This window comes from Trichosurus vulpecula, chromosome 6, assembly GCF_011100635.1.
Source record: "Trichosurus vulpecula isolate mTriVul1 chromosome 6, mTriVul1.pri, whole genome shotgun sequence".
NCBI lineage: Eukaryota > Metazoa > Chordata > Mammalia > Diprotodontia > Phalangeridae > Trichosurus > Trichosurus vulpecula.
In genome coordinates this window covers 56,800,310-56,872,398 of record NC_050578.1, presented here as the reverse complement: position 1 = coordinate 56,872,398, position 72,089 = coordinate 56,800,310, and the positions used below count along the sequence as shown (strand labels likewise).

General features: G+C 36.5%; 1 protein-coding gene across 1 annotated transcript; it reads right to left on the bottom strand.

The window, feature by feature from the left end:
* Positions 1–18,562: 18,562 nt before the first annotated feature.
* Positions 18,563–43,750, bottom strand: LOC118854612 (protein NipSnap homolog 2-like). The gene is given in 4 exon segments (XM_036764946.1): positions 18,563–18,953; positions 19,006–19,160; positions 19,205–19,342; positions 43,676–43,750. Coding segments are annotated over 4 exon segments (759 nt in total).
* Positions 43,751–72,089: the final 28,339 nt, after the last annotated feature.

Below are 72,089 nucleotides of genomic sequence, written 5' to 3'. Positions count from 1 at the left end.
CTCTAAGCAAACCACCCAAGTTGGCTTTTGGAAATACACATTCTAGGCTTGTGGCTTGCAATGTGTGAGAGAGAAATACATATCCATATCCCACTGTGAATACATCGCTGCTCTGTTTACCTTTCAAGCAGGCAGAACAGAATTATGCCATGCAATGATTACACGATGAAAGGTTGCAAACCAGCTTTTGGACTGAAAAAAAAAAAGACACTACAGGGTGCAATGATTATTTGGTAAAAATGATTATTCAGTGAAGTACTGTATTACTACCTTTTTGAAGAATGCATGTATAAGGAAGTCTTTGAAATGGCTGTGCAAAATTTTAACTCTGGAAAATATAAGCAACATACCCAGTTTAACAGACCTTTCTCCAAATATGCACAAGAATAGCCATCAATAAACCAGTAAGTTGTTATTTGGATAGGAAAGAAATATTTCTTAACATATGGTTTCATTATTAGGATCCATTCTGACCAAGTTGAGACAAGAAGTTTGAACTACCCCTTACCATTTTTAAGGTGACCCACAGTTTTAAATTCTCAATGCTTACTACTGAACATATAGGAGAATCTTGGACTTGAGCAAAAAAGTGGAATTAACATATGACATTTCTAGTACATGCCTACCAACCAATGAAGAAGGATACTGATGATATTTGGAGAAGAGTCACATTACTTATTAATTCGTTCTTCAAAATCTGACAAGACAGTAAAGACATGGAGACCTAGAATCAGCATGTTTTTCCACTGAAAGATCAACCACAGGAGACCTATGACTTAATTATGTCATAAACTCAGAAAAGCTCAGATAGTAATGAAGTCAGGAGCAATGTAATAAAGTAATGAAGTCAGTGATGGGATAGGAGAGTCTAAGAAAGCTCTGTGTGTAATTTTCTACATTGATGTTATACCAGTATAAATGTGGTGCTGAAACCACACTACTCATTTTAGCTCTGATACCTTAAATAAGAGAGGATGTGTTATTTCATCTTAAAAAAAAATCAATCAATAAAAAGACCTTAGACTAAGTGTGTAAAAAAGAAACATTGAAAGCCATTGAATGCAATGAAATAAGCTTGATGAGAGGACCCTTCTATTTGTCTAGCAATTTTATTGTACCCTCTGAGTCCTGCATAAAAGATAAGATCAGTTGAAACGGTGAAGAATTCCAGAAATTGGAGACTGTCCACCTTTTAGGAACAAAGATAAAACTGAGCTGTATAAGATAAAGAAAATGTAAAGGAGGGTCATAGGGATCTTGGAGCAGAAGATCTAGCCTAGGGAAAGTCCAAATAAAAGGTTGGCTCTTTCTCCAACTGGTGCCTTTCTATCCAAAGACACTATGGTTTTTTTTTCATTATCCTAACATTTCCAGTAAATTTATTTTTGCCTCTTCACAAAGGCCAGGGATTAACTAGAAATAGATATAAATGAAGATTTAGGCAGAGAGCCCAAACTCTGCTTAAATGTTAACTTAAGTCTCAGAGCAATTGTGACTAAACTCATAACTTTTATTCTGACATAAATGCCATAAAATTGAAGAAAAAGAAAACTCATGGAACTTAGGAACATCATATTCCCTTCTAAGTTTAAAGGAGCAGCACATTACACTGCTCCAGATGCCAATCTACAAAAACAAACAAAAAACACCTGGAAGTGGTGAGGAACCCACAAAGACAATGTATCAGAGACACTATTACCTATCTTGGAGTTGGACAGACACCCTGGTTAGCAGGAGGACAATGAAGAAATAGTCACAAGAGATATGAAAAGGAACCATCCACCAGTGAACAATTAACTGTTTGATAAGAGGAATGATCTGGATAAAAAAAAAGGCAAATTATGTATTAATAAAGGATCATGGAAGTTAGACAAGACTACTCTGATCCAAGCAGGATTTTAGCTCAGGGTGGTGGGGAGAGGGCAAGAAAGAGAAAATGCTACACATGAGCTCCTTTACTGCCCAATACTCAAGCCATACAAAGTGTAATTGATCAATATGCATTAATTAAGGACGTGCTCTACACCAGGCATTGTGCACTGCTGGGGATACTAGGGTAAAATGGAAACAGTCCCTTATCTCAAGAAGCATACATTCTAATAGGGGAGATAACCTGTATGTATATTAAGTAAAGACAGAATTTATTTTAAAATGAATAAAATTTAGTTTGGGGAGTGAATAAATAAGCATCTGGAGCATCAGGAAAGTCTTTATGTAGAAAGCAATGCTTCAGCTAAGTCTCAAATGAAAATAAGGAATGCTGTAGCACAAAAGTGATGGGAAGAGCATATCAAGGATAAAGGGAAAAGGTCAAAAGAGGGGGAGGGATGGTTCATTATTTGTGAGAAACAGCAAATTGGCAAGATCAATATGGCTATACTATATTGTGTGTGGAGGAGAGTAATGTATAAAAAGATCAGAAGAACAGGAAAAGGCCAAGTTACAAAGAGTGTTAAGCAGCAAACAGAAGAGTTGATATATAATCCTAACAGACAGCCTCCAGAGTTAATTGAGTAGATTGATAACATGGTCAAACTTTCTCTTTAGGAAAACTACTTTGGCAGCTATGTGGAAGATAGAAGGAAGGGGGAGAGAGAGGAGAGGATGCCAAATAGAAGACTAATAGTCTAAATCAGAGTTGATGGGGACCTGAATTAGAATGCTTTCCATTTGAATATAAGAGGAAATGTATAGGAGAGATATTGTGGAGATAAAAATGGCAAGATTTGGCAGCTGATAAGATATGCAGGGTGAAGGAAAATGAAGAGCTAGAGATGACAATGAGGTTGAAAACCTGAATGACTAGAATCATGGTAGTATCCTCAACACTAATAGTGCAGTTTTGATGAAGTGGGGGATTGAGGGAGGAGACATAATGAATAGAAATGAATTTAGAATCAGAGGACCTGGATATCAATCCTGGTTCTCTTACTTAATACCTATATGATACTGGTACAATGCACTTTACTTTTCTGGACCTTACTTATCTACAAAATAAAGAAAATTGCAAGATCAGGAGTATAAAGGATGGGTTCAAAAAAGAGTAAGTTGGAAGTAGAAAGGAAAGAATAGCTGTCTAGGGGAGAATAGATGAGGACCTAACCAGGGAGCAGTTTATAGTGCTATGAGCTTAAATGTTGCATGTTATATAATATATAATTTATTATTATATATAATACATAATTTTCCTTCAGAGTTGGTATATTTCATAAAGAGGTGGTGAAATAAGAAGCAAAAATCTCCTTAATTCAAGTGGGATTTGGGTTTTAAACTTTTCCCACATATGCACACTATTTGGTTTTACTTTATAGCTAGTCATTATTATTAGATGTGGATATGATTACGAAGGGTTTACTATTGGAACTGAGATCTCTTGCCTATAAAAAATGACATAAATCTGTGGCATCGTATCAATGCCCAAGTTTCATATAAATGCCAGGTGACAGTCACTTCACTGAGGATGTGAATTTGTCCTACGTCATTATTGAAATATTTCTGACTCTGGCCAACTATTTCCTAGAAGATTAATAGATGACCATAGTTGGAAATAAAAAAAAAAGCATGAGGGGTAGCAATTGAAGCATAAACCCTTGGGCAGATCTCCTTACCTATGCAGGCTGCATTTTCCTCACCTGTAAAAAAAAGATAATTCAGACTAAGGGTGAGGAACCTGTGGCCTCAAGGCCACATGTGGCTCTCTTGGTCCTGAAGTGCAACCCTTGAATTCAGTCAAAGGATCACACTTGAAGACCTAGAGAGCCACATGTGACCTCATAGTGACAGGTTCCCCACCCCTGATTTAGACTAAGGTATTTGCAAGGTCTTTTCCACCTCTGAATCTATGATCCTATAATAGCTCAATAAACATCTCTTTTAAAAATTTTGGACATTTAAACATTTTATCAGCATCAACTTCTAATATCTATTTTTCTTAAAGATTCCAAACTTTAATTAGTATTGACTTTATGCATATGAACACTTATTTTGGAGATCTATTGTAACTTTTAAACCACTCACTGAAAGTGAATTTTAATTTGTCATTTATCTTGTACTACTTTGATCTTATCTTTATTTGCTAAAACCAACCAGTTGGCAAAGAATCAGGTAGCAATTATCTCACCATAAATTTGCCATTGCTGTGACTAAATTTATTGATAACCACTTTTCACTTAATTTAATATTCACTTTGACTCATTCTCTTCTAGGATGCAGCACTTTGTTAATTTATTATAATGCATTTCCCCTAATAAGACCCTTCAACATAGATGTAGACATTTTCTATAGAAGGAAAAAAATCAAGTTATTAATCAGTGTGAAATGTCTGATGTGCTACATAATAAATTAGCCTCTGCACAGTATCATTTGCATAGGAGGAGTAAATGGTAGTTTCTAATGCTTTGTAGAATAAAATTACTAGCAACTTTAGACAATGGCATTCTACTAAAGTCATGGGCTTCTTCTCTCATTATGCTTCCTGACTGCATTATGCAAGCACCTGAAAGGCCTCTGTTTAAACTGTGGACACTAATCTCCATTGTGGGCATTTCACTTAAACTTACAAAGACAGTATTTCTACTAAGTAAGCAAAATCAAAACATCAGGTTTCCCCAACAGTCTTCCTGACCATGGATATTGGTATTAAAGTGTTACCAACCACGACTATTTCTCTAGAAGCTTATTGCTCTGTAGAAATCCCTGCTCTTTCCCAACAAAATTTCGAAGAAAACTCTTAGAGAGATATGCATTTGAATTAGTTTTCCTTTAATCCTAGGGTAAGCCTTAGGGAATTTTTCTAAGCATAATATCACCCCCACCAGTAATGGTAATCAGATAGGACTTTTTACTATTCTTTTCTTTTGGGATACTAAGGATATCAAGTGCCTTTAATGAGTCTGGTCTTTGTTTAAATGGGGTAGGTAAAGTGAAATCTTTTGTCTTGGAATGCTTCTCAGCACTGAGGCAGTGCTGAGAGTCACTGATTTGGATATAATGTGGTTCTGGTGGTTGAGGAAATTTCCCACACCCTGGTTTCCCATGCCCTAAATGCTAAGTTGGCCCCAGCCCCCAAGGACCTGAACACCCACTGTATATGTACTCGAAGGTTAGAATTTGACTTTTTGAGGCACACTCATTGAAAGAGTATGGGTAGTGGGACTCTGGGCAAGCCCTTGACACAGCACCCCACCCTCACCCCAGCTTTGATAACCCAGATGTTTGTGCTACTCTGGTAACTATGTATTGCTATGGATAGATTGGTTTGTGTTACCTGCATTTGTTTATAATGTATACTTGTGATTTCTGTTTGTATTTGCCCTGAAGTTCAGGGGGCTGATCTTTTCCCCCTGAAGTAAGTGAATGTAATATGTATGTATAATCAAACTAAGACTGCTAACCCCTTAAAGTTGCTCTCCTTAGAAAAGCAGATCAAAGAACCTATGCTAGCAGCCTTCTGTGTGCTCTTGTTGATGGTCTTGCACCCTCAAAACACCTGCTAGCAACATTGTCATTACACCACCTACATGGGGATTCAGATTATTGGCAATCCCTGCTATGTAAAAGGTAGTTATGAAGCACAAACAACATGACAATATCTAGGATAAATTGTAAAGTGGTCTAATGGGGAAAAAAATCTGTGTATCAAATTTCTTTGACAAAGGTGTGGTATTCAAGATATATAAATAATAAATATATGTAACTAATAGACATTCTACAATAGATACATGTTCAATGGAAATAAACTAATTTCTTAAAAGAACTGAAACATATTCATAACTACATTAAAAATGCTTCGAATCATGAATAATGTGAAAAATGGAAACCAAGACAACACTGAGGTTTCAACTCACACCCTGTAAATTGGCAAAAATGAAAAAAAATGGCAACAGTCAATGTTTAAGGGGTTGTGGAAGGATAGGTAAACTAACACATTGTTTTTGGAGCTATTAAATGGTCCAACCACTTTGGAATTATGTAAATAACTGACTAAAAGGTCCATACCCTTTGAACCAGAGATTCCATTACTAGACTTATACATCAAGGAAGCCAACAATAAGAAGAAGAAAAAGAAACCTACACACTCCAAAATATTTATAGCAGAATATTTTGTGATAACTAAGAATTGGAAACCAAGTAGATGCCCATCAATTGGAGAAGAGTAAAACAAATTGTGCTACATGAATGTAATGGAGTATTACTATGCTGAAAAATTTAGAAAAGAATGGAGAAATCCATATGAATGATACAGAGTAAATTAAGCAGAGTCAAGAAAACAATATATGCATTAACTATGATAAGGAAAGTGGAAAGCACATCCAAGTACCAACAAATCAAAAGTAAATGTAACACAATTAAAGAACAAGCAGGAGTCAAATGACAAGCTATTAGAAGATACCCCCAACCTATCCCTGTCCATAGTGTTATAGACAGAGTATTTTGGTTTTGTTTTTTTTGGGTGGGGGCAGGGCAATTGGGGTTAAGTGACTTGCCCAAGGTCACACAGCTAGTACATGTGTCAAGTGTCTGAGGCCAAATTTGAACTCAGGTCCTCCTGACCCCAGGGCCTGTGCTCTACTCACTGCACCACCTAGCTGCCCCGTAGATAGAGTATTTTGAAGGATGAAGAGGTCATTGCATTGACTTTTCTCATTTTATAGCTAGTCACACTGACCAAAATCTCAAGAATGTATTAATGGTGGAAGCAGAGCTGACACACAGGCTTCTGTCTTGTACGTTATCTTCCCAAGCATTGTGCCTTATCACTCTTTTATGTGCAGAACTAAGTAACCTGAAAACTAGCTCCTATTTCTCAAATAATATTAATTTTCTAAAATGAAAAAAATAAGGTAATCAAAATATTTAAGGATAGAAGAATATTTTATGGTCAATATTTGAGATTTATGGTATTCTTTTTAAAACCAAAATTTTAAGCCAAAAGTAATTTTAACATTAAAAGTAAAAAACGAAATCTATGATATATTATCAAAGTGCCTTCAAATTTGCATTAAACTGTACAAATATTAAAACTAGTGATAGACAATCAGCTTCCAGAAAAAAATCTATAAAAAGTTCCAGGACAAAACAAGAAAAAAATGAAAGCACTTGGGAAATGTTTCCATTAAAAATTCTCTTTTCTTTACTGGGAAAAAATAATGTTTGCTTCCCCTAGTTTACTGTCAGAACAACTATGTACTGTCCATTCCATTTCCTGATAACAGGTGGTTTCTAAATTTCCAAAGCATTTATAATTGCTCTTAATTTATTGATAAAAAAGTTATTTTCTCCACAATTCAATTTTTAACTGTTTGCTAAAAAAGTGGTAAAAATTGACACTAAAAAGAAATCCAGTTGCCCCATCACTTTTTCTGTGAAAGGTTAGTTAGTGACAGTGAATGAGAAGGGAATGGCAGTGAAACTAATTGCAGAAGCAGCATTCTTTCTTCCCCCCAATAAAAAACAATATGTCGAATGTATCATGACAACCCATAGTATCAATTACCTAGTCAGAATTACACTGACTAGGTATCTGGGTGTGGGAAGCAGGATGCTGCCTGACTCATTAACTGGGAACTATAACATGCTGTTAAATTATACACAGGCCCTGCCAAAACCAGTTCTCTCAGGGAAAAGTGCTAGTTGTGCTTTTACTAAATGTAAAAATCTCTATTGGTACTAATTTCTAAATGAAAGAAGTAGATAAATGGGCCTTTGAAAAAAACCATTAAAGAAAACATTTATGAGTAATACCAGTTTGATTTGAAAATAATGAAGATGTTGCTGCTTTCTCTACCAGAAGAACAGGCATCTGTGTCCTATGTGGGTGAGATAATAGGACCTGGGTGTCAAGTTAGCCTTGGTACCTAAGAAGTCTTGCTAGTCAAAACTTCTTTTTTCCTCATTTCTTGGATGCTGAAAACATGTTCTACTTGCCTAATTCTATGATATTTAGGAACTCAAGTAAGACAAAAATGAGAGTTTTATATATAAAGCTTGGGTATTAACCTTAGCTTGAAACCAAATAACTCATTTCTTGAAGATATTTAAATTTCATATGAGTTGCTTGTAAATGATAAAGAAATACCAATGTATTTTTACCCTTTCGCTAAATGGAATTTCTAAGATGTATCCATTCATATTAATCATGACACAATATTTCAGGACAGAAGTCATAAATTACCAAATGTGAAATAGTTCATTGTCCTGATTAATGTATTTATATCCTGGGTTCTTGCTGCTCAATAAATTAAGCTGGAGAAAGGTGCAAGTATTAGCATGCTTTATTGAAGCAAGAATGAATCAGTTTGATATCTGAGTAGTGTCTCTATGATCCAGTAAGACACAAATGATAACATGGTGTCAGAACAGATGGAACCCAATGGCAATTTCTCTCTATGGATTATTTGTTTTCCTAGACTCACATATACTGAACATTTGCAGTTTCCCTGAAAGCACATACATTTTTTATTTCTTGGTGAGGAGCTGATATTAAATTAAAAATTATGTAAAAAGCATTTACTTGAAGATGAGCCAAAGTAAAGTTCCTAAAACTGAATACTGAATGGAAATGTGTGTGTGTGAATTTGTTTCAGTGTCTGTGCCCAAGATGCATGGGTGTATGTGACTCAAGAAAACCCATTTTTTATTAGCAATAAAATTTGCAAATATTTCAAAGAGTAACAAATTTGCAAGTGTATTATTTTTTTCTTGCTGAGATATAACTAGAGTTACTGCTTTAGCAACAGTGATTATATCAATGGTCCTGGTTATCTGCTTACCAAGATTTAATGGAAGATTCTTTAATGAAAAAGCTAAGCTTGTTGTTTACAAACCAAACTCACAATAATGGAACCATTTTAGACACAAGACAAGACCACAGCTGGTGAAACAAGACAATATGAATAATTACACCACAGATGAATTACATTGAAACACTGAGAAAATACAAATTTCACCACAGAAAAAACTAAAGGCTAGCAAGAAAATAAGAATGAAGTGAGGAATAAGTTAAGCCACTCAACTTCCTTTTCCTTAGTATGTTGAAATTCATAAGAAGAAAAAGCTGCCAAAAAGATACAGAAATTCTCATATAAAAGGTTGCCACAGGGCAGCTAGGTGGCACAGTGAGTAGAGCTCCAACCCTGGAGTCAGGAGGACATGAGTTCAAATGTGGTGACCTTAAGGAAGTCTTTTAACCCCAATTGCCCTGCCTTCCCCCCTTCAAAAAAAAAGTAAGAATAAAAAAAAGGTTGTCACCTCGCAAAACATAATAAGGACAATCATTTTACTATGGCATGTCAAATCTGACCCCCCAAATACCTACATAGACGTCTGGCCATCAAATTTGGGAAAGTATTATATATGATCATAGAAAGATTTTTATTGAGGCAGTTAGTAATTTTAAGAATTATATTTGTCAAGTTTGAATTAAGTTTTTGAAGATATCTTAGTTCCATGGGTTTATATTTTAAATTCAAAACTTCACACCATAGCCAAAGTAAACATTATGTGAGAGCACAATTCCATAGACAAGGTTCACTGCCTGGTTTTACCAAGTTTTTCTCTGTCTTTGAAAGAAGGTTTAACATAGAAAGGGAAAATGAAGCATACAAAATTAAAAAGAAAGCAAAAAACAAAACAAAAAGTCTTACTCAAAGCATACATTTCACTACATGTATGCCATGCATCATCTTTGCCTTAAAATAGCTTTTCTACAAACAATGTAGGAAATCAGAATGAATCACTGACAGCTTCAAAGTATCCTGTGTTGCAAATGATAAAATATCTCCTAGGTAAGACAGATCCACATTGTACACATGTTCTGAGGTTATTTCTATAGATAAAAGGGGTAGGAGGGGGAATTCTGTAATACTCATTAGCATATTTATTTCAATGATTCATTAAATACCTACTATTTACAAAGTACTCTTCTAGGTTCTGGATGTAAAATTTAAAAAAAATGAAAGAGTTCCTACAATCAAGTAGCTTTCATTCAGCTGTGGGGATACAATACCTACACGGGCAAATAAATACCTAATGTAACAGAGCAATTTGAAGAGGGAGATAGCAGAAACCCCTGGGAGGTTAAGGAAATGCCTTTGTAGAATGTGGCACATAAGCTCTGGCTTGTGGGAAGCTAGGGATTTCACAAAGCAAAGGTGAGGAGGGAGGATATTTCAGATAATTGGGGCAAAGGAGATTTTCCACTCCTCAAATCTCTGAGTAGGGAGCTGGACTATCTAACATCTAGAATAGATGGATAGGGGGTCAGTTTGATAGTGACAGAGTGAGAAAATGGGAGTCCCCTATGTTTTAGGACTATCAGTTTTTCAGCTATGTGCATGAACTGGGTTATTTCTATAATAGGAAGCATTAGCTAGGAATGATTTGGTTGCTAAGAGAATCCTTTTCCATCCCACATTCCTTTACTAATTTTATCTGTTTTGAAGTATCTTTGGGTTCCAGTATTTGAAATTCTTATCCATATTCTTATCCATAATCTTCACAGCTATATGGGATACCACTTAACCCAAAGTTTTTGTTTTGTTTTTTTTTAAATTTGGAATATTCATTTGATCACTAGACTTTCATAGACACTGGAAAGGTAATATAAATATAGCACAATAGACTGTAACACTATCTATTCTTTTCACTCAACTGTGTGATAGTAAAGACATGATCTTCCACAGAATAACATTGTCCAAAGGTTGTTTCTCATAATCAAGAATATTCTCAACATATAGGTGGACTTATAAAAAATTGTAGAGATGGGAAATGAGCTATATGGGTTTTAGCTATTAATATTACCTCAGTTGTGTTTTGGGGGAAAAAGTCATAAGGTCAATTTTTTTTCCTTAAGACTCTGATCTCCTTTCTTTCAAATAACTTGAATATTGTTCCCCTTAACATAACTGCCATCTCTCACAGTTCTGTTGCCTCCTACATAGGCCATGTCTAGCCTAGCTATTCTTAACATTTTTGTTTTCTTTAGCACTATTTCTACTACCTCATGGAGCAAATTAAGGACTGTGAGATTAGAGACCAAATATCTTGGCTTCACAATCACTGATGGAGAAATGAATTTGTTATATAAAAATTTGTACTATTTCTTTTTATTTCTTTTACTTCTTGTTTTATTCTTATATTTTAGGGATGACTGTGCTTAGTCGGGCATCTTACAAAGAATCACATAAACTTTTTTCCCCCTTTACCTCCATTATTTCTTCCTCTTTTTGAGGCAATGCTCTTTATAGTCTATCAATATTCTCCTATATGAGATCTTAGAAACAAGCTTCTATCTCCTCTGCTTGACAACGAGACCAAATGTGTGCTCACTGAAATAGTTTCTACTTTTTTCCCCTTCATGCATAGCTGATTTGTATCAGTTAAGTTTCGTTAGGACATGACAATAGTTGACGCATTGAAGCCACTTAGTATTCATTTATATGTTGAATAATTGGGGGGGAGGAAGAGGTGTGTGTCTCAATAAGATATCCATATAATTTCTCTGCCTCATGCTCTGAAACATATTTTAGCTCATAAACTAAAATGATTTTGACCACGGTCTTTTTTTCAAATGCTATCATGAGCAGTACAATACGAGATGACCAACTCCATGAACTTCTTTATTTGCCTCCTCAAGGACAACCTGGGAACCATTTTTTTCACTTATTGCCCATTTTCTTTTCTCTTTTTCTTTTACTTATAACAAGAATGTCAAACTTGATATGATTTAGTTACCATAATCTAAAAGGATGTTTACCTAGGATTTACTGGAGAAGCATCTCACGCCTAGAGTACCAACAGCTAAGCATCATGTTTACAGATATTTTTAAAAACTGTAATTTTTAGTACTTTTATCTATTTTTAAATGACTCTGCTACTGTCCCCAAAGAAAGATGAAGGGAGCACACATGATTGAGAGGCATGTAATGTTTTTTTTGTTTGTTTGTTTACTGAGTGGTCAGAGGTGGGGATAACCTCTCTTCAAATGACTCAATCACTCATCTATTTGATGAGGCATATAAATATGAGTTAGGTAATAGAAATGCAAATACAAAAGTGAAGCAGTGAGTTGTAGGACTCAAAGAGTTTACATTCTAATGAGGAAGATTCTCTTTTTCTCTCTCTGTCTCACATACAACACATATTTGTGCATGCATGTATGTATATATGTGTGTATAGACATGCATACATATATGTATGCATATGTATACATATATACATATACATATATTATTTGTGAGGAAAGGAAATTTTGTTCCAGAGTATTTGAGGGATTGTGATGCAATTATCACACCCATTTCTACCAAAGTAGCATTTATTTGATTACTGTTTGCAGAGATAGAGGTAGAAAGCACGGTGGGAAGATGACAAGATGCCCAGGTAAACTTTGATTTCCTGGTGGATGGCTAGGTAGGACATCAGACATGGCCTGGGGCCAAATAGATATGATGGATTTGGTAATTTTGCATTCACTTATCAAGACAGCTATACCCCAAGAACTGGGGAGGATCATCTCTGGAAGTTAGGCTCACCATTGCAAGTGAAGAGAAAGATACTTAGAAACATGCTGAAAGAAGACACTTGCAATTTCTGCAATATGGTAGAACATTCCACACCTTGTATTCCAATGATAAGATCTGGGAGGAACCAGGGTGACTGAGGAGATTTTAGCCCTGTATGTGTGTTTCGTTCTACTCTTTAATAGACAGATAGATAGAGATCTACTACTCTACTTTAAATATACTTCAATCTAATGACGTCAATTCCATAGGTGTCAGTTCATTCTCCTGAAACAATATTAGAAGATGTTTTCAGGTGAATTAGTTTTGTGAAGTGAGCAGGTCAAAGAGAGATGCCAGGTTAACTAAATACCAATAGTTGGTATTGTCTTCAGAAAGGATACTTTCTAAAGCTTGGCTTCTTATCCACACTCAGAGAATGAGTCTTTCCACTGCAGAGGCTGTAATAGGATAGTGCTGCATCATACCTCTCACAATTCTTACTCTCTTTTTGAGATCTTTGCAATTCTCTGCTTTAAAAAAAGAGGAAAGTTATAGAGATCAATTGTGTTAAAATATATATTGTTCTGATCCCTTGACCTTCCCCCCACCTTACCTTTTCTGGTTGATTTATTAAGTTTATAAGTAGCCAGTATAAAGTAACAATAATAGGAATAATAATAATAATAATAGGGAAACCTAGAAGTTATAGCCCATCCCATAGTTCAAAGAAGCATTATGGTTACTTGCAGAGTGTATCCTAAATTAACTGCTAAATGAGGGGAAGCAAGATGGGCCTTACTATTAGAGCCTCAGTGGGACCATTCTGCTAACTACTATGATGTGTAAAAGCCTCACATGTGTTCCAGACAGCTGCAGCTAAGATCAACAGAACAATATGTTGATGATAAGTTTAACGTTGAAATGATATGAATGAATATGTTAATGGACTAACCCCAAGGTGGGACAGAAAAGAGTTAGCCTGTCCCCCACCAAAACCCTATAAAATGAGACCCCAAACTCCTGCCCTCGAGTACTATTTTTTTTTCTCTTAAAGGTCCATGCTGCTCTAGAGGTCCCAACTCTGATCCACAGTGACATAAATGACTCTTCCCCTCCCTGTTCTCTCCCCCTTACTGCTTGCCTTCCTCCATCATCCCACCCCAGGCCTCAGTGTCTGCCTGTCTAAACCTGTCCCCACATTGTTTGTCACAGTACTTCTCATCCTTTCTGCCCGTGTACCATCTATGCATTCTTAAAATGTGATTGAACTCTCTGCGGCCACTGTGGTCTTCCCAAAAAGTATCCAGAGAACTGGGTGCACCTCCCCCAATATGACTCAGATGGATCCCCTTATGGTTCCATTCCCTTATTCAATTAATAATTCCATAAATTAAAAATTCACCAATCAAGTGATGTGACAGATATGTAGGCCAAAAGGTAAAGCTATGAGGAAAAGGACAGTAGAGGTTTCCATATTACATATTCGATAATGTAATATGGAAGAAGTGGGTACATGAAAGGAAATAAAATCAACAAGGAAATAAAAGAGTAAAGGCAAAGCTAACCTACTTCCTTCCTTCTCCTCATTCTAATGTTGGATTCATGCTTTTAGTCAAGTATTTTTACTTATAGGCCTCTATATTTAACAAACCAACATTTCTTAAGATGTCATTATAGGCAAAACTCTACATTAGGATATGAGGAAGACGAAGAATAGTCTCTAATAGTCAAGGAGTTTGTAATGTGTTGGGTAGACTAAACAAATACTCAAAGAAATACACAAAAAACCCAGATCATAATGAATTGCACAAATAGAGAACCAAGACTTTGCTATGAGAGGAGGAGATTGCTAAGGAGGAAGACATTCTGCTTCCTGATGATCTTGATGGAATGTTCTCACCTGTCAAACTAGACATTGTGCATGACAAGGTCTGTAAATCTAAACCTGAGAGGTCAAGAGGAGGGCAAGTCCCTCTCTAAAGGCAGTTCTCAGAGGAACAAATTCTCTTTTCCTGAAAGCTGACTTGCTCAATAAGTTAAAGGAGTCGCTGACCTTTCTCCATTCTAGTTCCTTTAGTAATAACTCTGAAATAATAAAGCCAACCACACTTGCAGGGTGATTTTTTTATAATCATATTAATAACTGACATTCATAGAATTCTCTAAAGTTTGCAGGGTACACACATGATCATCACACTGGAGCTTCACAATATCTAAGGTAGTATGAAAGATAATATTTCCATTTTTGAGATGAGGAATTTGAGGATCTGAGAAAGGAAACACCTTGTTTGTAGCTATACATCTGGCAAATGTCAGATATAGAATGTGAGCCTAGGTCTTCCTGGCTGTAGCAACAATCTTGCTAGCAGCTGCTATAGGGGTGTAAGACCTGCCAACAACCAGCACACAGAAAGCTGCCAACACAGGTTCTTTGATCTGCTTTACTAAGGAAAGCAACATTGAGGGGTTAACAATCTCAGTTTAATCAAACATACAAATATCATTCCAGTTCAGGGGGAAAAGATTAGCCCCCCTGAACTTCAAGGCAAATACAAACAGAAATTACCAACATCAACAGACAGACCTTGTCTGATTCAAATCACAATTCGTAGTTACCAGAGAAATACCAACATCTGGGTTGCAAAGCTGGGGGGCAGTTTGCAGCTTGCCCAGAGTCTCAACACTCCTTCCATGAGTGTGCCCCAAAAGCCTAACACCAAGCTCTCCTCAACTATATCCTGTTCAGAGCCCTGAGGGCTCTGACCTCACCCAGGCTGGGTGGTGGAAAGTTCCCCATCCCCAGTATCACATCATACCCAAGTCCATAACTCCCAATTGTCTCAGTGCTAAGAAATACTTCAAGACAAAAAGATCCCACTTTATCTGCCCCATTCAAACAAAGGCCAGAACCATTAAAGGTACTTGAGAGAAGAACAGCAAAAAGTCCCACCTTAATTACTATTACACTGGCTCAAAAGCCAATGCTCTTTCCACTGTGGCATCTTAAAAAAAAAAGACCTCTCAGTTCCTCATGAATAGCTAAGATAATGATGCTCTTTGCCACCATAATCATGAAGGTTAGAACAGAAATACTGAAACACCTTTTCTTCATTTCTTGGGATTTCAGTTATCTGGTAATTTTGGATGGGAATTTAGATCCTAAACCAGGAAAGACATGTAAGTGCTTACAGTACTTGCTGCCCCGCTAACTACAAAGCATTGGCACTACAGACAAAAACAATAATGTAAAATGCAATTATTACTTGGGGGGGGGGCAATTAATAACTAATGAATTTTAATGAAGTCTCATTAGCAGCTGGAGTTTAACAATTTTTAAAACCTTATGTGGTATTGACCTGTTCAGATATATGATTATGGTGGGGCACTTTTTAATACTTTGAAGGAACATTTGAATTAAATAAGAGTGATTTGTAGCATTATTCCATCTGAACATATTTACTCACCACTGAACATTTGTCAGTCAGATGACCTTTATATTGTACATTTAAATAACTCAACAAAATTTCCCAGAACAGCTTATATGGGAAGTAATTTTTTACCCAGGGATAGTGAAATTAAAATACAGCAGAAGATGAAAGGAAAAGTTAATAGCCGTGAAAAGAGGTCACAGAATAAAGGCTATTATTTATTTGTGTACAATGTTAGCCACTCAATATTGATTATTACTAGTGGTAACTTTATGCTTGTAACTTGACTCAGATTATGCAATTTCAAGGTTCAAATTGAGAAACAGACTATTGTATTGGTGTGGGATAATGGTTAAATTTATGCATCCACATTTGAAGTAAGCACTTAGAAAGTGAACCATTGTGGGGGAGGGGGAAATGGGGTAGAGAAGGAGAGAGAGTATAAACCAGAGGGATTTTTGTTTGTTTGTTTTAATAGCTGTTTTAAAAAACACCTCATGCACATAATAGCTACACACACCTAAACAGGTATTATTTCTTATCTGGTCAAGGACTGACTTCCAGGTTTCCATGACAACCCAGTTTGTTCAATGCTCTCCTTAGGCAGCTACTGATTACACTTTGAATTGTATTTGCATTTGTGATTAAGGAAGAATATAAAAGGACTGAGCTAAAGAATTTTAAAAGGCAATAAGAGAATAAAAGGCCTTTCAATCAATGTTTCTCAGCAGCTTTAATTAAAGAAAATAATGAAAGGGGACATGCTGGAATTCCAGAAACTTTTATTTAATGGTTGACTGACTTAAAACAATATTAAATAGAGGTGTTAGAAGTAACCTGGACCTCCAACAAATTGCAGGGTTATTAATATTAGTTATTGGGAGTAGTCAGGTTTTGTTTTTTGTTTTTTTTTTAGCAAAAGCCTATGTAGTTTCACTAGGAAAAATATATTCTTCTAAATACCATATTAAAATGAAGAAACTTTTAAAATGTTCAGGATAGCAGAGTTGGTGCAAATTGCTTGATGCACATTTAGATGCAACTATAAGATCTTGGAAGTCATCCAATTCCATTCTTTCTTTTTATAGATAAGGAAAATGAGCCCCAGAAGGTTATATAATTTGCTTTTGGTCATACAGAGAGAGAAAAAAAAAGTAGAAGAGGCAAGATTTAGACCCATAACCTTTGAATCCAAGGCCAGTTCTCTTTTCATTGTATAACCCACATTCCAACAACTCTCAAGAACAAGGCTTATATTTGTCCATTGCTAACTTAGAAAAAAAAAAGAAAACTAATGTATTTGTAGACATCCTCCCCACCTTTTTAAGTTTGATGCACATAATTTTTAAGTACTGCTGGTGACTTGTTCTGGAAATATCTGAGGTCATGTGATTAGTAGGTTAAGGTTTGGAGAACAGGTAACATTTGTTAAGAAATAGTTATATTTTATTGCAAACTATAGATGTTATATATTTTTTTGAAAATTAAAAGGATTTTATTGACTTTATATGCCTTTGAAGAAAAGCCTTGATATGTACAAGTTAGAAATCATGGAAGAGATTTGTATATACTGTACTTCACACAGTAATTTTTAAACTTTAGGTCAGACAAAATGTTCATTTCAATAGGACATCCACATTATTACAGACACAAACAAAATTGGTACACTTCATTCAAAAATGATATTGGACAGAATTGGATGGAGTACTCTGCTACATGCCAACCTTAATATCTCAACATGTATCACCTTCACATGGCCTTAGAAATATCTGCTGTATGTTTATTAAAACTATTGACTCAGAAAATATATCTGGGGTCACACGTGATTGCTTATAAAATAAAACGTCTTTTCCTAGTGCTATGCATATCTCTATAGAAAACTATTCAAAAAAAACCAGTGCTCTTCAAGGTGTTTGTTTCAAAACTAGAGATTGTGTAGTCCAAAGAATAGGTGCAATGCAGTGATTTTTTTTCATGTAGACATCATTGTAATGTTTTATCAAAACCAGATTCTTGTTCAGGCATACATGTTAGCCACTACCAAACTGGTCATGTCACAGTCTCCTAGGATTCACAACTGATTACAAAGGAGAATAGATTAGGACATTTTCAAATGCTAGGTACACATATTCATGGTTTGTTCCTAGTTTAATAGTCAGAAAAACTGCCAGAGTAACCATACAAAAATTAGGAGTGAACAACCAGAGTCCAGAGTTCTTCCTGAAACAGGAAGGAAATTAATCTGAACCCTGGAACTCTTCAGTAGATTTGTTTATCATAAATAAATATCAATAAATTGGTTTTGTGATTGAGTCTCTACTAGGAAATGATTCAAGTTGTATTTTGTTTCCTCTTTTCCCCACTGGGCTTGGGTAAGGTATGTCAGATCAAAACACTGATATTTCACAAAAGACCACTGAACACTGATGATGAGCCGATTTTCTTTTTTCTTTTGTAATTAACTTTTGGGTGAACATTTAGAGTCCAAAAAAAAGAGGTCTCTCTAATAAACTACATACAGAAGTTTTATATTTCAATATTTCTTTCTTACCATGATATACAATGCATACCATAAAATTAAGACAAATACTTGTCACTTGAATCTATGTAGGCACATGACAATTAATTCAAATTTTACTTGAGGGGTGAAATCTTCAAGGGTATCATGATTCTTGACTCCATTTTCTGAATTAGGGGCACTATATAATATACCAATTCTTCCCAGACATGTTTATGCCATGTTGTATTCTGAGTGTCTTCCCTAGACTGCAGATCTTTGTAAGTCCAAAGATGATGGACCATATATAAATGCCCGATGTGAGAGAAAAACCCTCCAACTCCTTCCTCATTGTCCTGCCTACAATGAATTGCACGAGCCCAATAGTTGCCCCATTCAATCATTGTTCCTGGTCTAAGTTGATAAGACTCGAGTTCAGATATACTAGGCCCTAGTCTGGGGACAGGTTCATTCCAGAAACTGAACTCTAACAGCAACTGGTTCTTTCGAGAAAGTAGCATGTTACCTCTTTTTCACAGAAGAGCACAAATTCCTCATTTTCTCTGAACTTACTCATGACCTTATTGAGGGCAGGGTAGCCTCCCTAATATCTCCAGAGGTGGACAGCCTGATCTTGCTCCCCATACCATGTATTCCAAGTCCCCAGCAAGGTAAAAGGGTGGTGGTTTTCTTCATGAGCCTTTGGCAGCACCTCTTGACAAATTCTGTCATATGCTATAAGGCATTACAACTTCACATTGTGAAACTATATTTTGTACAGACTGCTGGTTTCTTTTTTTGGCTAGGAGATTGGAATGAGCACCTTTTCATGGGTCAACTTTCCAGAAAAATTAAGATTTTAACCAACTATCTTCTCGAGATATGTTGGTAGAAATTGTCAGGCCCCTGAGGGCCAGCTACTGGTAGGGAGATGGTAGGGAGGGCTAGCATCACTGCTTAGCCCTTCCCCCCAACAGACGTTATATTTTGAAGTTTAATGAATTAGATTTGGTTAAGAAATATGTTATACAATGCCTGGTGCAAAATTGGCACAAGATAAATATGGTAAGCTGTACTGCTACATTCTTGAGGACCAAAATGACATCATTATGCTGGAGTTAAGTTACAGTATGTTGGACTGTGGCTGATTGGATCAATATGATCTTGGAATGTTCTACCACAGGTTAAGCACAAATAGTCCATGTGAACATTTGGGGTGGATTCTGTAATTGTGCGCATCTCACAATTCTTTTGTGCTACTTCAATTCTGCTTTGCTCCTTAAGCACAGCACCATCTCCGATGTAAGCACACCATGCTGAGCAGTCCCATGTCACTTTCTCCCATGTCACACAATCAATTGCAAAGTTCTTAAGAAAGACCTTGAGAGTGTCTTTGTATTGCTTCTGACTACTATGTGAACGCTTGCCCTGTGTGAGTGCTCCATAAAATAGTCTTTTTGGCAAGCGTACCTTTTGCATTCAAACAACATGGCCAGACCATCAGAGTTACACTCTCTGAAGTAGAGTTCGAGTGCCAAAAGAAGACAAGCTTATAATTCTGGATGACTTTAATGCCAGAGTTGGCTTAGACTACCAGACTTGGCAGGGAGTTCTAGGGAGGAATGGAGTTGGAAACAGCAACATCAATGGTCACTTACTACTGAAGACTTGTGCAGCTCATGACCTTCTCATCACCAACACTGTCTTCTGTCTACCTAAATGCAATAAAACTTCATGGATGCGCCTCTACAACACACACTGGCATTTAACAGACTATGTGATTGCAAGACGAGACAGACAGGATATAAGAGTGATGAAGGCAATGTGTGATACAAACAGACTCATCCTCTCCAAGCTAAATATTCACATTCAATAAAAACTGCATCCCCAAGACAAAATGACTATCAGAAGAATTAATGTTAACATATTAGAGCTCTTCTCTGAACAGGAACAGTTCCATTGCTAAGTTGGAGGAAAAGTTGAGTCAACACACAGTTGGCAACAGTGGAGCAGAAGAGGAGTGGGCAGCTTTCAGAGATTTGGTGTATAGCATTGTATTTGCTCGTCTGGACTAGAGCACTCACAAGATAAATGAATGCTGAAGTCAAATGCAGTTGAATTGAACTGGGTGGTGGTGCTATTTTGTCCCTCTCATCCCTAGCTTTAGGCTACAGGAACATTCTCCCCCAAAAGTTTGACAGCTAACTCTAGAAATCAGCATTGCCATTTGAGATAACCATGGAAGGGTTGGGAAGGAAGCCATAAATTGGATTTATCCCTGAAGAGTATTCCCTTCTACATTTCCAACTCATGTCGAGCAGTCATCTGCACTTTGAACACTTCCAGTGGAACATAGAGTCGTAACACAGGTGAGACTCCACTCCTCACCTCCAATATGGCATTTGGGAATTCTTTTTCCCCGTGAAAATAACATTCTCTTCAGTAGGGACATCAGACGTAGGCAAGAGAAAGACTATGGGGAGGTTTAGGGCTGTCAACACCATAGGGTCCTATTGCTTCTATCATTACTACTCCTGCGTGTCAGAACTATACTCAAATGGTACAGACTGGCCATATGCAGACCAGACAGGCATATAAGCCACAGATTATGGTGAACAATGGCGATGAAGCAAACTGGCATCCACTAGTCTCACTGATGCAGGCATCTGTCTATTCCCACCCCCAAATGTGGAATTCAGTACATTTCTAGTGAGCGGGATCCCTTTAACTCTGGAAGCAATTTCCTTTCAAAATGTTCTAATTGTTTGGAATTTTTCTATACATCAAGTCTTCATTTTTTAACCTTCACGATTTCCAGCCAGGGTTCCTAGTTCTGTTTTTGGGGCCAAATAAAGAAGTGTACTACCCTTCAAAAACTTGACTATAATTATTATGCTCTGGCAAAGGCTTCTCTTCTCCAGGTTAAATATCACATTTCTGTCATATGATTTTCATTCATATGACTTGAACTAAATGCCTTTCATCATCCTGGTCACCCTCCTCTGGGCATTTGACAACTTATCCCTCTCTATCTTAAAATGCATTGTTTAGAACTTAACACAATATCCCAGGTCTAATAAAATCCAAAAAAAATTCTTAGCTTTATGGAACAACTTTCTTATTAGCTGGTAAAAACCAAAAATCAGCTGTATCATACTTTCCTAAAGAATCATCAAGCACTACACTCTTAGAAAAACATAGATCCTTTTAAATAATAAAAAGAATATTAATTAAATTATTATTTATTAATAGTTATTGACAGCTATTGGCAGCTGAGAGGCACAGACTATCAGACCTGGAACCAAAAAGACCTGATTTGAAATCTAGTTTTACTTACTAGCTATGTGATTCTGGGCAAATCACTTAATTACTCTCTATCTCAGTTTTCTCATCTGTAAATTAGGGTTAATAATACCATCTACCTGCAAGTGTGGTTAAAAGGCTAAAATGAGATAAGCACTATATAAATGGTAGATATTATTATTAGTAATAGTAACTAAAAATAAGCTAAAATAATAATTTTTAAAAATGAGCTTCCCAGGTACTGTGAAACATCCCTGCTAATTTCCTGTCTTTCAACTTCAAATCAGTTGCTATTCAATGGTTTCTAACTTGTGTTTGCCTTTTTCCTTATATTATAAAGCCTCCAGAAATTATTTATACTTGAGTACTGGGTTCATTACAAATTTCAAGATGTGGTGGAATAACCCTTCTTAATTTTTGTGAGAGAGAGGGAGAAGACTTATTTTTAATAAATAAAAACAATAACTTGCAATTTAGACAATGCGATACAGGGAATAGTCAGATGGTTCAAGTTAAAAAGACCTGAATTTGAGTCCCATTTCAGACACACACTGACTATGATATCACAATTTCTCAAGGTTTAGGAAATTGTCTTAAGACTTATAGTTATCAAACAAGTTAGGATCTGCATGGGTAGATAAGAGTTTCTTCACCAGGAGTTCGCATTCCAGGGGAAGCAGTGGTCACATTCCAAAATAGTAACTCACAGTGTAAAAACCAACAACCCTAAAAGGTAATACAAACGTTACCACCCCATTTTACAGAAGAATCAAACAAAAGTCAAAAGGATAACATAGCTTGCATGCCCATTGTCAGAGTTAGGAAGCAATAGAGTTAGTATTCAAATTCAGACCAAAGCACTAATTATACATAAAAGAGAGAGAGCCTCCAAGCCAAAAGTGGGTTCAAGCCCTGTCTCCTACACGTGTGACAATAGCTAAGTCAGTTAACTTTTCAGTGCTGTAGATAGATAACTCGCTCAGAAGCTCAGAGTTGCAGGGTAGGTGACAACCTGCAATGCATGAGGGAATTAACTGAGCTGGAAGGTTTGTTTTTTTTTTTTAATCAATCACAATTCAGTCTCTATGCCCTATCCCTACAAATAAAAATGCATGAGACATAAAAACAATCTCAGCATACTTTTACTATCTTCACCACCATCACCCCTTTAATAGAAAATCCCCATCTTTGAGGACAGGGGAATTCTGATATGAAACTGCCTGTCATTAGCAATCACTCAATGTCTTTTAATTGGCTGACATTCTATCCTGGAGCTCTGATTCAGGGTGGGCTTTTTATCAAGAAAGTTGCTGTTCAAGCTAGAATTTTGAAGGACTTTTCTTTATGTATTTGTTCACTGCTCTATGCATGATTTCAAGTTGCATTACACTCCTAGACAAGAATATGTCCCCATTTCATCCTTACGGTTAACCATTAATGTCTCTTTCCCCTAATCAGAAGAGACATGACATGTGTCTATTGAATAAGGAATGTGTGAAAAATCCTCCCTTCCAATGTCTGTCTTAGTCTTATGTCTAGGACTTTCCTTTGCTCATTCTAAGGGACATAATTTGCATTTTGTAGCATGGACCAGAAAAACAGAATTGCAGAGTTGGAAGGAATTTCTAAACCTGTTTGTCCAACTTTTACTTGACCAAGAATACCCTATGCAATACCATCACCAGGTTGGCATCTAGCTTTTGCTTAAAGATTTCTGGGCGGCAGGGGGTGGACACCCTGCCTCTCAAGGAATTTTATTTTTCTTTGCAATTGCAGAAAATGTATCAAGCCTAAACATGCCTTTCTGTGACTTTGATGGTTTATTTCTTGTTCTGCCCACTGGGACGAAGCAGAACTGGAAGACAGCAATCATACTCTTCAACATGTGTCCTCTCCTCTAGGACTTTATTCAAACGGTCATCATATGCCATGGTCACATGATGTCCCAACATATTGATCACTTTCTTCTGAAATCTTGCTTGCTTGCTAATGTCCCTGCTAATGTAGCATCCAGAACACATCATAACCTTTCAGATGTGATCTGACTAAATCAGAATGATATGCCCCCTTTTCTTTGAGACATCATGCCTCTCTTAATTTAGTCTGCTTTTCTGGCTGTAATGAAGAGGATGATGACTTGAGGAAGAAGAGAGGAGTAGGATGAGAAGGGCAAAGAAATCAGTAAGACAAGTCTGCAAGACACAGTAACCCATTAGTAAAACCAGACTTTGGAAGTTAGGTGAGAATCTTAAGGTGCTGATGAAACACAAAAGGGTTAAGAGGTCAAGAGAATAGTACTTCAGGAGTTCAACACTACTCAAGCCATTTGTGCCTCCCTCAATACACAGACCAAACAGTCAGAGATTTTTCAATTGCATCAAGAGAGTCAGATTATCCAAAGCCAGAGAAGTGGGAGTCCCAGTATCTTCTACTCTGGTTGGAGAATAATTGGACTGTCCAAGTGGCATTAGGTTCTGGGCATCACAATATAGGAAAGATACTGATAAGCTGAAAAGAGTCCAGGGAAGGAAATGGGTATTGTCAGAGTATCAAGCACAGTGAAACTAGAAATGCTCACTTAAGTTAAGAAATTGGTGTGAAATATGCCAAGGGCAAAATTTAAAGGGTGGCTGACAATCAACTGTATTCGTTTAAAGAAAAAAAGAAGAGGTAGCTAGGTGGCAGAGTTCATTGCTGGGCCTGGAGTCTGGAAGATCCAACTTCATAAATTCAATCTGAACTTCAGATTGAAGTTCTCAGAAACTGGTCACACATTGGCTGTGTGACCATAAACAAGTCACTTAACTCTGTTTGCCTCAGTTTCCTCATCTGTAAAATAAGCTGGAGAAGGAAATGGTGAACAACTCTAATATCTTCGACAAGAAAACCACAATGTGGTCACAAAAAGTCAGAAAACCATTGAAAGATGTCTGAACAACAACAAGGAAAAATGAAGGAAGAGACGGACATATCCAAGGTCAGACAAAGTGAGTGATTGAATTATGAGAAAGGACTGTGGGGCCACTTGGACAGTGACTTTATTTTTCTCACAGATTTCCACAGCCAAAGACCTCCCCAAGCAAAGTTCTCCTCAAGCAAAGTCTAAATCTAGAAGACCTAAGCTCTGGTCCAGCCAATAGATGAGGAAAATCCAGACCAGATTTGGTGAACCAGTACTACAGTGGTGGCCAATCAATCAATACACATTTATCATGCACTCACTAGGTGCTGGATACTGTACTAAGTGCCAGGGATACAAAAAGAGGCAAAAGACAATTCCTGCCCTGAAGGAGCTCACAATCTAATAAGGGAGACACCAAATAAACAAATATCTGTGAATGAGCTACATACAGGATAAATAGGAAGTGAAAGAAGGTATTGTATAAAATTAAGAGGGGTTGGGAAAGGCTTCTTGTAGAAGATAGCATTTTGGTTGTGACTTAAAGGAAACCAGAGACAGCAGGAGACAGAGAAGAGGGGAAAGAGAGAGAGCGTTCTAAGCATGGGGGATAGGCAGAGAAAATGTACAGAGTGAAGCAGTGGAGTGTCTTGTTCAAGATAAAGCAAGTGAGCTTGATAGGAAAGTATGTGGCAAGGAGTAGGATGTAAGAAGCCTTGAAAGATATAAAGGTGCTTTGAATGCCAAGCAAAGAAGGATGATGATATCCTGTACAGAAATAGGGAAGATAGGAGGGGAAAGGGCTTAAGGGGAAAGATAATGAATTCTTTTTCAGACATACTGAGTTTAAGATGTCTCCTGGACATTCAGTTTGAAATATCTGAAAAGAAATCGGAGATGTGAGGTTGAAGGTCAGTAGGGAAGTTGGGGCAGGAGAGGTAGGTTTGATAATCATCAGCAAAGAGATCATGTGGTACCTGATGAGATCATCAGGTAAAGTAGTATACAGGGAGAGAAGAGGGCCCAAGAAATAACCTTGTTGGACACCGATGATTAGAGGGTATAATCCAGTTGAGGTTCTGGTAAAAAAATAAAAAGATTGAAGAGGCGTGGTCACATACATAGGAGAACCAGTTCAGTGGTGGTCCCCCCAAAGAAAAAAAATAGAGAGAAGAGAATATCAAGGAGAAAAGGGGGATCAACAGAGTCAAAGGCTACAGAAAAGTCAAAGAATAAAGATTGAGAAAAAACCATTGGATATAAGACAATGTCAGGGATGGAAGGATCAAGGGAGATTTTTTTTGTTTGAGTTTGGTTTGTTCTTTTTTTGTTCCCCCAGGACAGGGAGACAGGGGCATGTTGATAGTCAATATACATTTCAATGTTTAGGCTGACCAAGAATGGTGGGATAGCAGTTACTTCCCACACTCTCATATACTACACTGCCAATAAAAGAGATTCCTTTATGAATCGATGGGTTGGTGTGAATGGGACAGCAACTACTGCTTCCTTGGATATCACTGTCTATTCTGATCCTGGAAATCTTTTCTTTCCTCTTTTTGGCCCTCCCTGGATTCTCAAACTTCAGGAGGTTGGAACTTGGGATGTAGGTTATCCAGTTAATAGAGAGTTGGGTACCTTAGGAATGATGGCTTAGAGGATTTAATGCTTTAAGCTCTGTAGCTCCTGCCCTCAGGCTATCTGAGATCCTGATTGGTGAGTGCTTCAATCCTAGCATATTGGAGCAGCTACTCTAAACATGCTACATGTTTCTCTCCCATCATCTTCTCAGAAGCCCTGACTTGCTGCCAGAGGAATATTCCTCTTCTTCCTCCTCTTCCAGCCCCATACAAACACTTTCCAATTCTGGAATCATTATCAAATCATAATTGCTACCGATAAGGGAAAGAGTGTGTCAATCTACTCTCTTAGAGTTCCACAGAGGACAAGCAAGCTAGGTGAAGCAGCAAGGTCCCCCGAGGGATAGAAAAGAGGCAATGTGGGTGAGACAAGTCAAGTCACCACCATCCTCACCACCGCTTTGATTACCATGTCCCTTTTTAGCCTGATGGAAACAGTACTTAATCCTGGGTCCAAGTATCTTGGGAATAGCAGTGCCCCAGAAACCACTAGACCTGCTTACTGTTCAGCCCCCATAAATATAATTGAGGGGAGAAATATTTGTAAAGTAGCACCTACTCTTTTCGTCACAACCAATAACTACTGACCAACCATCACAAACTGATATATAATCCAGGTTATCTAGGAATGGCCACACCCCCCTAGACCAGTTCTACTGCTAGCCCAGCTCTCACAGCTATTAACAGGCGATCAAAGTCTTTTGAGAAGAGGCTATCCATCCTTATCAACTGCCAAGCAACTGCCACACACAGAGACAGCAGGCCAGCCTAGTTGCAGAAGCAAGACAGCCTGAGGGAGAGATGGAGGTGACGTGTTTCAGCAAGGTCAAAACACTATTGCCACCCTGACTATCATCTCCCCTCATGGAGGACTACTAAAAGAGTAGTGGAGACTACTCAGATTCTGAATCAAAGTCTTTGTAAGAGCAATAATTTCCATCTAGTGCTCTGAACCACCATTGTAGGAAACAACCTCTTTGGAAATGCAGTCTAGAAACTGATCCTACAAGTACTACGGACATAGCTACTGAAGACCCAGAAAGTTCTTGCCACCAAAGTCTTTGGTACTGTTAAATGGTTCAGCATCAGAAACTGATATGATTTGATACATGGGAATGACATTGAAGAAGTGTTATCATCTGAGTGCATCCTCAGCACTCAGCACAGTGCTTTGCACATATTAAATTTTTAATAAATGCTTCAATATTCACTTGACATTTCAGTAACTCAAAATTCCCTTCTTTGGCCATTATTCCCCTTCATCTTATGTTTTCTTCTATTAGATTATAATCTCCTTGAGGGAAGAGAATTTCTTTGCTTTTATTTTTGAAATCTCAATGGTTAGCACAAGGCTGGACGTAGAGGGAAAAAAATTATTTCTCATTCATCCATCCATTCATTCATAGGCCATAGTCCTTGCAAAGGTTGGGGTTCTGGGGGGGTCAGGAAATGGTTCCCAAGGACTAAGAGTTTTCTGCTGTCAACATTGTCTGCTCAGTCTTCCCAGAGAGAGAGATGGTGGTAGGAGGAGGTGTTCATTGCAAGCGAGTCAAAGAAGGGGAGGGAGCCGCCCCACACTCCCCACTGTAGGACTATGCCTTCCCCTGCCTATATCATCCTATGGATTTTTTTTCTCAAACCTTTGCCCTCCCAAAATGCTTAAACTTTCAAGTAGGCGAAGGCAAGGGTTGCAATATTTTAAGCCCTTCAAATTTGAGCATTTGAGCTGTAATTTAATCAGTCAAATCTTATCATATTCTTGTAAGATATATTTTTAAAATCCATTATTTTAGTTTGTTGGGGTATTTTTCAGTCCTGACTCTATCACCCCAAATATTGACCATTCTTTGCAATATCATGGTATCTCTGCATTTGATCAAGAAGCCATTTGTGCCTTTATCCAAGCTGTTGGTGGGGAAGGGGGTGTTAAACAGCACAGAGCAAAGAGAGAGCCCAGGGATTCTCAAGACTCTCTCTCTCTCACGTTGATATTAAGTTTTTCATTATGGACTCTGGTTCCAGTCAATCAACCAATTCTGTATTCACTTAACCATACTATAATCTTTCCCACTTCTTTCCACCCAATACGCAAATGTCACATGTGAGTTTCTCTTAAATACTTTGTTAAAACCTAGGTAAACTAATTCTATGGCAATGTCCTGATCCAGAGGTCTAGAAAATCCATCAGAAAAAGGAAATGAGGTTAGAATAACAAGATATTTTCTTGATAGCGTCATTCTGATTTTCTGTTATTACTCTTTCCAATCAAAATGCTCACAAATCGTCTCTCTAATAATAAGGTGTGAATTACTTGAGAGAAAGGAATTAAATTTCTTGACACGCAACAAACCATGTAACTTTATATACATATATATACATATATATATATATATATATATTTTAATATATAACATTCTTTCGTGCACTTCTTTTATGCAATGTTATTGAGTTCCCAAGATTTTTACACATTCTCTTGAATTATTCATCATGAAATCACATACCACACAGGATATTAAGACAGGACTTTGAAAAATAGTGTATTTCTTCCAAATGTAGCCTGGATAGTAACCCATAGGTTTTCAATGATGCTTAAATCACTTAATGCCAGACCATGGAAGCATGTTTATTTCCATCTCTTAAATAAATTTCTTAATATTTCATGGCACTTCATATGTAAGTTATGCTGCAGCATCCTGTATTAATTTGGCAGTTTTCTCCAATTCTGAAATAATTTTGCTTCTTAGGATGTCAATATATTAGTTCAATGTTACCTCAATGGGGATAAGACTTCCGAGTCCACTTGGGAGGAAAAAAAAATCTCAAATCATATTGTGGGGTAAATGTTTTAAGTCTGATTTAGATGCCCAGATATTATCAGCTCACCTGGATATCATCCAACAACTGTATTTTTAATAACCTTGTAAGAAAAAGTGAATTTCTTCATTAAAAGTTACTTTTTCCCAATCTTTTCTATTTCAGTCTTTATATTGTCTTGTCTATGACAAGTACTTTTTCTTCATAGAAATAGTTATCAGCTATTTTTAAAACTATTTTTCTTGCTATTCTTCCAACTTCAAGAAACTTATATCACTATGTAGAGGAAGCAGGAAAACAAAAACAAAAATAAAAACCCTCCAGCTGTCAGTTTCTTCTCAAAGTCTTTGCTATTTTCCCCACCTGAGGATTGATTAGGGTATTTTGCTGCAATAATTGTTGGTTCTTGCCTTCATTTTTCATTTCAACAGCACATTTGTTTGAATTGTACTGTGACTGATCCTATTTCATCATGGGCTTGAGTTATTTAAAAAAATTTTAACTTTCTCATGCCAATATCCAGCACAGTATCACTAACAAATAGTCTTTGAAGTGCTGTGGTACCTAGTTCTATTTAAACACTTCAAGGCAATTATATATCACCTATTTTTCATTTGAATTAATAGAAATATGGAATTTGAGGGGCAGCTAGGTGGCACAATGGATAGATCACTGGTCCTGAAGTCAGGTGGACTTGAGTTCAAATTCAGCCTCAACCTCAACACTAGCTGTGTGACCCTGGGCCAGTCCCTTAACCCCAATCGCCTCACAAAAAAATGTGGAATTTGTTTACTTCATATGAGACTATGCTTAAAAGCAGCAAGACTGGTCAAAACCCAGCCTTTTCAGTGAGCCTCAGAAGAATCCTCAGAGATGGGGCATGGCAAGACTTCAGAATCTAAACTGCTATTTGATGCTTGGAATGGCAGAATGGAGGAGAAATTTTGCTTGTGGGAAGAGTTATTTAAAGGGAAAGCTTTGCTGCTTGACATTAATAATTAGAGGCAAAAGGCATTACCTTTACCTTTTCCCACTCTTACTGCTAAAGAGGTGGAAACCCATTAGAGTCCAACCCAATGAAGTAGACATGGGAAAGCTCTGCAAATCCTAGCCTTAGGGGAGCTACTTTTAGCTGAAAACCTGTAACACTGCTTCAGAGACCATCAAAGAAAAAAGATCCAGAAAAACTCTGCAAGTTCTGAGTTGAGGTTTTAGGTTTTTTTGCTAATCAGCCTTAACACAACAATCTAGAAGAATGCTATATAGCAGCCAGAAGGGAAGGAACCTCATATAGAAATATAGTAATCAAACCAAAAAGGAAAATGATTTTTCCCATCAGTAAACTCTTGTGAAGACAGTTCCTCAAGAGGAAAACACAGGCTAATTCTACAGTACAGAGTTATGAGTTACTCTGGGCACATTTGTTCCCTTCTCACTTGTGTCCATGCTATCATTTTACAAGTTTGTACCCAATCTACATCACTGTCACTCTGTCAATTGATGATATGGTACATGTCAGTCTATGGGTACAATGTAATGTTTTAATTAGCCTTTTGTTGCCTTCTGTTTAATAGTTAATAGTGTCATCTTTATTGGCTAAGGAGGAAGGACCCCAGTGACACTCAGGCTCTATAGTTCTAAGTAGTAAGAGAAGATTATTTGCCTTCCCAGCAAGGCTAATCCTAGGAATTTAAGAGTGAATTGTAGCAGGTCACCCACTCTGGCCACTTCCATCCTTCATTTAGCATCATGAATTCACACTGGGCAAGTCAATTCAGAGAGAAGAGAGAAAGAAGAGTGGGGACTGGATCTCTACTACATTTCTATACTACAAAGAATTAGAACTTTTGCACACGTCCTTGAAGTAGTATTCATATATTTAAAACTACAGAACTAAAATTGCAATATTTGAGTGACAGAGAACTAAGTGAAGGTGGAACAAGCAGCTCATTCAGGTTTCATCTGATCAGAATCAAATGTTTTGAGTCAATTTAGTGTCAGTAAAAACCCATATATGATCAGTACTGGCACACACAAAAAATATCAAAATTATTGTTGTCTCAAATTATTGGCATACCACAATAGTACTGGCATTGTGCCAAGAATTGACATGAAATCATTACTGTTTGTAGATTTTACTTTCTTCCCTTTCCTCAAAATCAGTACAATATTTGCTCTTTTCTTATCCTGTGGAAGCTCTGTCATTCTTCATAACTTTCCAAACTTCACCAATAATGTCTCAACCAACATATTCAGCATTTCATTCAGTATTCTGGGATGCAATCTAAGCTCAGTTATTTGAAATTATTTATTTCAGTAGGGTATTGTCTGGAAAAGTAATTTATCCCATCTATTTGAAATTTCAGCTCACCAATTTTTTTTTGTTAAATCCTTTGGTGTTCAAATATTATTCTCCTTGGCAAAGAAAACAGAAATAAAATAAGAGTTGACTAGATATTCTTTTTCATTATCACCATTCCTTCCATCTCAAGCAATGATCCTTTTGTTCCTTTCATCTTCCCTCTTCCTTGACATCATATGTAAATCTTTTATTTTGTTGTTCTGGTTCTAGCATTCATGTGCTAAGTTCTGCTCAAGTCTAATCTTTAGCCAGTGGTATGGTAGAACTGGACTGAATAGTCAGCTCAGCAAATATTATACATCAAGACTTAAGAAAGTGATGGAGAAAATTTAAATAATTCAGATAAAACTTAAGAGTGTGTCATATATAAATTTGCCAGCACTGGCTTTAGCACTATACACTATTCTTTCATTTTCAGCAGCTGTGCTTTCCAATTTAGCCCATTAACAGAATTTTTTTCTTTTATATAGCATATTCCATACATACTAAAACATAACACAATAATTATATGCAATAAAACAATGATAAACTTGGCATATAGTAACATAGAAATAAATTCCAACTCAGTAAGGAAGACAATTTCTTGTATGTGTCTTAAGAAAATTCACTGTGATTTGTTTTCAATAAAAATTATTTTTCTACCAAAAATAACTATATGCCGGACTTTAGAATGGTTTTTCAAAACAAAATTGGTTTATTTCAAAAATAAAGCAATTATTTTAAGGATTATAGTCATTCAGCATAAACTTGATCAGCTTTCCTATATCCTATTTCAGGTTCTTTCTGTTATGGGCATCTCATCTGTTGAAAAGTTTTTTTTTTCACATTCAGATTTGATCTTTCTTTCCTTCATTGAACAATTCTTTTTCCCCTTTAGGTAGAAAAATAACATGAACTTTAACAAGGATTCATTAGGAAATCTTCAGCATTTTTGTGAAAATGCGAGATACTGAAATGATGAATGACAGACTCAAATATTGATTACCATTGGTCAAAGCTTAAATTATGATATGGTATTATCAGCAAAATGGCAGGGGCATGTATAGAATCAAATATATTAGAACATTTGAGAATTACATTAAATGACATAAATTGATGACAAATTATTAAGAAAATGAATGTTTACTCTTAAAATATAGATTCTAACTATAATTTCTTCCTACTGACCACTTTCTATTTTCTCTAAAAGTTCTAGGAATTCATTGGTTAGAATGTGGGAAATGAGTTCTTATTTTTCAATGTGGTAATGAGGTCTATATTGGTTAATTTTTCTCTATTGGGCAACAGAACAAATTTCTTTCTCAAAAATCTGTATAATTATCCAATGTTCTAAATCATTGGTGAAGAGAGTTCCTTAAAGGTAGCTTAACATCTTAATTGGTATTTTATAATATATTATGTTGTACATTGCAAATCATATCCAAACAAATTGTTGCCCATTGAGCTGTGTGAGAAACGAGTAGGAAAGCCAAAAATCAGCTACTGGAACTATCTTAATGAATTTCAGGAAATCAGATCAACCATCAGAATTGGAAACAAACAGGAGAATGAATTACATAGCACAATGAACATTTATTTGCTCAAGTCATATACAGTTCATTAGACATTTCTTAATTTAAAAAAAATACCAGGTTGGCTTGAAGACACAGAGTATAATTGACACCCAACCAAGATGCTCTTTTTCCATGACATTAATGGTACCTTGCAGCAATTAGAGATGCCTGGGAGCATTAACAAATGTTGGCGCTAGCTTTCCAAACCATTAGAATACCATTAATTAAATGAGTGGTTGAATGCACTTAAATTTCATTATTGCTTAAATGTGCCCTTATAGACCTTGCCAGGCGCCTAAGTTACTCCTATGGAGTGTGTTCACTGATAGAATCTTGATAATTTAAATTAATACTTAGAAAATAAAATTCTTATTTTTTTCTTGTAGAGCTGATACATAGCCAAACATGTAAAAGGGACATTAGCACTTTTTGCATTTTTATTTACTATATGATGTAGCAAACCTTTCACCAATATTGCTGACTTTTCCAAGTGGAAGATATTGCCACCTCTGGAAGGTAAAAGCACACCCCTTATCTGAAATGAAAATACTGATAATGACCTTCAAGTAATAGGAGTAGGTAAGTTAAATAATAATCACAAATACTTATTTTTTAAATGACTTCTCACCTACTTCCTTTCAAACCAGGCAAACATGGCATCTAATTTTGAAAAGTTTGTAGATGCTACTAAATAATAAACTCAGAAGATTTAAATCAAATTATTTTTTATCTGACCTCTTCAGACTTTTTCCTGGTGAAACAAAAGTTGAGCTATATGAGGCAAATCATAGAAAAATGGGCTTGGTTGCATATATGGAAGTCCACATTACTTTCTTCAGACTATCTGGATTCCCATGGAGGTTCTCCTGGATATTTCATATTACAAATGGTCATACTCCCTTCACTATTTTGTCTCTGTAACTCTTCTCTCATTTTCAAAAAATAAGCTTCTTGAAAACAACTATAGTATCTTCTCCTGAATCCTCCCACAGTGCCTATCAGAGATATAGTCATGTGTAAGGGGCTAAAAAAATGTGGTTTGCCCACAGAGTCTACTAGTACCTGCCATCCCAGATTCACTTAGTCACTTAAAAATACTCCAATATTTTTCCTTTGGAGATCCAAGAGGAATTTGCCAGGGATAATTAAGATTCTTATTCAAAATCATATCATATCTATTATCAAATCTTATCAACTTTTCCTTCACAATGTCTCCAAAAACTTTCTCTTCATCTTTAGTCCATCTGGGACAAACCAGGAGCTTATAAACTCATAGCTACATTACTACAATAGGTCCCTAATTGGTCTCCCTACTGTCTCATGATTTCTGCCTCTTCACTCTCTAATCCCTTATCAACATCCAAACTAAAGTAACCTTCCTAAGATGGTTTTTGTCCTATTATTCCCTATTCAAAAATCATAGAGTTTCCCATTTTTTACTGAATAAATTCTAAATGGAGGCCTCAGCTGGAAATTCAAAGGAAATTCAAGTGCATATATAGTTTCAACTCCCTTACCCTACTATAGCTGCAGGAAACAGTGTACCTGACTAAGTGACCCCATTATACCTTTATTTTATTTTTAATTTATGGAATAAAAATCATTTACATAAAATAGTACAATAAAATGTTTTATGAATAATTTGTAGTGTAATCTTTCATTTTTAAATCACCTAAATTTCTCCTAGGATCCTTCCAAGACAGCCTTCCCATACAACAAAGAATTTTTTTGAAGGAAAAATCTGTAAAATCCAATCAACAAATTTAATCATCTGAAAATATATGGAATGTTTCACATCCATGGATCACTCACCCCTGCAAAGAGTTGGGGTGAGGTCACTTCCTAGAACTCTTTAGGGGGCCATGTGTTCTTTTTAATTCTAAATATTTACTTTTAGCTCTTTTGTGGTTATTGTTCTTTCCATTTGCATTGGTACAGTAATTGTGTATATTTTTGGGGGGCGGGAGGGCTGCACTCACTTAACTCTGAATCAGTACATGTAGATCGTTCTGTGCTGCTCTGTATTCATCACATTTGTCGTTTCTTACACCGCAGTAATGCTCTATTACACTCATGTACCACAATTTCTTTAGCTATTCTTCAATTGATGGACATCTACTCTGTTTCCAATTCTGTACTACCGCAAAAAGGATTATTGTGACTATTTTGGTGTATGTGAAAACTTTCTTATCAATGACATTCTTCAGGGCAGTGCATGTCTGGCCAAGTCAAAGTGCACAGGTATTTTAGACACTGTATTTGCATAATTGTATTTTTTTAATTGTACTGATTCAAACTTCTACTGACAATGCATCCCCCAACACTGTCAACTTGAATATTTCCATTTTTTTTCAAACTTTGCCAATTTGGTGGTTTTTAGTTGAAGCTTGAGGGTTGTTTTAATTTGGATTCAATTCATCATTAGTAATTTGGGGCATTCTTTAATATGATTATTAATAGTTTGACATTTTTCTTTATAGAATTATTTGTTGATATCTATTGAGTTATACTTTATGGTCTATATAACATACATGTCTATATATTTATACATGTCTATATATTTTTCATACCTATATGGATATTTGTGTGTGTGTTATATGTATATAATTTTATATGTTATGCATGTTTATGCATGATATATAGAGGACAGATAGGTCACACCATAGATAGAATGCTGGCCCTGGAGTCAGTAAGACCTGAGTTCTAATCCAGCCTCAGACATTTACTAGCTATGTGACCATGAGCAAGTCACTTAACCCTCTTCGCCTCAGTTTCCTCATCTGTAAAATGAACTGGAGAACAAAATGGCAAACCACTCCAGTGTCTTTTTCAAGAAAACCCCAAATGGAGTCATGAAGAGTCAGACATGGTTGAAATACACAACCACAAAATGTGTATGTATATATACATTATAAATTATATGTATATATCTACAATATATAACAGTATTTAAAATATACGATGAACACATGTGTCTGCATGTGTATACGCATATGGGTTTTCACACATATATACATGCACATATACTCACACTATATACATATACATGATAGATCTTGAATACCAAAACCTTATATGAGAAACTTGATCAATTTTTTGCTGTTTGACTCCTTACACTAACCTAGATTCATTAGGTTTGTTTGTTCTGGAACTTTTTAATTTCCTGTTATATAGTTAGAGATTTTGGACTTGCCCCAGCTGATCTTTGCAAAAGACTGCAAAGAGTCTTGCCCTAAGAAGTAATGCAGCCTGAGTCCCAAAGCCCACGGGTATGGGACTCTCTCCTCATTGGTAGAGATCAACACCACCTCAACACATGAGGAGTGAGGCAGAACAGGTGAGAGGGGAGAGAAGAGAAATTCTGGCTTTTCACTTTTTTTAGGCTCCCAGAGTAGAAACAGGAGAATAGGAGTTAAATAGGGGGTGTATATATAGAGAGAAGTCTAGTCTTCTGCAGACTCCTTTAGAGAGGGGTACTAGTCAATCAGGTTCAAGAATAAGGATGAGTTATTTCTCATGTAATTGGCTGCATGTTTGAAGTAGGCCAAGACGGAAGCCTAGGGCAATGGATGGAGAAATTAAAACTCACCTAAAGGGCAGAGTCAGATTTAAACAACAGTAGTAAATTTGCTTCAGGCAAACTAAACAAGATGGAGAGGAATGGGCCAAGCAGGAAGGTAATAAATAATTCCAAGGAGCCAGAGACATTGATATTTCTATCAAAGGCACACTTCACTGAAGAGACGGCAGATTCGGGTACAGAACATTGGCTATAACCAGACAAGCATGGTTGATTTGATGATTAAACAGAAGAAAGGACATATTCAGAAATGAATGTAATATTTAAACAGAGGGTATGCATATATATATGTATGTATATGTATGTGTGTATAGGTTTAGGGTTATACTCAGAGTCATTTAGAGTTAGGATTATATACATATATGCACATATGTACATATATGTACAAACACACATACCCAAATCCCCATAAGTCCACACATCAAGCACGTATGTGTTTAGATATGTATACATTCATGTGCACACCAGATACATACACATGCTCCCACACACACAAATGTGTGTATGTATGTATGTATGTATGTATGTATGTATACTGACAGGTGACTGTAAATTTAGTACTAGACAGCTTGAAGCCCATGGAAGGAATCTGTGAAATGCCTCTCTCATCAAGGGTGCCAAAGTTCAGGTTAGAATATAAAACGATTCACAGCAATTGAGACTCCAGAGGAAAAGAAAGAAGTTACTGAAAAATAGTGGCACTGATTGATTGATATGCATGCTAAGCATGAATCTTTGGGGACCAGATAAAGATGCACCAGTTTTCAACCAAAGGTCCCTGAAGCAGTGAAACGACTAGGAAGCAAATAAGCTGGATATATTGTTTATTTCAATACAAGAATTTCCATTCTACATGAAAGTGGACAGAAGGAGAACTAGGCAAAGGGAATGGTGTTATTTAAAAAAAAAAAAACAAATACGAGGAGCAGAAAGAAGTCAATTTTAACTGGAGTGCAGAGTGCCTGAGGTTAGGATGTTTTGTCCCCATATGGCTTGATCTTTTCCTCTTGGCAAGATCCATAAATATAGGGAGGGGAAAACAAGTGTGAGTTTAACAATGCTTAGGCTATGGGTTGAAATTTGTACTAGCGCTGGTTCAAAGGAAACAGAGTCCTCAGTAATGCCTGTTTGAAGCATGCAGCTTGCAGTCTTGCTGGGCAGTGCAGTAAGGTTGTGCCAGTGGTAGAAACACATACAAGAAATATCTTAAAGACACATTTCCCCAACTCATTTTGCCATGTAACACTTGGAGGTTTGAAATATATTTGTAGGATCTCTAAATGCTTGTCTAAAGCATGACAGACTATTCACAAGATAAAGGGAGGGAGAGGAAGAGAAATGTTGAAGCAAAATAGAACAAACCAAGGTTACTTTTGTACAAAACCCCCATAACTGAAAGATTTCATTGCAGATAGAATTCCATAATTTATATTTTGAGGTCATAATAGTACTCACATTGTAGTTTTCTAGATGAATTCTAATGCAAAACACATAAAATAATGGAATTATATAAACCACAGTTTGGGAAGTATCTTTCACACTCTCTGATGATACATTTTTTTGAACTAATAGTTCTCAAAATTTACTCAGAGATTTAAAATCATAGAAATTTATATCAGGAAAGGTAAGAGGAACCTGAGCTATTCATAAGGTTAAAAACCAGGATAGAATAATGGCTCCATTTTAGATACAGCTAATCTTGAGTAAAAAAGCTTTCAAAAATATTCCCAGAAAATTATTCTCAATTTTATCTTTTAGTAGAAAAAAAGGGGGGAAAACCTGCTGTCAGTGAGCCAAATATAAACAGCCAGGAAAAAGAGTATTATTTCTACTAGTCCTGAAGTCGATAGTGGGCATTTCTATAGAGCTGTCAAATTATTGTGGGCTTTTTCTGTGTGTGTGGATGGTAGCACAAAAGAAATTAATTCTTCATTTCATAGATGAGAAAACTGATTTAATCTACTTGGTTAAGTGACAAGCAAGGTTCCAAAGGTAGTAAGGTGTTAGAGCTAGACCTAAAACCCAAAATGTTAGATTCTGGTCCGGCATGTTCTCTACTCACTACATGGACTGTTTTTCAATTCCAGCCAACCATCAGTCACTGTGATGTAGGTCCTACTTAAAGGATTATGCCGATCGATCTCATTTTCTCTCTTTATATGGATATCTTTTTGGAGCTTCAGAATCAGGCAAAGCAGAGTTTTAAGCTTTTTGTGTGTGTCCCAGATCCCTTTGGTAGCCTGGTGAATCCTATGTATTCTTTAGAATAATGTTGTTGTTTTTTCCCCAATAATTGAAGGAACTGTAAAATTCCAGTTAGAGGTTGATGAAAATAAAGATGCAGTTTATTTTCCTATCCAAGTTAATGGATCACCTGAAATCTAGGTCTCCTAAGGGTTTGAGTCTATTCTAAATCTAATTTTTAAATTATTTTATAACATATCAGAATAAATTTTGTCATTGATGATTATCTCTTAACATTTTCTGTTCACTACTACTGATATATACCAAGGTTTAGGCACTGGAAGTTTAAAGGTAATAACTTAGGTTTGGAATATACTTTATAAAAAAGTTGCAAAAAGCAATCCTCATCATATATTGAGGTACTTCAAATTCCCTTTTTGAAATCTTCCCCTGAATTATTTTGTCTTCTTCTTCCTCTACAGTCAACAACCTTTTAAAATTTCATGATACAAAGTCACTAAGTGAAGTTCCTTAGAAGGGGGGAAATATTGAGGTTTTATGGAATTCTGAACTATGTTGATTGACAAGATTAAAAAAGAACAGATGAGGCATCAGGATATCAGGATGTTTTTTTGAAAATAATGACTTTAAATGTAACAACAAAAAATCCTCTTTATTTTGGAAGACAGAAATTAGCTTACGTTGACAATCTTCTTGCTAAATGTCTAGTGTGGCCAAGGTAAATTTAACATCTTTTTTCCATTCTAGTTACTTAACAAAAATCCCATAGGCAACAAGCAGAAGTGGATATTCAGGAGCAGTATGATTGGACTAATGAAGATATCTAAGAAAAGACAAGCAGGTCTTTGAAATTCCACTAATTTCCTTCCAGGAGGATAGCTCCTAACCTTGTTTATCACAGGCCTGGTTGTTAAACATATTAACTTGAGAGAAAAATTCATGAAATGTAAAAGAAGACAAAGCTATATATTTTCATATTATCTCCAAGCTGATAGCAATGGAAAACATGTGACAAGGATACAAAGAAACACACACACACACACACACACATACACGGCAAGTTATACCTGTAGAAATTAGGTCAAACTAAATTATTCCAATGAAGAACAGAGAAGTGCCTTCTTAATTATCTCACCTGCTTAGGCAAAAGCATCTCATGTATCTCTTTCTTCTCAGTCTCATAAAGTGACTTCACAAAATTAGACATACACACACATATTGCTTTAGATGTCTGTATAAAAATTTTAATGCAAGGAGGCAAATTTGACTTTATATGTATCACTGAGATTTAGTAGGATGAATCCCATACCTGGTGTATGACTCCAGAAGGCTTATACATTAGACTGGTAGGAGGAGCAGAGAAAGTAGTCACCTATGTGGAGAAATTAAGCATTTGAGGTGGGAAGCGAGAAGTGGAGAACAATTTGGATAAAGATACGTGGAAGCAAAAAACCAGACCAACATTTATTCTCTGAAATTTGCTCTACACCACCTTGGGCAGAAATAGGAAAGTATTCAGGAAATAAACCACAAACCTGTCACAGAAATATGCTATAGTCATGATGGGGTACTTCAATTATCTAGAGCAAATTCCTTTTCCCTCTCCCTCCCTTCCCTCATTCGACACACATGCATACACACACACAGACACACACACACACACACACACACACACACCCTGCCAAATAAAATAAAACATTGAGTGGTTAATGATTTCTTGACTTGCCTTGATGAAAATATCATCCTTCATACAAATCATTCCCTAAATGATAAGTTGTCAAAGGATATGAACAGGTGTAACAACAACGTTGCTATCAGCTACTGCAGCTGTGTAAGACCAACAACAGCACACAGGAAGGGCTGTCAACACAGGCTCTTTGATCTGCTTTTCTAAGGAAAGCAACCTTAAGGGTTTAAACAATCTCACTTTCATCAAACATACATATATCATTCACTTAGTTCAGGGGGAAAAGCCAGCACCCTGAACTTCAGAGAGAATACAAACAGAAATTACAAACATACATTATATAAAGAGAGCAAATAATACAAACCAGTCTATCCATAGCAATATGTAGTTACCAGAGAAGCACTGAAATCTGGGTTTTTTCAAAGCCCAGTGGGCTCTTAACAATGACTGCCCAGAGTCTCTGCTAGTCAGATCACACCACACTCTTCCAGTGAGTGAGAGCTCCAAATAAAATGCTAACCTCTGACCTCTGTTCAGGGTCAAAGGACATCACAATCATGTGATTCAAAACCAAGTGAACTAGGCTTTCCTGTTTCTTAAGCAGGTCATTATAGACTCCCAGATTTAATCAAAGAAACAAAGGTACTTGACTACTTCAGTGCTCCAAAAGGGAAAACAGTAAAAAAGTCCCACTTTAATTATCAGTACAACAGGGAACTTTCAGATGAAGAAATCAAAGCTATCTATAGTCATATGAAAAAATGTTCTAAGTCACTACTGATTTGAGAAATGCCAATTAAACTAACTTTGAGGTACCATATCACACCTATCAGACTGGCTATGATAAAAAAAACAGGAAAATGATAAATGTTGGAGAAGATGTGAGAAAATTGGAACACTAATGCACTATTGGTGGAGTTGTGAACTGATCCAACCATTCTGGAGAGCAATTTGAAACTATGCCCAAAGGGCTATGAAACTCTGTATACCCTTTCATCCTGCAATACACCTACCTCCTAGGTCTGTATCCCAAAGAAATCATAAAAATGGGGAAAGGACCCACATGTACAAAAATATTTACAGCAGCTCTTTTTGTGGTGGCCAAGAACTGGAAATTAAGTGTATGCCAATCAACTGGGGAGTGGTTGAACAAGTTGTGGTACATGAATGTAATGGGATACTATTGTTCCATAAGAAATGATAAGCAGGAGGATTTCAGAAAAACCTGGAAAGACTTACATGAACTGATGCTGAGTGAAGTGAGCACAAGCAGGGGAACGTTGTACACAGTAACAGAAACATTGTGCAATGACTAACGTTGATAGACTTAGGTGTAATAGCAAGTAAAGTGGGATTTTTTGTTGATTTATGTTTTGACGTGCTTCTCAGAACTAAGGCAATCAAGTGCCTTTCAGTCTTGCCTATGTTTGTAGGAAGGCCCATACCCTTTTGCCTATTAGGTCATGAGAGGTGCGAAGCCCTAAAGAGGTGTGAAACCCTTGGGCCCTGAAAAAGGGCATAAGTACTCTGAGTTAGCATATTGCTTGGGGTTCACTCTTTGGAAGAGCGTTGGTGTGGATACTCTTGGTAGCGTTAAGGAGCCCCCCAGCTTTGAAAATCCAGGTGTTGGGGATTCTCTCTCTGGTAACTATGTATGTATAGCTTTGGTCAGACAGTTAGAAGCCTGTCTGTTGATTTGTGTTATTTGCTCTGTTTATATTTTCTCCGTTCATAATTCTTGTTTGTATTTGCTCTGAAGTTCAGGGTTGTGACTTTTTCCCCTGAACTAAACGAATGATGTGTGTGTGTGTGTATACACATATCTGTTTAGTGAAAGTGAGATTGTAAACCCCTTCAAGTTGCTTTCCTTAGAAAAGCAGATCAAAGAACTTGTGCCAGCAGTGTTTCTATATGCTGGTGTTATTGGCCTTACACAACCACAGTAGCTGCAAGCAGAATTGTTGTTACACTAGTTCTTCTCAGCAATGCAAGGATTGATCTAAGACAACTGCAAAAGACTCATGACAGAAAATGCCATCCACATCCAGGGATAAGAACTAGGGAGTCTGAATTCAGATGGAAGCATACTATTTTCTCTCTTTTCTTTGTCTTGTTTTTCTTTTTCATGGTTTTTCCCTTTGGTTCTGATTCTTCTTTACAACACGACTAATGTGGAAATATGTTGTATTGTTAATGTATTATTGCTGAATGGGAAGATCTTTCTGATGCATTAATAGGCCCATTTTATCTGCTTAAATCACATGGAATCCTAAGTCACATGAGTTTGAGTCACATGAGCCTGGGTCATGAGAGTTGCAATACTCTCTGACCCTAAAGAAGTATATGTATGTGTGTGTGTGTGTGTGTGTCTTTGGAGGTTAGCATTTTGCTTTGGTGTTTACTCACGGGAAGAGCATTCATGTGATGTAGCCAAATGAGACTGGGTAGCCATTAAGGAGCCCCCAGCTTTGAATGTGCTGGTGTTATTGGTCTTTCACCCTCAGCTGCAAGTAACACTATTGTTACAAAATGGCATGCTGGCAGGATGATTTACATTGTTTAGAGGACTTTTGTTTGGATAGAAATGAAATAAGAAAAATCTCTACTGGAATATGTATGAAAATCCCGAAGAATCATTTTGGATGGATATTACTTAAATCAAGATTAGCAATTCAAGGAATACATATATTGGCTGGAGTGACAGATTCAAATTATCAAGGAGAAATTATTGTGACATTCCAAAATTTGGGTGAAGAACCAATACAGTTTTGTAAAAATGATAGACTAGTTCAAGTGATTATTATTCCTTGTCAAACAATACCAATTTTGAAAACTGACCCTCCTTCTAAAATAACTAGCAGAGGAACTGAAGGGTTTGGTTCTGATGGAATAAATTTGGGAGCTAAAGTATGGACAAAACAGAAGCCAAACAATGTTCCAAATGCTGCAGAAATTCTAGCACTTGGGAAAGTTAATACTATAACTGTTGTTTATTCAGGATAAGATGATTACCAAATAGCACCCGTTAACTCATATATTCTACCGTGAATGATGCTATGATAGTGGGCTCATGGACTCCAGAAGCATGGCTGACCCTATATCTACCCTGCTTCTGGTTGTCTCCTTGTTTCCTTTTGGCTTTTTGCATGTCAAATTTGTTTGTTAGATTTGTTTCCTGCAGGCTTAGTACCCTCCACCTGCAGATACCTGATTGGTTAAGCCAGATGTCACCTCTGAACCTAATGACTGTGATGTGTCACCCCTGGACCTGGTATCTACCATGCTCCTGATGACAGCAAAAGAACTGACCTCTCAAATAGGACTCTTGACCTCTTGGGGCAGGGACAGCTCTACTCCAATTTCAGCAGCAAGTAGCTATGGAAGAAGAAACCTTCACCCTTTACAACAAGATTTTGAGCCCTATTTGTTCAAGGGGGGAATGATGATATTGCTTTATGTGTTTATTTTGTGTTTTCCCTGTTATATTGTAAAGTTTTGTTGATACCAGTTGCCTCATTGACCTATATAATGGACAAGAATGATCTTGGGCCTGAATGTATTGATAATGCATTGATAATGTATTTTTGCTTAATTTGAAGATCTTCCCCATCCATTAATAGGCCCATGTGACCTACTTACATCACAGGAAGCCTAAGTCACATGTGGTTGGAGGAATTTACTGAACTAGTGGAACAGTAAGGTTGGAGCAGGAAATGCTCAGAGCAGTTAGAACTGAGGGAGAGAGAGGAGGCAGGCAGCTTGATTTGAATGTTTGTTTGCAGGAAGGCCCCAATGGGTGGGGTGGGAAGGTGGGGAGATGGATTTGGAATGGAACTGCTCTCTGTAGTGATAATATGTCTTAACTTCTTTTTTGCTATGATGTATTTGGTTTACTGTTGTTGGGATTTGGCTTTCTGGTGTCCAAATAAATGTTTTCCTTCTGTCTTCTATATGGAGAGTCTGTTATATGTTGCGATTCAGAACCACACTGGCATACTCATAACAATAGCAACAGTTGTGAATATTGCCTTGGTAATATGTATGTTTAATATGATTGTACATGTACAGCCTATATCAGATGTATGCCATCTTAGGGAAGGGGAAGGCGAAGGAAGGGGAAAAATTTGGAACTCAAAATCTTATAAAAATGAGTGTTGAAAACTGAAAAAAAAGTGAATAAAAAACACTTTAAAAAATAAAATATTATTCTTGAAAGAATGGAAGAACTGAGAAAGGGTTATGTTTCACACCCAATAAGGAAGCACTGGAATAATGGAAATAACAGGAACTTTAGGGAAATGTGACCACAAAAATTTACAATTTGTTCTATATGTGAGGAAAGTCGTGTTGTGTCTGATGGATGCCAAAGATCTGAGGAGAGTAGATTTCAAAGGTTTCAGAGAAAGGGCAGATTATATCCCAAGGCTTAAAATTCTATACGGAACATTATTATTACATGGATAAGAAACTCTCAAGAATAAAACTCTGAAGACTTCAAGAGAAATGATTCCACCGCATCAGAAAAGAGAAGTTATCTAAGGAGAGAGGTGTAGATACAAAGAGAATTAAATAACCAATTTAAATTTTTAAAAGAGATTGGCAAAAGATGAGAGCAAGCTCATGAAAGTTTGGCATTATATAAGATTCTCTAATTCTGAAAAGAGGCTGGCAAATGATTTTTAGCCATTAGAATAGTTTAAGGGCTATTTTGGACTAGAAATTCCCCACATAGGATGCTAGTTGTGAAGTAAATAGAAAAAAGAAAGGATGGCATGATGCAAGGCTTTCATTTTCTGGGAGCAAGGGTTTTAGAACTCTGGGAAATCATTCTGGGTGTTCTGTGGAGACACCTGATGACCTTAGGATCGACTATTCTTTGGGGCTAAGGTATCTCAGTCCCTGAGATATATACCCTAAATATTGGCAAGATGCTAGCAAACTGAAATCATTACAACTGTTCATATTTTCATGCTCTCGCATTATCCAGGTCACATTATTTAGCAGTTTATTATATTAGTATTCAATACACAAACAATATGAGAATATACACACATACACATTGATATTACATATCTACTCATCTATTATATACTGTGTGTATGCCTTATTTATGTAATGTCTTGTTAGGACTTTTATGAATGCTAATTTTTCATATACAGAAATCCTCTAGTATACTACCATATTTGTTTTCTACTACAACACTATTCCAGATTTTTCTTATCCAAATCATCATCATAATTTCTTTCCATTTGTGTGCATATATAGAAATATAGGCACATATGATTATACAAACACATATGCACATATGTAATTATGCATGTGTGCACAATATTTCCTATTCCACATTCAACACGCATCAATTTTCAAGGTTTATTTTGCCTGAGTACTGCCAATCCAATATCGTCAAGTTCAAGAGATACTGAGTTCATCAGACTTTTGTTCTTGGTGTATCTTTGAGGAAGATAACTTTCCATTGAAATGCAACCTTTTAAAGTTGGAGATCTTGCATGATTTTCCTTAGAGTTATAGTGGAAGAGGCAAGCAAAATGAGAACATATGTGTATTTGTTGTAGGGCAGCTCTTTAGATGGTTTCATCACATAATACTTTCCATATCACTTAAAGTATCTGTAATTTCCTTGTAAATAATGACCCAAATGGCTCTGTTTCAGTCCAGAGCTAATTTAAAGTTATTACATGGTGTAATGATAACAAGGAACTGTTGACACTGCATTGGTTTTCCCCTAGCAAGCAGTGCCTAAGCCTGATAAAGCAGGACTCAGGAAAAGGAACTAGCAAGGAAAGCCCTATCATAAATAGTAGTGGTATTACAAATACAGTAATAACCATCTTTCTCATTTATGTTTGATTTAGAGATGAAAATGTCCTAGACATTTTTTTCCAGCTGTGCTCCCTTAGCAGATTGTGACATGCAGCAATCTGTCTTAGAGCAGCTGTTATTTCACATGTACTTTATTTGCATCACTGAGAAATAGCAGCCTGATGCATGAATAAAAGATGTTTTTTCTAAACCCTACCATCCCATTAAAATACATTTGGCTAATCTATTTTTGAAGGAGTAGGCAGATTGTATGAGCCTATTTGTTTGTTTTTAAGTAAGTCAAGTTGCTGCCTTTTGTTTTTATATCTCCATCTTTTTTGAATGACCACTTAACCTCCTTCAAATCAAACTCTTCCTTGTAATCAAGAAAAAAGATAAGCAAAATAACCATTACAGTGATTACTTTGACAAAGTATACAGCATTCTACCTTAGAAGTTTCCACTGTCTCTTTACCATAAGAGGGAGAATAGGCCTTCCTTAACTCCAGAGCCATTACTAGATTTTCTTTAATTCAGAGTTTAATTTTTTTTAGATATTTTTTATTTACATTGTAATTGTAGCTATTGCATATATTTTTATTTTATATTTGTTTATTTCAGTTTCAGTAAGTTAACACAGCACTTACCATTTTTCTGAAATTTTAATATTAATAATTTCTTACTATACAACATTATTTCAATATGTTCATACGCTAAAGTGTTGTTCAGCCATTTTCCATTGATAGGCAGAACTTTCCTTCCAGTACTTCATGTTGCATAAGAAATGCTACTATATCCATGACAGTGAGCCTCAGTTTATGGTTTCATGGCACCATGAGAAGTTCAGGCCTCAATTCTAAGTAATTATAATATTCTCTCACAGCTTGTGGTAGAGTTCAGGTGCTCAGAGATTGCTATGATACAGGCCTGCACAACCTGGGGCTCTCAGGCCGTCTACAGTAAACCAAAGGATTTTGGGCAGCTTACAAAAAGTGTAGAGGAAAATATCGTCTACATTTTTCAAAAGGTTGCCAGAAATCTTTTGGCATGCCTATGGCCCATTTATGGCCTTCAAACCACAGGTTGTACAGGCCTGCTATAGCAGCAGCTCCAGATATCTATACTGAAGTGTTCTTTTAGCCTTCTCTCAATTAGATTAGTTCAAATAATCAGTAGGAACGCACATCACTTTTGCTCTATGGTAAGGCAAGAAAAAAAAAGGCAAATGTTTAGGTTATTGAGGAGCCAAGGAGAACAAATATTTAAATTTTCATTCTTTCCATGACCTTTCCTTCTCTATCTGTATCACTTACAGCACCACTCACATGGAAACTATCTGGGGTTTACTGAAGCTGGATTAAAATTTTCAAAAGCAGACAGGGCCAAGATGGCAGAGTAAAGGCAGGACTCACCTGAGCTCCTCACCAAACCTCTCCAATTTAAATTTAAATAATGACTCTAAACAAATTCTAGAGTGGCAGAACCCACAAAAAGATGAAGTGAAATAATCTTCCAATCCGAGACAAGTTAGAATGTCAGTGGGAAAGGTCTGTTGCACTTGGGTGAAAGTGGAACAGAGTCCTGTGAAGGCCACACCAGCACAGACCAGGTTTCAGCAAACCAAGAGCAGTAGGCCTTGGGGCAACTGAATAAGTGGCAGCAGTTATGGTTTCCATATCTCTCAGCCCAGACTGTAAGAGGGTCAGACAACAGGCCAGAAGGAGAGACTTAAGAGGGTACCTTGGCCACTAGGGGAAGGAGTTAGTTGTATTACCTACTTGGATCTTTGTCACACTCCTGGGTCTCAGTTCCAGTTTGAAAAAGAGCACTAACATAGCAGAACTTGTAGCTGCAGGGGTGCAGGGACCCTGGTCTCAAGTTTCTGAGTTGAAAAGAGTGCTTGTGGTCACTCACAAACCAGTGTACAGTACAGGAAAATAGTAAATGCACATCTCTCTAGATCATACTGCCTTGGAAGAGCCAAAAACTTACAGGTGCCCAGAATCACCTCTGAAAACAGCTACCCAAAAAACCTAAAGCTTGCGACAGTGCCCCTTCCAATCCAGAAGCAAAGCCCCACTTTAGCATAGAGTTAAAAGTCAAGAAATAGGTTAGAAAATGAGCAAACAACAGAAAAAAATTCGGAGCATAGAACATTATTATGGTGACAAGGAAGATCAAAACACACACTCAGAGGAAGACAACAAAGTCAGAATTCCTGCATCCATAGGTAGAGGAAAAATTGGGAAGATAAATGTGAGTGATGCAAGGAAATCATGAAAAAAGAGTCAACGGTCTGACAAAGGAGGGACAAAAAATACTGAAGAAAATAACACCTTAAAAACAGAATAGGCCAAAAGGTAAAAGAGGCAAAAATCCAATGAAGAGAAGAGCACCTTGAAGAGCAGAATTGGCCAAATGGAAAAAAAAAAAGTTATAGAAAAATACACTGAAGAGACAAACTCCTTAAAAGTAGAATTGACCAAATGGAAAAGGAGTTACAACAGCTCACTGAAGAAAATAATTCCTTAAAAGTTAAGACTTGAGCAAGTGGGAGGTATGATTTTATGAGAGATCAAGAAACAATTAAAACAAAATCAAAAGAATAAAAAAAAATTTAAAAATGTGAAACATCTCATTGGAAAAAATACTGACATGGAAAACAGATCCAGGAGAGATAATTTAAGAATTGCTGGACTGCCTGAAAGCCATGATCAGAAAAAGAGCCCAGATATTACCTTTCAAGTAATTATTAAGGAAAACTACTCTGATATTCTAGAACTAGAGGGTAAAACAGAAATTGAAAGAATCCACAGATCACCTCCTGAAAGAGACCCCAAAATGAAAATTTCCAGGAATACTATAGCTGAAATCCAGACCTCCCAGATCAATGAGAAAATACTGCAAGCAGCCAAAAAGAAACAATTCAAATTTCACAGAGTCTCTGTTTGGATAACACAAAATTTGGCAGCTTCTAAATAAAAGGATCAGAGTGCTTGGGGTATGATATTCCAGAGGGCAAAAGAGCTAGGATTACAGCCAAGAATTATGCACCCAGCAAAACTTAGTATAATCACTCAGGGCAAAATGGGCATTCAATGAAATAGAGGGCTTTTAAGCATTCCTGGTGAAAAGAATTTTTAAAAAAGGTAAACAGAAAAGAAAAACATAAGGGATTTGATAAGGTTAAACTATTTATATTCCTACATGGGAAAATGATATTTATAACTCTTAAAAGCTTTCTCATTAAGTTAGAAGGATTATACATAGACAGAAAGTAGAGGTATGAGTAAAATGTTCTAGTATGGTTATCTAAAAAAATAAAATGAAACTAAGGGATGAGAAAGAAGAATGCTCTGGGAGAAAGGGAAAGGGAGAGATAGAATGTGATAAATCATCTGCCATAAAAGAGACCTTAAAGAGACTTTACAGTGGAGGGGGAATTGGGGTAAGCAGGGAGGGAAGCAAATGAATCTTACTCTCATCATAATTGGCTCAAAGAGGGAATAATATGCACATTCAGTTGGGTGTAGAAATCTATCTTACCATATAGGAGAGTAGTAAGGGAAAGGGATAAGAGAGGGGGCAGGGATCTGCTAGGAGGGAGGGTAATTTGGGAGAAGTCAGAAGTAAAACACTTTTGAGAATGGACAAGGTGAAAGGTGATGGAGAGTAGGATAAACAGGAAAATTAGGGTGGAGGGAAATACATAGTAATTACTATTATGAAAAAAATATTATAATGTTTCTCTGATAAAGACCTCATTTCTCAAAAATATAGAAAACTGAGACAAATTTATGGAAATAAGAGCCATTCCTCAATTGATAAATGGCCAAAGGATATGAACAGGCAGTTTTCAGATAAAATAATCAAAACTATCTATGGTCATATAAAAATGCTCTAAATCACTATGCATGAGAGAAATGCATATTAAACCAACTCTGAGCTACCTCACACCTCTCAAGTTGGCTAATGTGACAGAAAAGGAAAATAACCAATGTTGAAGTAGATGTGGGAAAATTAAAACACAATATACAATTGCTGAAATTATAAATTGATTCAACCATTCTTGAGAGCAATTGGGAACTATGTACAAAGGGCTATAAAACCACAAATATCCTTTGAACAAGCAATACCTTTACTACATCTGTATACCAGAGATAAAAATCAAAAAGGAAAAGGATTGTGTATACAAAAATGCTTATAACAGGTCTGTTAGGAGTAGAAAAGAATTGAAAATGTGGAATGGGGATGTCCATCAAATGGGGAATGGCGGGACAAGTTGTATATGATTGTGATGGCACACTATTGTGCTTTTTTTTTTAATTTATTTTTATTTTCAGTTTACAACAGATGGTTCTACATAATTCTGAGTTCCAGATTTTCTCCCCTCCCTCCCCAAGATGGCATGGAATCTTATATAACTACCATGAATGACTTTGCATTGAATTAATTTATACACTAGTCAAGTTGCGGAGAAGAATTACAACCAATGGAATGAATAATGAGAAAGAAGAAACATAACCAAAAAAAAAACCCCAAAAACAAAAACAAAAGAGAAGAGAAAAAGGCAAGCATGAAGTGTGCCTCAATCTGCATTCAAACTTCATAGTTCTTTCTCTGGATGTAGATAGCATTCTCCATCATGAGTCCTTTGGAGTTGTGCCTTCACCTTGTGTTACTGAGAGGAGCGAAGTCTGTCAGGGTTGGTCCTCACGGAATCCATATATCTGTGGTTGTGTACAGTGTTCTGGCTCTGCTCCGCTCACTCAGCATTATGTCGTGTAGGTTTTTCCAGGTTGTTATGAAGTCCATATCATCCCCATTTCTTATGGCACAATAGTATTTCACTACCTTCATATACCACAGTTTGTTCAGCCATTCCCCAATTGATGGGCATCCCTTTGATTTCCAATTCTTGGCTACCACAAAAAGAGCTGCTATAAATATCCTTGTACATATGGGTCCTTTTCCTACCTGTGTGATTTCTTTGGGATACAACCCTAGAAGTGGTATTGCTGGGTCAAAGCGTATGAACATTTTTATAGCCCTTTGGGCATAGTTCCAAATCGCTCTCGAAAATGGCTGGATCAGCTCGCAACTCTGCCAGCAATGTAACAATGTTGCAATTTTCCCACATCCTTTCCAGCATTTATCATTCTCCTGTTTTGTTATTTTAGCCAATCTGGCAGGAGAGATGTGGTATCTAAGAGTTGTTTTGATTTGCATTTCTCTAATCAATAGTGATTTAGAGCATTTTTTCATATGCCTACAGATGGCTTTAATTTCTTCCTCTGAAAACTGCCTGTTCATATCCTTTGACCATTTCTCAATTGGGGAATGGGTTGTATTCCTATTTGGCTCAGTTCCCTGTATATTTTAGAAATGAGGCCTTTATCAGAGATACTAGTTGTAAAGATTTTCTCCCAATTTTCTGCTTCCCTCCTAATTTTTGTTGCATTGGCTTTTTTTTTTGTACAAAAACATTTCAATTTAACATAATCAAAATTATCCATTTTGCATTTTGTAATGCTATCTCTTGTTGGGTCATGAATTCTTTTCTTTTCCATAAATCTGATAAGTAAACTATTCCTTGCTCTCCCAAATTACTTATAGTATCAGCCTTTACTCCTAAATCATGAACCCATTTTGACTTTATTTTGGTATATGGTGTAAGATATTGGTCTATGCCCAGTTTTTGCCCTACCATTTTCCAATTTTCCCAACAGTTTTTGTGAAATAATGAATTATTAGCCCAGAAGCTGGCCTCTTTGGGTTTATCAAAGAGTAGATTGCTATAGTCGTTGACTTCTCCATCTTGTATTGCCATCCTATTCCACTGATCCACATGTCTGTTTCTTAGCCAGTACCAGGTAGTTTTGATGACTGCTGCTCTGTAGTACAGTTTAATATCTGGTATGGCTAGGCCACCTTCTCTAGCATTTCTTTTCATTAATATCCTAGATATTCTAGACCTCTTGTTTTTCCAGATGAATTTTGTTATAATTTTGTCCAGCTCAGTAAAATATTTTTTTGGTAGTTCGATTGGTATGGCACTGAATAGATAGATTAATTTAGGTAAAATTGACATTTTTATTATATTAGCTCAGCCTAACCATGAGCAACTGATATTTTTCCATTTATTCAGATCTGACTTTATTCGCATGAAAAGTGTTTCATAGTTATGTTCATATAGGCCCTGTGTTTGTCTTGGTCCCCAAACCTTTGGTCAATTTAATTAAAAAAAAGAAAGAAGAAAATCAAATTACCAGTATCAAAAATGAAAAGGGTGAGCTCACCTCTAATGAAGAGGAAATCAAAACAATAATTAGGAATTATTTTGCCCAATTGTATGCCCATAAATTTGACAACCTTAGAGATATGGATGAATATCTACAAGAACATAAACTGCCCAAGTTAACAGAAAAGGAAGTAAAATTTCTAAATAACCCCATCTCAGAAAAAGAAATTGAGCAGGCCATCAATGAACTCCCTAGGAAAAAATCTCCAGGGCCAGATGGTTTTACATGTGAATTCTATCAAACATTTAAAGAACAACTAATTCCTATACTTTGTAGACTATTTGGGAAAATAGGTGAAGAAGGAGTCCTACCAAATTCTTTTTATGACACAAAAATGGTACTAATACCCAAACCAGGTAGAGTCAAAACAGAGAAAGAAAATTATAGACCAATTTCCCTAATGAATATTGATGCTAAAATTTTAAATAAAATATTAGCAAAAAGACTGCAGCAACTCATCACGAGAATAATACACTATGACCAGGTAGGATTTATTCCAGGAATGCAAGGCTGGTTCAATATTAGGAAAACTATTAGCATAATTGACCATATCAACAACAAAACCAGCAGAAACCATATGATCATCTCAATAGATGCAGAAAAAGCCTTTGACAAAATACAACACTCATTCCTATTAAAAACACTAGAAAGCATAGGAATAAATGGAACCTTCCTTAAAATTATAAATAGCATTTACCTAAAACCATCAACAAGCATTATTTGTAATGGGGACAAGCTAGATGCATTCCCAATAAGATCAGGGGTGAAACAAGGATATCCATTATCACCCCTACTATTCAATTTGGTACTAGAAACGTTAGCTGTAGCAATAAGAGAAGAAAAAGAAATTGAAGGAATTAGATTAGGAAAAGAAGAAACTAAATTATCACTTTTTGCAGATGATATGATGATTTATTTAGAGAATCCTAGAGAATCAAGTAAAAAACTACTTGAAATAATAAACAACTTTAGCAAAGTTGCAGGATATAAAATAAACCCACATAAATCCTCAGCATTCCTATACATTACTGACAAAGCCCAACAGCAAGAGATAGAAAGAGAAATTCTATTCAAAGTTACTGTACACTATTGTGTTTTATTGTGCTTTAAGAGATTATGAGCAGGCTGCTCTCAGGGGAAAAACATGGAAAGACTTACATGAACTGATGCAAAGTGAAATAAGCAGAACCAGGAGAATATTTTACACAGTAACAGCCATATTGTATGATGATCTACTATGAATAGCTTGGCTACTTTCAGAAATACAATGATCCAAGACAACTCAGTGGGACTTATGAAGAAAGGTGCTATCCATCTCCAGAGAAAGAACTGGTAGAGCCTGAATGCAGATCAAAGATACTTTTCCTTTATTTTTTTTGCCTGTGTTTTCTTTCAAAGGATGAATTACACGGAAATGTGTTTTGCATGACTATAATGCAGAACCTATGTCAAATCATCTGCTTTCTTAATGAGGGGTGGTAGGGTGGAGGAAGGGAGAGAATTTAGAACTCAAAATTTGAAAAACGGAATGTTAAAATTGTTTTTACATGCAATTAGGAAAATGAAATGTTAAATGAGATTAAAATAGATAAAACATTCAATCATCAAAAAAAGTCTCAAATGCCTTAATGTAATACTTCATTGAGCTTCTTCCTCCTAGCATACTATCTAGCAGGGTAATAAATACACAGCATGCTAATGAAGATTAAATTGTAAATTATTTCAAATGAGTTCATAAAAGCTGGAAGGGACCTCAGAGGTTGCTTAATTCAACCACTTTTATTTTTACTGAAGAGCAAACTGAAATTCATCGAGGTAAATTGATGTCAGAAGGCTAAAGTTTGTTCAGGAGCATTGCCTACACTTGAACACAAGACCATTGACAAGAAATTTAGTTTTCCTTGCTATGTTCATTTATATCCCTTACCTTAAGTGAACTTAGTACAAAATTAAAACAAAACTTATTCAGAATGATATTCATGACCACAACCATCCAAATGCTTGATATTTCTTTTTTATAATTCTCAGGATGTCGAGCAGTGCTAAGATTGATCTAATTCCTTAGTTCCTTTATAATAAGACTCCCACTTAGATTATGCTAATGACATCCAATCTACCACACAACCAAATGGAACATGAAGCTGTTCTGTGGACAAACACATTACTCTTTCTGTTGGTCTAAATTTATAGGGATTTTAATCCTGTAATATATCTTCTTTGTTTCTTAGTAAACACAGTTTTTATTCATCTATAATAGTACAAGGAAATGCTTCAGGTTAGCTACTATTAATTTCTCAACTGCCAGGAATTTCAAAATCATTATTGGATTATGGTTACTACCAATTTAGTGTGGTTTACATTTCTACAAAATCAAGGTGCAAAAGGGTTCTGGACTATGCCTAGATCCCCTAAGATGGAGGAACCACCGTCTGGGAGAACACATTCTTTGTCCTACTGCATGGGTGGGAATAGCTTCTATCAACTCTGTATATAGAATAGGCAGCATTTTTTAAAATGGCCAGACTGGGAAACTGTCTTTTTCCATGGATTTCAACAAAGGTGAAGGTCCAGTTCAACTACAGCACAGACATCAGACATATTTTCTCTTCCCCTCTCCCTTTTACCCAATATTCTCAAGAACTGGACTTGAAATTTTGTTTTAGTTTGTTCCATTAGTCCTTTTCAGGTCTAAGTGCAAATAATGGAATTCTCATTGAATCCAGGACCTTGAAGCCAGGAGAATTTGGAGGCAGGGTTCTATGAAAGATGTAGCTTCAAGATCCAATAAGCCAGGGTACCTGAGATTTGAGCCCAAACAGGCTTTTGGAGTTGGAAGTTGGTGGAACAGTATTCTACAAGAGCTAGGCAAAACTGTGTATCTAATTCTCTTCCTTTCCTGAGAGTATGAGGTGGTGGTTATGGGAATTTTACCCTCAGGTGTTGGGGGAAAATATTTATGTTATTCTTACTTTAACTTTGAAGCAATTACTCCTTTGAAAAAATAATCTATTAAGTGGTGAAATAGAAGTGGGGTGCTGAAGATTCCTAAACTTAGGGGAATGTGATTGGTGGGATCTGAAACCGATGGCAGCGAGCAAAGATACTCCAAACCCCATTAAGGATATATCAGAGAATACTGAGGGAGAGATATAATGTTACATACCTAGCTTTTAAGCAGTTGGTGCTAGGGTAGTCACCATTACAAAGGATTATAATGAAACAGACATTCGAAGACAATGCTTTATTTTCACCAGTCTCTCACACACAAAAGAAATGAAAATATTCTTTTAGGGACTGATAGTCACCTCCATTTTTTCCTCCTAGCCATACACTGCCATGGTGAAATTTAAAAATAAATGTAATGATAATGTTAATATTTGATTATTCTATTTTATTGACACTTTGTATTGCCTATCCATGAATATTATCTGTTTTGGACAGGGTGGAAAGATATAACTAGTGACCATTTATGCTTTTAGGATACAAATATATCATCAAGATAAATTGAGATTCATAGAGACAGTTTCTACTGTCTTTATCTCAGTAAAGCAGGAGTCATAAATAAAATGAATAGCTATTCAAGATTGCCTAGCTCCTGGGACAGTATATTTAAGGGTTTTGTTTCAAAATAAAATACTCTAATTACTAAATTCCCCAAATTCTAAGGAAATTGTATAAAAATTTCTTAAAGTTTATTAATCATTTTTCCTTCATGTAATTACTTAAAAACCTTGCTAAATTTCTGAACTCAGTTCAAAACTCATTTTAAAAACCATGTACATGGTGTCTCCCTTGTTGGCAGTATTTGTCCATATTATTGACAAAAATCATACATATTCATGAACTTCTGTCCCTACATATGTATTATCCCTTATAAATAGGTTTATGGGGAGTGGTATTTTCAACCAAACTGGAGCTACTCCCTTCCCTCTTCCACCCCTCCCACCCCCACCCAACACAGACAGTAGAAGGAGCAGAGAAGTGTTCAAGGGAAGGATGCTGTAATGCCAGAATGCTACAATCCTTTTGGGATTTGAGCAAAGGTAACCACACATCTAAGAGAACACTCATTCCCTTACCCATTTCCTAGAGTACTAATCTACCTTGACATTTTTCTACACACTTTTTAAACCACTTCTTGGCTACAGGGAAGGGCACAATTCTCTACTAAAACTGTATTTACCTTAGATCTAACAGAATCAGGAAGGATAACAAAACAATATGCGTTCTTTAGCTTTGCGGTCATATTAAATATATCTTCACGGGTGGAAAGGCTGTACCAAGGAGAGACTATTATTTGTAAGATATCAATTATAACCATCAATATTAAAATACTTCAATGCCTATTTTTACTATTTTTGGAGTGTCTTTCCTTTATATTAAAAGAAATAGAAGGAAAACTCCTTTACGATACTTCACTGTGGTCACCCTGGGTGCTTAACGCTTGAGAGAATAGAACAAAAATTCTGTGAAGTTCTAAAAGAGCTTTGGGTTTATACCTAGTGATGGAGTGTCATTGTTTAATAACCATATGAAATATGCCTCAAGAGACTCCCACCGTATTGATCACAGGGCACTGCACTTTCAGTGATCAAGAAAAATTAAGAAAGAGCATCTGTGCAAATACAGTGTTTGGCATCTTTATAAGTACAGGTATTACCCATATGAGGAAATCACAGTTCCTTGGAAATTTGAATAAAAACTGAGAACACTTTTTTTTTTTGAAATCGAGAAGAAGGTCTATTTTTCTGGAAGCCTCATTTCTTTGTATCTCTTTTGCACTTAACATTTTATTGTGTATTATTTTTTTCTATGTGTCATCTGTCTTACTAAGCTCCTAAGGAAAAGGACCATGCCTTATTTATATCCATAACTCCCTTAGTCCCTAGCGATGCTTTGAATACAGTAAACACTAAATAAATGCCTTTTGTTTCCCAACAGGAAGTCCCAGGGCCCAGATGACAGCCTTTCACTGTATGCATGCTATTGATTGCTTAGGCCCCTGATAAAGTGGCTGATTATCAAACCTCAGGGGTAATGATGGGGTGGGTGGAATCATTTTCAACAACATGTTGTACATATGATTTCAGCCAAAAATTTGGTATAAAAAAATTTTGAACTTTCACCAAGTTTTTTCACCAGCTTTCAAGTATTTTCTAAAATTTTGGAGTTAAAATATACCATCATTGAAATGCAGCAAGTGTAGCAGAAACAAACCTGTAGAGCATGGAATGTGGATTAGAATCTCACTTCCGGCAATGCTTTTAGCTTTTTTTCCTTCCATTTTTTATTTATTTTTTTTGGATTATTTGTTTAATATTTTTAGTTTTCAGCATTGATTTTCACAAGAGTTTGAATTACAAATTTTCTCTCCATTTCTACCCTTCCCCCACTCCAAGATGGCATATATTCTGATGGCCCCATTCCCCAGTCAGTCCTCCCTTCTGTCACCCCACACCCCCCCTTTTCCCTTACTTTCTTGTAGGGCAAGATAGATTTCTATGCCCCATCGCCTGTATATGTTATTTCCTAGTTGCATGCAAAAACTTTTTTTTTGAACATCTGCTTTTAAAACTTTGAGTTCCAAATTCTCTCCCCTCTTCCCTCCCCACCCACCCTCCCTAAGAAGGCAACTCAACATAGGCCATGTGCATATCATTATGCAAAACCCTTCCACAATACTCATGTTGTGAAAGACTAACTATATTTTGCTCCTTCCTATCCTGTCCCCCTTTATTCAGTTTTCTCCCTTGATACTGTCCCTTTTTGAAAGTGTTTGCTTTTGATTACCATCTGCCCTCCCTTCTATCATCCCCTGTTTTTTATCTCCTTCCTCCTTCTTTCTTGTGGGGTAAGATACCCAATCGAATGTGTATGTTATTCCCTCCTAAGGTCAATTCTGATGAGAACAAGATTCACTCATTTCCCCTCATGTGCCCCCTCTTCCCTTCCTACAGAACTGCTGTTTCTTGCCACTTCTATGCGAGATAATTTACCCCATTCTATCTCTCCCTTTCTCCCATTCTCAATATATTCCTCTCTCATCCCTTAATTTGATTTTATTTTTTTATATATCATCCCTTCATATTCAACTCACCCTATGCCTTCTGTCTCTCTATATATGTATATTCCCTTCAGCTACCCTAATACTGAGGTCTCATGAATTATACACATCACCTCTCCATGTAGGAATGTAAACAAAACAGTTCAACTTATGATTTCTCTTTCTTGTTTGCCTTTTCTTGCTTCTCTTGATTCTTATGTTTGAAAGTCAAATTTTCTATTCAGCTCTGGTCTTTTCACTGAGAAAGCTTGAAAGTCCTCTATTTTATTGAAAATCCATATTTTGCCTTGGAGCATGATACTCAGTTTTGTTGGGTAGGTGATTCTTGGTTTTAATTCTAGCTCATTTGACCTGTGGAATATCATATTCCCAGCCCTTCAATGACTTAATGCTGCTAGATCTTGTATTATCCTGATTGTGTTTCCACAATACTCAAATTGTTTTTTTCTGACTGCTTGCAATATTTTCTCCTTGATCTGGGAACTCTGGAATTTGGTGACAATATTCCTAGGAGTTTTCTTTTGGGGATCTTTTTTCAAGAGGAAATTGGTGAATTCTTTCAATTTCTATTCTACCCTTTGGCTCTAGAATATCAAGGCATTTCTCCTTGATAATTTTTTGAAAGATGATATCTAGGCTCTTTTTTGATCATGGCTTTCAGGTAGTCCAATAATTTTTAAATTATCTCTCCTGGATCTATTTTCCAGGTCAGTGGTTTTTCCAATGAGACATTTCACATTGTCTTCCATTTTTTCATTCCTTTGGTTCTGTTTTATAATATCTTGATTTCTCATAAAGTCACTAGCTTTCATGTGCTCCAATCTAATTTTTAAGCTAGTATCTTCTTCAGTGGTCTTTTGGACCTCCTTTTCCCTTTGGCTAATTCTGCCTTTCAAGGCATTCTTCTCCTCATTGGCTTTTTGGAGCTCTTTTGCCATTTGAGTTAGTCTATTTTTGAAGGTGCTATTTTCTTCAGTATTTTTTTGGGTCTCCTTTTAGCAAGTCATTGACTTGTTTTTCATGGTTTTCTCATTTCACTCTCATTTATCTTCCCAATGCTTCCTCTACTTCTCTAACTTGCTTTTCTAACTCCTTTTTGAGCTCTTCCATGGCCTGAGACCAGTTCATGTTTTTCTTGGAGGCTTTTGATGTAGGCTCTTTGACTTTGTTGACTTCTGGCTGCATGTTTTGGTCTTCTTTGTCACCAAAGAAAGATTCCAAAGTCTGAGTCTGAATCTGAGTGTGTTTTCGCTACCTGTTCATGTTCCCAGCCAACTTACTTGACCCTTGAGTTTTTTGTTGAGGTATGACTGCTTGTATTGTATAGAGTACTTTGTCCCAAGCTTGAGGCGCTGTTGTTTTCAGAGCTACACAGCAAGCTCTGCCATACCAGTGCTCCTCCTGCCCCCAAAACCGCCAACCTGGACCAGACCCAGATCTTAAGCAGGCTCTGCACTCCCACTCCTATTCGCCACTTAATTCCTCCTACCAGGTGGGCCTGGGGCTGGAAGCAACTGCAGCTGTAGTTCTGTACCTGCACCACCTCTGCTGCCCCCAGGGCGGTGGCCAAACCATGAATTCTTTTCACTCTGTCCCAGCAGCTTTTCCCACTAACCTTCTTTGTTGTCTTGTGTTTGTGGTGTTTGTGGTGTTCTTGGTGTTTGTGGATTGAGAAGTCTTGTAACTGCCACAGCTCACTGATTCAGGGCACTAGGGCCTGTTCTGTCTTGCTCCCAGTCTGGTTGGTCCACGTGGCCCATGCTGGGCTCTGCTCCGCTCTGGTCCCAGGTCTATATGATAGACCTTACGCCACAACCATGCAGGCTGTCCTGGGCTGGTGCCCTGCTTCCCTCTGCTATTTCATGGGTTCTGCAGGTCTAGAATTTGTTCAGAGCCATTTTTTATAGGTGTTTGGAGGGACCTGGGTGGGAGTCCATGCAAGTCCCTGCTTTCCAGCCACCATCTTGGCTCTACCCCTCTTCTATTTTTTAAAGTGAGCTGATGTAAAAAAGCATTTTGTATACCTTAAGGTATTCTCTATGAGTTCTTTACATTTACAAACAAAATCTAAATTTTGACCAAATCAGCACTTACAAGCTTCTAAAAACTCATCCTTCCCGGGAACTTAAGGATGGCCCTCACTTCCCACAAATGTAAACAGCAGCCTTTTGCTTATTTAGTAACTGGGTTTGCAGAGCTTATGTATAGTTTATATTATTAGAATAGTTGTCTAGAGAAATATTTTCTACAGGTAAGGTTGATAAGCTCAATACATTCACATTATGCAAGTTCCTGTTTTCTTTGTTTTGTTTGTTTTTTTTGGTTTTTTTTTGCTCCAGCTAAACAGACTGTTTAATGCTGTTCTTTTTTCCAGGGCATTCTATCACCTTCTCCAAGCCTATGAATAGGCCACTGCCCATGCATGAAGGCATTCCTTCATTAATTCAGTTTCATAGAAAGCCTAGCATCCATCAAAGTGCAGGCCAACTGTGTCTTCTGCATGAAGGAAGTTATCTTGATTTCTCTGTCCCTCACCCATCCCAGTAACTAGTGACCTCCCCTGCCCAGAAATTACTTTTGATATATTTTATTCTGTTTTCTATGTTTCTGAACAAGAAATAATAAGATCCTTGAAGCCAAAGACTGTTTGTAATTATTCTCTGTATTTCTAGCACCTAACAATGACTAGAACAGAGGAGCACATTGATAAATAATTGTACAGGAAGTGCAAAATATAGCCAAAATAAAAGTCATTACTGGTGCAGAATTTCATTTTTAATCTCTCAGACTGAAAAAAAAAGTAATTCCAAAGAACATTTTTTATTGACAAAGAAAATATTTCAAATCTATTCTTATCATGGAATTCTAATGACATTTCATTATCTTTCTCTACAAAGCTATTTAACTCTTCCTGCATAACATTTGATGAATATGAATAAATTAAAATCCCAAACAGCCTTACTTGCTAACGGGTAAGAATTTCATTCTGCCTGTGAAAAGTCGAATGCCAATTCAGTAAGAACTTCAATCCAGTGATTAATTTATTTACAAAATGCCAAACAAATAATTTGTTTTAACTAAAATCAATTGAATAAATGTCACTGCCCAAGATCCTGAGTGAAAAATTTTGAACCCTTAGGAGAGATGTTACATAAACATTGAATAAGCATGTGCAGTGTATGGAGGAGCGCTGATTTCAAAGTTAAGAGGTCCAGGGTTTAGGGCCAACATCTGACAAATATTGTCAGCATAATCATAGGCTAGTTATTTCTCAGGGGAGCTCAACTCTCTAATTTGCAGAGAGGTGCTGATCAGTATTTAGAGAGAAATTCCTTCCTAGGAGCTCCCTCCACTAATAAAATCAAAGGTTCAATTAAATTCAACTAAATATTTATTTTTACATTTTAAAATAAAGTTGAAATATAGAAATTCCTTAATTCTGTTTTGAAATAATAAAGCTGTATTTTCTAAAAAGAATGCCTGAGTTACTTTCAAATTCCATATGAATTTTACTGGCTAAAATTTCTTGCTTCATCATTTTATCCATGTATTTTTCCTTGGAACTATAGTTTTCTTTTCTTTTTCTAGCTCACTTAGTATTGTGAGAATTACAGAATTATATAAAGGCCTCTACTGAAACTTTTATGAAAGACAAGAATATGAATGAACAGTAAAGTATAAACTACCTGAAGGAGTTTATTACTTTTTTTTTCTTCTTATAGAATGAGAACACAGTTATGACTGTAGAATGCACAAGACCTCAATAACTAGAAGTTTTATTTTAATTGCCAGTTAATAGTGTTAAGAAAAAAAAAGCATAGTCCTAATGAATTTCTTTATTCACATAAGGATAGAGTGGAAAATCAAGATTTTTTTTTCTCGTTGTTTATGGTGGATATATGTAGGAAAATAAAGAAATATGGACAAGTAATATTTGGACGGATTGATTACAAAGCTATTGACAACCAAAAAGTGTTAACTGATCAATATAAATCAGCACATCGTTATTAATTGCTCATGTGTGCAATTTTTTTTTTGTGCTAGGTACTGTAGGAAGTACGAAGAAATTTTAGGCCTTGCTCCTTCCTTTATTCAAAGTACTATGCTCTGGGTCAGAAGTTCTTAACCTCAGATTCCTAGATAGATTTCAGGAGGACTGTAAACTTGAATGGGAAAAAAAATGCATCTTTTCTTTCATGGAACTCTATCTGAATTTAGTATTCCCTTCAATTACAAATTAAAAAAAAAAAAAAGGTTCTGAAAAGGGATCTTCATCCAAAGCCCATGCATAAAGCAGTTTAAGAAGCTTTCCTCTGTATGTAATTTCAAGATACAAAGAGTTCACTCAAGTTCTTTAACCAATGTACTCCTTAAAAGGTGATTTTGATTCTAGGAACTAAGTATGTATCACTAACAACTTATTAGTAGGACATTTTATAGATATGTGGGAGTCTCAACATTTTACCAAAGTGTTTTCAAATAGAATATACAAAACATGGTAAATACATTAGAATAAATTTTTTTTGGCTAATAGACTAGAGATAGACATAAAATTTTAAAATATTTTAATATCATTATGTGGTTCCCTCCCACTGTGGAAATCTATATTGAAATTACATTTCCTCTACTATTTCAATAAAGGATGAGGCAAGACTATCTGTTGAGAGACATGTTAGTGGAGTGGGGTATAACTTGAGGGGAGAATAGAGGGTTTGAAACAATCATTGTGAAAAATATTATATAGAGTAAATTGACACAAAGACAATATTGCTCATAGAAGCAAATGTGAATGGAAATCAGATGGCATAAATTATGACATAAAATTTTAGTGGACCCATTGCACGTGGTTGTATGACTTCCTCTAGTGAGTTTCAGTACCACATGAGTAGGAGTAGAGAAGGGAGTGGAAATCACCCACAGTTGGGACAAAGTGTGAGAAGTGAGAGGACAAGAAGACAAGAAAATAATGGGTGGAACACATTGTATGTTTGACCTCACTAACTTTGTAGTTAGTGAGAGAGTGAAAGTGAAGCCACAGCAGGAAAGGTGAATAGAGAGCAATACAAGGAGTGATTTGAGGTTAAGATAAGGATGAAGACTAGACTAGGGAAGAGAGAGAAAAGGTGGAGAAACGGAAGGATAGAAGGTTGTGATCCAAGAAAGGAATTTCAGCATTCTGCACCACAGGGGTAAAAGTGTGTGTATGTGTGTGTGCGTGTGTGTGTGTGTGTGTGTGTGTGTGCGCGCGCGTGTGTGTGTGTGTGCATGTGTGTGTGTGGAAAAAGAGGCACAAAAATTCACTGAAGAGAAGAACTCCTTAAAAAGCAGAATTGGTCAAATGGAAAAGGAGATTTTAAAAAAGCTCAATGGAGAAAATAGTTCCTTACAAATTAGAATTGGGCAAGTGGAAATTAATGACATTTTGAGACATCAAAATGTAATAAATGAAATCAAAAGAATGAAAATTAGAAGAAAATGTGAAATATTTCATCAAAAAAACAACAGACCTAGAAAGTAGAACCAGTAAAGATAATTTAAGAATTACAGGACTATCTGAAAGCCATGATCAAATAAGGAGTCTGGATATCATCTTTTAAGAAATTACCAAGGAAAACTGCGTTCAAAATCTAGAACCAGTGGTAAAATAGAAATTGAAAAAAATTCACCAATCATCTGCTGAGAGAGATCTCCAAATGAAAACTCCCAGAAATATTATAGCCAAATTCCACACCTCCCAGGTCAAGGAGAAAATATTGCAAGTAGCCAGAAAGAAACAATTCAAGTATCGTGGAGCCACAGTCAGAAAAATACAAGATTTAGCCGTTTCTACATTAAAGAATTAGAATATGATATTCCAGAAGGCAAAGAAGCTAGAATTATAACCAAGAATCATCTACTCAGCAAATCTGAGTATAATCCTTCAAGGGAAAAATTGCAAATTCAATGAAGTAGAATACCTTCAAGTATTCCTGATGAAAATACCAGAGCCAAAAAGAAAATTTGACTTTCAAATACAAAACTCAAGAGAAACATTAAAAAGGTAAACAGGAAAGAGGAATCATAAGGTGTTCAATAAGGTTAAACTGTTTACATTCTTACATGGAAAAATAGTACTTGTAACTCCTAAAAAGTTTCTCATTATTAGTGGAGTTAGAAGGAGTATAAATAGACAGAGGTCATGGATGTGAGTTGAATATGATGGGATGATTATCTAAAAAAATATTAAAGGGTGCAAAACAAGGATGCACTGGGGGAAGAGCAAGGGTAGAGGTAGATTGGGATAAATTATCTGTCACAAAAGAGATTTTACAATGAAGGGGAATATGGGGGAAACAGAAAGGGAGTGTGTAAATCTTACTTTCATTACAATTGGTTCAAAGAGGGAACAGCATACACACAGTTGGGTGTAGAAATCTATTTTACCATGGAGAAAAACAGGAAGGGAAGGGGATAAGAGGAGAGTGCTGATAGAAGTAAGGGTAAATTGGGGGAGGTAAATGTCAGAGGGCAAACACTTTTGAGAATGGACAGGGTGAAAGGAGATGGAAAGTAGGATAAATGAGGAAATTAGGATGGAGGGAAAGATATAGCAAATTTTACTGTGAAAAAAATTTATAGTATTTCTCTGATAAAAACCTTACTCAAATATACAGAAAACAGAGTCAAATGTATAGAAATAAGAGCCATTCCTCAATTGATAATCACCAAATGATATGAACAGGCAGCTTTCAGACAAAGCAATCAAAGCTATATATAGTTACATGAAAAAGGCTTTTTCACTATTGATTAGAGAAATGCAAATTAAAACAACTATGAACTACCACCTCATACCTATCAGATTGAGTAATCTGACATAAAAGGAAAATGACAAACATTGGAGGGGATGTGGGAAAATTAAGGCATTAATACACTGTTAGTGAAGTTACCAAAAGGTGTATATTAGAATGAAATCATGAATTGTTAAAAGTTTCAAAATAAAAGTACATAAAACCATTCTATTCATTTGCTTTGTATAACAATTTTCTAAGTGAATGATGATCCCCAAAGAAGTCACAGAAAACTACCACTTAACAAACTTTAAATTACTTAAAAAACATCTGACAGTTGAGGAAGTAGTCTATTAAACTCAGTAAGTGGAGAATAAAACAAACGTGCTGTCATGTCTGAATGCACAGTCTAGAATATTTGTTTCATCATTTTTGTCATTGTTTTTCTTTCCCTATTTCAGCAAACACATACCTTATTCTTTAAAGATGTGGAGTTGATGAATATTTCTTTCATTCAAAAACAGTAAAAGTAGGGGAATTTTTATCCGAAAGCAATAGAATGGCAACAAAATAATGAAACACAAATAATCAAATGTAAACAGAACGTTACATAAAGTCTGCAGAGAATGGCAGATGCTGTTCATTGTAGAATCCCCTGGCATCAGATTAAAATCATTTCTCTTATCTGGATGAGCCAAAAGGCCCTTATGAACATTTATCATACTCAAGTAAAATATCTTCTCCTATTAAATATACTTTCCCTTGCAGGATGCCTGGGGCTCTAGCTTGTTTTGTCTCCCTGATCTCAGAAATGCTCAATAAGCCTCCTTACGAATGTACATTTTGGGAGATCTTCCAAAGCCCTGCACAATCAATAAGCAGCTAAGTCTATGGGAAGCAGAGTACTGAACATGAGAAATATGTCCTATGTAAGGTAGGGCTCTGTTCCTCTATTAATTAAACTTTTAGTTGCTCTGCTTTGCCTGCAATTTGATTTCCACCAGAGAAAAAATACATAGAAAGGTTAAATAAAAGTTGCTTACTATTTTTTTAGCTGAAAACAAAGATCCTAAGGCATGACAGCAATTTCCCTGCCTTAGATTAACCAAACCAAATTAATATATAATGGAAAGAATATTGTATGTGTGTGTGTATTCAGAAATGAATCAGCTGGCTAAAATAGTGTATTGAGAAATCTCATTCCCTTTATTTTCAAAGCAAGTTAGCCACTGCAAACCTCAGCCATTGGCACTAATCTAGTAAAGCATTAATCTCTTTATTCATGTATCATTGAAATAATGAATACTGACTATTACTCAGTCTTCCTTAATGAGAAGTACGGGAGAGATTTAAGAAAAGAGAAAAAAAATCTTTGTTAAGTTCTCAATAAATCTACTGAACTGCATTTTTCTTTAGTATACTGAAACCAAATGTTGAAGCTTCATGCTCCCATGGAGTTTCATGCTTTGATGTAGGTGAATGTGAAAATCAAATGTGTGCGTAAAACGTTTACGTAGAGAGAATTGGTTATTTTGGAGCTGTAATTGTATCTTATAGTACAAAAGTAAAAATTCATATGAGCTAAAGAGATAATAATTCTAAAGTTCATGTGGAAAATTAATATTGACTAGCTAATATATACCCATTGGATTTTACAGAAAATTCTTCAAAATTTCTGTGAAAGACTATGAAGGGGTAGATAATATATGTAAGATGACATTATTTTCAAAAAGTCTGATGCCTATTTAAACTCTAATTTTTCTAATTATTAAGACAAAACAATAAAAAGGTAAAGGAATAGTTGTTTGAAGATATTTATTTCAGCTGAAGTGATACAGCTGAATACCCCAATTATATCGTATATTTTCATTCTTTATCCTGATAGTCTTGTCAGACTTCTGGAGGAAGGCTTGAAATCTATCAATCATTCAACATTTATTAAGCACTTACTGTGCCAAGCATTTGAATTTTAGTCTATATTCTCTGAATATAGAATCTCTATTCATTGCAATGCATGCCTGCCATGTGTTCCCTGTAACCTATTCATACCATTATGAACAAATATTTGTTTAGTACTATGTGCCTGAAAGGGCCAAGGTCTCCTAATGCATCCTGGACCATCTCCAGTCATCCTGGTGAATATCAGGCCACTGAACCCAGATGGCTCTTGAGGACAAAGTGAGGCTGGTGACCTTGCACAGCCCTCCCTCATTCATATCAAAGTAAACTGCAAGTAATTTCATAATTTTGCTGATGTCATGGTCTTCTTTGAGAATGAAGGACAAACACAACAACAACTCTGTGTCAGGAACTGTGCTAAGCACTGAATATAAAAAGAAAGGCCAAAATACTGATGCCTGCTTTTAAAGAGCTCACATTGTAATGGTAGAAATGGCATGCAAATAACTGTAGAAGTATAAATGGAAAGTAATGGAAGGAACTGTGATGGAAGTGCATGGAAAAGGTCTCTGGCTGGGTCTGAGCTGAGTCAAGGAGCTAAGAGGCAGAAAGGAGGAGGAAGAGCATTCCAGGAATGAAGGACAGCTAGTACAATGACAAGGAGTCAGGACATGGAGCACCATGTTTAAGCAACAGCAAGTAAGTCAGTGTAGAAGCATCTAGGAGGTAGAGAAGAGTTAGGATCTGGAGTCAGGAAGACCTGAGTTCCAATGTGATCTTAGCAATTAGATGTGGGATTTTGGGCAAGTCACTTAACCTTTGTGTTCCTCAGTTTTCTCATCTATAAAGTGGGGATAATAACAGTGCTTACCTCCCTGGGTTATAGTGAGGATAAAATGAGACAATATTTGTAAAGTACTTTTTAAATATTAAAGCATTATATAAATACTTTTTTCTCATTATTGTTACTGTTGTTCTTATTCATGTAAAATGTAAAAAGACTGGAAATACTTTTCTAGTATTGGAAGGAGCCAGAGTCTGAAGGTCTTTAAAAGCCAAAGAGAGGATTTCATATCTGACCTTGGAGGTCATAAGGAGTCACTGGTCTTTATTGACTAATAGAGTGACATGGTTAGGTCTGTGCTTTAGGAAATAACTTGGACAGTTGAGTTAAGGATGAATTAGAATGGAGAGATTTAAAGGAGCTTCTAAATTGGAAGGCTATTTAAAAAATCCAACAGCAAGGTGATTAAAATCCTTTACAACCCTAGTGGTTGCATAAATAGGGAGAAAAGGAATATAGTATCTATTTTAGGGATTTGAGTAGTTATAGTATAATTGCAAACCTAATTTTCAAAACAAATAAACAAACCTTAAATTGGCACTGTATAAAATGCATGTTAAATTATACTGAAAAGAGAGATAAGGGTGAGAATCAGGAGAAAACTGTGCATATACATCCTCCAACTTGTATACTGCAACATAGAAAGGATAGTAGTAGAGGTATCTAAAAAGTCATACAAGGGGGTCGAGCCAAGATGGCAGCTGGAAAGCAGGGTCTTGCTTAAGCTCTCCCCCAGGTCCCTCCAAACACCTGTAAAAAATGGCTCTGAACAAATTTTAGAGCTTCAGAACCCACGAAATAGTGGAGGGAAGCAGAGCTTCAGACCAGGAAAACTTGGATGGTCGCTGGGAAGGGTCTATCACACAGAGCTGGCAGCAGAGCCCAGCACTGGCCATGCCAGAACCAACCAGACCAGGAGCTGGGTGGAACAGGTGGTAAGACCCTGAATCATTGAACTGTGGCAGTTACCAGACTTCTCAACCCACAACACCAAAGACAACAGAGCAGGTTAGTGGAAAAACTGCTGGATCCAAGTGGAAGGAGTGCATAGGTGGCCTCAGCCCTGGGGGCAGAGGAAGTGATGCAGCTCTAGGGCTGCTTCCAGAGCTCCAGCTGCAGTTGATTCCAGCCCCAGGCCAACCATGTGGGAGGAATTAAGTGGCAGATGTGAGCAGGAGTGCAGAGCCTCCTTGGATTTGGGTCATGGTCTGGGTTGGCGGTTCTTGGGGGAGGAAGAGCATTGGTGTAGTGGAGCTTGCTGTCTAGAAGTAGCTCTGAAAGCAGCAGCACAGGCCCTAAAGCTTGGGACAAAGTACTCTCTACTCTACAAGCAGTCATACCCTGACAAAAAGCTCAAGGGTCAAGTAGTTGGCTGTGAAGATGAACAGGCAGTGAAAACAGACTCAGATGCAGACTCAGACTTTAGAATCGTTTTATGGTGAAAAATAAGATCAACATACAGACAGAAGAAGTCAACAAAGTTAAAGAGCCTACATCAAAAGCCTCCAAGAAAATTATGAATTGGCCTCAGGCCATGGAAGAGTTCAAAAAGGATTTGAAAAATCAAGTAAGAGAAGTAGAGGGAAAATTGGGAAGAGAAACGACAGTGATGCAAGAAAATCATGAAAAAGAAGTCAATGGTTTGCTAAATGAGACCCCCAAAAAACTGAAGAAAATAACACCTTAAAAATGGATTAACTCAAATGGCAAAGGAACTCCAAAAAGCCAATGAGGAGAAGAATGCCTTGAAAGGCAGAATTAGCCAAATGGAAAAGGAGGTCTAAAAGACCACTGAAGAAAATACTACCTTGAAAGTTAGATTGGAGCAAGTGGAAGCTAGTGAGTTTATGAGAAATCAAGATATTATAAAACAAGACAAGGAATGACAAAATGGAAGACAATATGCAATATCTCATTGGAAAAACCACTGACCTGGAAAATAGATCAAGGAGAGATAATTTAAAAATTATCAGACTACCTGAAAGCCACGTTCAAAAAAAGAGCCTAGACAACATCCTTCAAGAAATTATCAAGGAAAATTGCCCTGATATTCTAGAGCTTGAGGGTAAAATAGAAATTGAAAGAATCCACCAATTTCCTCTTGAAAAAAGATCCCAAAAATAAAACTCCTAGGAATATTGTCATCAAATTCCAGAGTTCCCAGGTCAAGGAGAAAATATTGCAAGCAGCCAGAAAAAAACAATTTGAGTATTGTGGAAACACAATCAGGATAACACAAGATCTAGCAGCATTAAGTCATTGAAGGGCTTGGAATATGATATTCCACAGGTCAAAGGAGCTAGAATTAAAACCAAGAATCACCTACCCAGCAAAACTGAGTATCATCCTCTAAGGCAAAATATGGATTTTCAATAACACAGAACTTTCAAGCTTTCTCAATGAAAAGACCCAAGTTGAATAGAAAATTTGACTTTCATACATGAGAATCAAGAGAAGCATGAAAAGGTAAAGAAGAAAGAGAAATCATAAAGGACTTACTAAAGGTGAACTCTTTTGTTTACATTCCTACTTGGAAAGATGATGTGTGTAATCCATGAGACCTCAGTATTAGGGTAGCTGAAGGGAATAAACATATATATAGACAGAGGGCATAGTGTACGTTGAATATGAAGGGATGATATCTTAAAAAAATAAATTTAAGGGATGAGAGAGGAACATATTGAGTCAGGGAGAAAGAGAGAGAGAGAATGGGGTAAATTATCTCACATAAAAGTGGCAAGAAAAAGCAGTTTTGTAGGAAGGGAAGAGGGGGCAGGTGAGGGGGAATGAGTGAATCTTGCTCTCATTGGATTTGACTTGAGGAGGGAATAACACACACACTCAATTGGGCATCTTACCCCACATGAAAGTAGGGGGAAGGGGACAAAAAAGGGGAGACAATAGAAGAGAGGGCAGATAGGGGGCAGGAGGTAATCAAAAGCAAAGACTTTTGCAAAGGGACAGGGTCAAGGGAGAAAACTGAATAAGGGGGACAGGATAGGATGGAGGGAAATATGGTTAGTCTTTCACAACATGACTACTTTTGGGAGTGTTTAGCATAATGATACACATGTGGCCTATATTGAATTGCTTGTCTTCTTAGGGAGAGTGGATAGGGAGGGAAGAGGGGAGAGAATTTGGAACTCAAAGTTTTAAAAGCAGATGCTCAAAAAAAAAGGTTGTTTTTGCATGCAGCTGGGAAATAAGATATACAGGCAATGGGGCATAGAAATCCATCTTGACCTACAAGAAAGTAAGGGGAAAGGGGTTTAGGGGGGTGAGGCAGGGTGACAGAAGGGAGGGCTGACTGGGGAATGGGGCAGTCAGAATATATGCCATCTTGGAGTGGGGGGGGGAGGGTAGAAATGGGGAGAAAATTTGAAACTCAAAATCTTGTGGAAGTCAATGCTGAAAACTAAAAAATATTAAATAATAAAGTATGGAATTCAAAAAAATAAAAAGTCATACAAGCAACCTAGTTATTAATATAAGAAAAAAATCATAGACCAGTGCAAACAAAAAAAAATAATAATAAATAGCCTCAATTGTCTTTTCACAAATATATCCTTACAGATAGCAAGCAAGTTTCACTAGAGATTTTAGATATCACTGATAGTTGGTGGGTTGGAATCCATTGCTGAACATGATTCTAGAAGCATAAATGTTATTCAAATGGAACAGTATTAAAAACAGGGAGCAGAGAAACAGTGCATACCAAGAAAATATACTCAGTTGAGGAAATCCAGGGACTAGAGAATGGAAGCAGAATAGAGTACATATAGAAAGATCAACAGATTCAGAAACTAAAATGATATTGTTTCCAGAGCATACTATAGAATACAAAGACAGAAAGAAATATAGGTGAGGAGTTACAAATTCATGATGCAGGATTACAATTATTCAGATGGTGCATTCATTTACCAAG